Genomic DNA, 72089 nt, shown 5'->3' on the forward strand with positions numbered 1-72089 from the left:
GTCTCATTAATCACATTTAATTTCAGGAAGAAGGGGGTTAAATTACAGAATCAGGGAAACTAAATAAGAAAGCAATAATCCTCATTGTATTAGTGAGTACAATAAGGTGGATCATTGTAAGTTGAATTTCCTTTTCTCATCTCCCCTTCATATAGAGATTTAAATATAGCTTCTCCAACCTTCTAACACACACTTTTGCTGAAAAGATGAACAAAGATATATTTCTCTATAATTTCATGCATCTATTTTCTATTATTTAACAGTGTAGATCAAGGGAAATGGATTGAAAATTTCAAAGCCACTACTGGTTTATTGTTTAGGATTAATCTCTATGTTTGATCTTAGTGTCTAATATACTCCACTGAACATTTCTAAGCAACTGAATTTGTTCTCTTTTAATCTTCTGTTAGTTAAAATTTAGAGTTTTAGTATCCTGAAAAAGGGGATTTTACTTAGATAATAAACTATGTTTGCACTGCACAAGGCAAAAAGATCTCTGGATTTACACATGATGGGAAGGCAGGGCTGGGAATTTGCATCTTTGGCTGCATCCTTGGCTGCTGGAAGCTTTCTTTGAAGCTCTTTGAAAGCAGCTCTGAGCAAGAAGAGTTTACTACCTTAAGGAATATTTTAATGGGTTAAGTATTAGAAAGAAGTACAGCATTAAAACCTAACCTCCCCCTCTTAACTATAAAAAAAATGACAAAGGTCCAAAAAATCATGGCCATACCCACTTTTAAAATGTAATGCTGCCCACACTTCCCTTCAGAATTGAAAGAAATACCAAAGATAGCCACCCTTGCCTAAAAAATCCTGCCCATCCCTGTGAGCTAAGCCATGATTAGTTTTAACTATAATTATGTAAAATAGTAGACTATAGTTAAGCAGAATTATATGGGCTTGTTTGACCAATGACTGTTTGTTACATCTCCTTACTTAGCTGTTATTACTTTGAAACTGGACTAATTAGATTTCTGGAGAGGTATAGTGAACTGAAAATGGCTCTGCAAAAGTAGAGCTGATGATCATGGCAAAGACCAAGGAACCAGTGAGTAGACAATGCCTTGGAACCTCTCTGAATAAGTGGAGGATGGGAGATTGCCCCCATGTGCTCCAGACAGCTGCTCCTAATGAAAAGACAGCAAGACAATGGTTTCCCAATGGCTTGAGCACCAGGAGATGATGGGATTAGCCATCTTGCTCACAATTGTGGTGGAGACATTTAAAGACACTAAGTTCACAAAACTCACTTTCTTATCACTTTTAGAAATTGCTCATTAACTACTTCTAAACTATTAAAGACCTTTGGACCAACAAATCTGAAAACACCGGGTGAATCTGCCTTCAATCCTGAATGAAAGAGGGTGAATCTGCCTTCAATCCTGAATGAAAGAGAATTTTAATCGTAAGCTTAAGAATTTAAAGAATCTGAACTAAACAACAAAAAGCTAAATAAGATTTTAATCTTAGAAAGTTATAAATGCACTAAGGGTTCAGTTAAAATTGGAAGATTTTGGAAGTAATTATAAAGAACAAGCAGTTTCTTGTGGGAAATAGATTGTTTTGGTTTTTATAAGACAAAACAAAGATAAGCAATTTCATGATTTCAGAAACTGGACATTAGAGGGAACCAAAGTTTTTAGGTAAAGATTTACAAACCTGAAAATGTTGCAAAATGTTCTAACAATGAAAATATTGAAATAGACTTTTGAAGAATGGAGTCAGAAAATCGTAGCCATAATATCAACAATGTCAGTAATAATGTCTGCTTCTGTGGATGGATTATGTCCAAAAGATTATATTGAAGAAATGACAGGTGTGGAACAAATTTTAGCTGACAAGACAGATATGGTATTGAAAGTGCAACTACAACTGACAGGCTAAGAGAATGACTTAGAAAATGATGTTTCACTGGATTTGCAAAATAAATTGGCTGAGGCTTTAAAATTTAAAAGGAAAACACTAATGGCAAACCAAGAGAGTGACCTGGAAAATGTTTTCTTATTGGATCTACAAAAGGGGCTTGTAAAAGTCTTGACGAACTCTGTGTGATAGGACAAAGAAGAAATGAAGAGAAATCAAATCCTACGACAATATTTGAATGAAGATTAAGACTGTTAGAAGTAAAAGGAAGGAATATAAAGTTGGTTTATTTGATCAAGGTTAAAACAAGATAGGTTGTTACTTCTGGCAACCCTTTACAGACTTTCTGCTGACCCAGGACTGGAGAGAGATTTGTTTAGAGATGGGATATGGGATGAAGAGATAAATGTTTGTAACCTTAAAGGCGGTGAAGAGTCACTAAATTTGTTCATACTTGTTGTGATGAAGGTTGGAAGTCACTTCTTATTATATTTCTTTTTTCTTTATTCTTTTTTCTTCTTTTTTCTTTTTTCTTGCACTTTTTACTCCTTTCTATTCTCTTTTCTTTCTTTAAATTTAGTTTGTATTAGATTTTACTATTATAATATAGATAGATAGATAGATAGATAGATAGATAGATAGATAGATAGATAGATAGATAGATAGATGCTGGACTAATTAGAGGCACTGGTGAGGCACAAATCCAAGTCAAGAATAAGCTGGGAAACCCAAAACAAAAAACATGAAAAGCCAAAGAGAGCAGTAAGTAATGCGAAATCTTTGTTAATCCTACAATTACATGACAAGGAAGTCAGCAGAAGAAAGTAATTCTAAAGAAAAAACTGAAACCAGCTTTTATTCAAAGGAGACTGCCAGTTACAGAATGGATGTAGGAATACAGCAATAAGCCCAACATCTCATGATGTATTGAAAAGCAGATATCATATTTCCATTCAAAATGGAAATAAGCATGTTTCCAGACAACTGGAAAAGTGCATGGAATGAGTACAAGAAGTTATGCAAGGAGTGTTCTTATTCTGATTATGAAAAATGCAACAATTTTCCCCTTAATTTTTGCCCACACCAGAACTAAACAGTTTTAACATGATTCTAAAAGTAAATTACCAAAAATAAAACTGAGCCGAAATGTTGGCCACTGTAGATAAAAAAAATTGATCTTTGGAATCTGATGACACAAATAGTGTTTTCTTAAGCTTTGTGTTGAGACTCAGCTACAGGTAGTCCTCACTTAATGATGGTAATTGGGATCAGAATTTCCATTGCTAAGTGATGCCATAAAGCATGACGTCACGTGACTGTGCCACTTAGCGACGGAAATTCCGGCACTTCTGGTTAAGTAAGTCACTTCAGGTTAAACAAGGACATCACATGGTTGCTACGTGCAACCTTCTGCCAGCTTCCCCATTGACTTTGTTTATAGAAAGCCAACAAAGGTTGTAAACAGTGATCACACAGCCACGTGGATGCTGCAACCGTCATAAGTATGAGGACTGGTCATAAGTACCACTCATTCAGTGCTATTGTTAGGTTCATACAGTTACTGAATGAGTGGTTGTTAAACGAGGACCACCTGTAACTTGCTTTGAGCAAGACACTACCTTTACCTTTATATCTAAACCAGGGTAGGCTCATTATCTGTGTTGTCATAAACTCCTTGGACCAGAGTCGAGATAATGGTACAATGGACCAGAGGTACAATAATGATATATTTTGCAGTTCTAGAAACAACTTTTTTATCTTCTGCAAACCCTGCCAAGGAACTTCTGAAAAGTTGCTGAGGCTGTTTCTTGTGTATGGATGCTGGAAAAGTGTGGCTCATTCAATTTTATTTAATAATAGTAGCAAAAATATTCTCCAATGAGAGTTCAGCATATATTTTCATACCTGCAGCAGTCCACTCAATTGCTTCCCAACAATATTTTTAAAGACGACTGTCTTTAAAGTTGCAGTATGTGCCAATTCATATGAAAGTGCTAATTAGCTTTTCCAGTGTGCCACCATTTCTCTTTCACTGTACTGATAACATACACTTACGGAATTATTTGTTCCCCTTCCTATTTTTAAAAAATCACATTTTTAAAAAAAGGATTAAATGTGTGCTACAGAAAACTTCCAACTCCAAAGCCAAGACAGATACCAAGAGTACTTGTGGTAAAAATTCAGGGATTGTAATAGTTTTACTTTTGGCAGGAAAGCTGGTCTTGTGATAGCCATGGTGACATAACATCCATGTACACAAATGCATCTGACAAAAAAGTATCTAAGTGAAAAATCAAACAAGCCAGGCATCTTGAGCATGTACTGAGAAATTGAATTTTGGTGTGACAAACATGAAAGAAAAGATTCTTTTCGAGGAAATAGAATGAAAATAGGAAATAAATGAAAACTACAGTATATAAGCAAGATATCAGATTTTTATTTAAACAGACAAGTTCCTTCCTGTGTGAGAAAAAAGTCAACCTATTTATTTGGAAATGAACTATCAAGATATTCTAGTTAAAGTTACTACCCTACCATGTAAAACTTTTGATCGATAAAAGGCACCATATGATGTCACCCAGTTGTTATGGAAGGGCCTATCACCAAATGTGCTTCTTAAAATTGTAGGTTGTATAGTGACAATATCACATAATGGTAACTTTAAGCACAATAGCACCAGAGTGTTCCAGCTGCTTAATTAGGGTCTTAATTTGAAACCACTAATCCAGATACAATTAACTTCATTTATTTTACTTGAACTCAGCTGACACTTCCTATAAGATGACATAGACATCTGACAGAAATTTCAATGAACTGAATATGACAAAACGTGTGTCATGATCCATCCAGGAACTTACCATCTTTGGTTCTGGATGGGGTTGCACTGCCTCAGACAGATCTGGGGCGGAACATGGGGGTTCTGGAGTCATGACTCCTGCTCGTGTTGTGCACCAGTTACGCCCCTTCCTGGATCAGGTGGCCCTCCGGTCAGTCACTCATGCCCTAGTCATCTCCCGTATAGACTATTGCAATGGTCTCTACATGGGGCTACACTTGAAGAGCATCCAGAAGCTACAGCTGGTTTAGTGTGGCTGCACGAGCAGTTTTAGGAGCCCCAAAGATGGTGCATATAACACCTTTGCTGCATGAACTTCCAGGTCCAATTCAAGGTGTTGGTTATCAGCTTTAAAGCCCTACATGGCATGGATCCAGGTTACCTGAGGGACTGCCTCTCCCCCATTGCACTGACCCATTCCACCTGGTCAGGCAGAGAGGGCATGCTATGGACCCTGTCTGTGAGGGATTGCCTTCCGAAAGGGAGTGAAAACCTGGCTTTGCCACCTCACTTGGGGTGAGGTGGAGATAGTCAATCATGGGGGTGGCTGGCGCCACGATGGCCCCAAGAAATTTATATATATATTTTAAATATTTTATATATATTTTTATCTACATTTTAATGATTTTTTTTTGTTATTTTAATTGAATTGTAAACTGCCCAGAGAGGCTTGCAAGATGGGCGGTACAGAAATATGAGAAATAAATAAATAAATGATGTCACAACACAAACCCCAGCTTTTTGTACTTATATCCTGACACTGAACATAATTGCTTAAGTCACAGGGTTGTGTTGTGATGTTAGTTCCTGAACTCCCTCTGTGGATGCCTATGGATCATGACATTTAAGCCTCCTTTCAGCCCATAATATAGCTTGCACATTCTTTAGTACATAGATGATTTAAAATTAGGAATACATAGAGAATTTATTGGTAATCATAAGCTAAAGTCTGTGTATTGCTGAATGAAATCCTAGATGGAATTCAGCTTTGTGCCTGCACTGTTTTCATGGATAGTAAATGTTTATTTTTTATTATTTTTCTTCTCTGTTTTAGGAACTTGGGAGTGCTGGGCTTTAGTTTGAGCAATCGTGGCACACTGTGGTTAGGAAACTGGGAAAGAATCTCAAAGAGTTTGTCAAGAGCTCTCAAGAGATGTGGCCACTCTGATTGTTTGAGCAGTGGGTTCGGAGGGCCTTTTGCTCATTTTATGAAGCATCTAAAGAAGTATTCTCAACCTTGGCAACTTTAAGTTGTGTGGACTTCAACTCCCAGAATTCCCCAGCCAACATGCTGGCTGGGGAATTCTGGGAGTTGAAGTCCACACAACTTAAAGTGGCTGAGGTTGAGAAACACTGATCTAAAGGCTTCACATAGCCGTTCTAAAGTCCCCCCTCAACTTTTTTTCTCTCACAACAGTCTAGTGCGGTTGGTTAAGTTGAAAGATTTTTCCAAGATCAAACGGTAACTTAATAGCCAAACTTAATCTAGTTCTCTTCCATTTTAATCCTGTTCCTGGATTGTTCTTCTAACTATCCAGCTGTTAATAACGAACTGGCTAAATAAACAGAACAGTGACAGACAGAAGGTAAGGCTGCATCTCCTTGTTGATTTCTTGAAATCGTGTTGCAAGCCGTAAGTGAATGGTTATTCTGTATGGGAGATCTCCTGAAGTCGGAGTTTTTGAGGGGGGCAGTTGGGCTGTTCGATTTTTTAAAGAAAAATGCTCTGTGCGCATTGTGGGGATATGTAAATGCTCCGTAAGGGTTTAAGAATATTTATCTGGATTGCTTTTAGGGTTTGGCTGATTTCATTTATCTTTAATTATTTGAATTAAGATTATTAAGGTATAATAAAAATAATAAATGTCTAGTTTTGGGTTTAATATGATTATTAAAATTGTTGTATTATCAACTACAATGGCAGACAATTTATGCTCTTTAGTTTGATCTTTATTGTACTAGACAGGAATGTATAGAATAGTAGTAGGAAGGAAATAATTAAATGTTATTTTTGTGGGGGGAGTTCATTAGGAGGTAGGTGTGTGTGTGTGTGTGTGTTTCTTTTAATATAAGGGGAGGAAGCAACTGTGTTTAGTGATTTTTATAATGTTCCAATGGAATGATTTATAGAAATAATGTGTTTTTGGTATAATATAAAGTAAGAAATTATGGAAAATTGTACATCCTTGCTGTTAAAAGTTGGAAGTTACCTCTTTTTGTAATTTTGAAAAAAATTCTCTTGTGTTTCTACTTTTAGTTTTTTCTTTTTCTCTTTGTAGTTTTTTGTTTTCCTGTAGCTTTTATCTTTGCTTGAAACTTAATAAAATTCTTATAAAAAAACCCCCAAATAGTTATGGCTGCCAGGAATAACCACCATTATTTTAAAAACAAGGAACTTTTTACTTCAGACCACACAGCCCCGAAGTGATATCTTCTGTTAGATTATAAAGATTATTGAGTTTACAGGTTATAACGGCTGAGTTTGTAAAATATGCTAAACCAAAACCCTTTTATACCATGGCTTAGCCCAATGTGTGAACTCAGTGTTGCAGTAAATAAGTGGAAGAGTTACTCTCTTGGCTGGGAATGGTCTCTTCTCATGTGTGTTATCATATACAGAAATGATGAAGGTTAGCTAGTACTTAAAGACTAGAATGGCGCTGGCCATTTGCTGCCCCCTTCTGAAACACGAAAAAAATCAGTGAGGAAAACTGTTAAACCAAAGTTTTGTTTTTCAGATTACAGTATTCTGTGTTTTGTCTTTTGGTGTAATATCAGAAGGCCCTTCAAGACCATAAAAATATAAAAAATAGGTTACTATTATCTAAGTTTTAAGCATAAAACATTTCCTTTGCAGCATCTTAAGGATGTTTCTGAGTTTAGAAGTCACAAAGCAAGTACATTGTCAAGGTTATTTTAATAGCTTTATTATTTATCAATAAGACAAATATTCCATCATTCCAATAAGAACCTTGGAGACACGTGCAGTTCTTCCCATTAGCTAAGGCTGCCATCCCCTACTTGGGGTCTCCAAATGATAACTACAACTCCCATAATCCACCAGTCAAAGGAGAAGAAGCATCTCTGTTACCTTTAACTGAACTACTCATTTGTAACTGTCAGGTGAGCCTCTGGAAATGAGCAGGGACATGACAGCCAAAGATTCCTTAAGCAATTCCATTCCCCACACATGCTCTCTATATATAAAACAGAGAAATCCAACCCAGCCCACCTCTTGGTATTGCCACAGAACCACAAAATTACTCCTAATACTAGTTACATCTTGTCTCTATTGCACAAGGCAATTTATGCCCAACCTGCCATTTCACCCACAGCAACTGTAGAAATGTCTTTCTAAGAGCCACTCACTTTTAAATGAAACATACAGTGAAGATGAAGAGCCTTCAATAGTATATAGAGAAGGAAAGAAGGGAAAGGGCCACCCAGCGCTGTTTCCTGAGAGGTTAAGTGGCAGACTAGCTGATTCCTTTCAGATGCCTTAGACACAAAAACTCTAATGCCCAGCAAGCATGAACCAAGACCAGGATTTATGGGAGCTAGAGCCTCCCCATGTGTCCTTAATATCAACTTTTGAAAGGCAACCCTTATTTTTACCAGTGAAATTGTGGACTCAGCATCCCAATCCTCTTTTTACTGTGATTTTTCTTCTCCCTTACTGTAGAGTTGAAAACATGCTTTAATCTGCCATCAACTAGCAGTTCTAAACATTCAAATTCCCTCCAAACTAGACAAAGGCCTGAGGTAATACATAAACAGGTGGCTTCCAGATGTTTTCAGTCGTATAACCCCTTACATGGCCTATTTGGATGGCACTGGAATGCCAGTCTTGAGTGCAAAATGGGCAAAAATTAGAGCGTACGAATCAGGTGCACAGTTTGTGTAAATCAGGAGTAGGCATGTGGCCCCTTGGGATATTTAAGGCTCCTAGCACCCCACTGACTAAACTTGGTGACAAACTGGCTGAATTCGATATGCAATTTGCTCTCCTCCCTTACCAGGTAACGGGGAGGGTGAGCAAGAGGCCTCTAGAAAGCAACCTGCTCCTGCTCCCAATCCTACCCTTAAACCCCTGAAAACGTAGACTGTAATATTGACACAAACATTCAGCATTTTGCTACACTGCCATTCCAGCTCATTTTTAGGAGTTGGGGGGGGGGGGTTGCGTTTAGGTGGAAATGAAAGAGCTTTGGTTTGCCACACAGCAAAAAATTCAACCCTGTACCTTCTGATGACATTACTAGGTGGCCTCCCATGGCATTCTGGCAAGATGGGAGACCAACTTGCAGCTTTGATCTTTACAAATTTGTTCACTCCTACCCTTAATGAACTGTCTTGGTCACAATCTTCTCATCTGGACATTTTCCCTCCTTCCTACATAGTGTTTCAGGTTGTATCCAGGCCAGATTTGGGCTTCTTGACTATTGTTTTCTACTTAGATCACTTTTCATCTAGTTTCCAAGGCAGTCTGGAATATCAGCCTGCTTGTGTTATTTCTGACAGGCAAGAATGAATGCATTACAGTACTGTTGAGAATCTTGTACATATACAGAAAAAGAGGGAGATAAATGTCATTTGAAAACTTTTTAAAACTGAATGTAATACAAGCAAGCAGAAACCCAGAACTTCATTATTACAAAGAAACTAAACTATAGTAAGATTATTGCCTGTTGTGACATGTAATATGCCCAATTGTCAAGCACAGAGATTGCTATCTACTGCTACCCTATTAAAGAGGGCAAAGTATCAAATTAAAGAAACAGAGGTTTCATTTGCAGCTCATTCTAACTATTGCATCTTCTCAGGTGTAAGTTGAACACAAAGCTGCAATATATAAGGTATTAGAGGCTGGGGAATGGAGAGTGTAAAGCTTATATATTAGTTTCAGAAGTATGGTACAAAATGGAAAAGAACGGAGAAGGAAAAAAACCACCATCAAGAAAAGGATTATCAGAAGCCACAGTGCAATAGGATAATTAAGGGCTGTACTTCTGTGGCTTTCTCCTGAGGTTGATCCTGGGAAACAGTACCTGCCTGGGGGCCCCTGAGTGAGAGGGAGAAGAGATTGCAGAACATGGCCATGAAGGGGCCATGGAGATTAGAATCGATTCAGCAGATTGTATCTGCACCAGCGATTCCAGCAGTTCAGTCTGATGTTGAAAGCAGCTCACAAAACCAGTGAGACAAAATGCAACAGTACAATTATTTGAATCCTTGCCAGCCTGGCTTCATGGGACAGAAACTTCATTGGTCATTCTTGTGGATGATCTATGATGGGACCTGGCTGGATGGAGTGCAGCCCTTCTTGTCCATTTAAATCTCAGCAGCCTTCCATACCGTCAACCATGGTAATCCTTCTGGACGACCTGCAAGGGTTGGGGATAGCATGCACAGTTTTAGAGTGACTCTGCTCCTTCCTATGCAGGCTGTTCCAGTTAGTGGTAGTGCAAAAGAGATTGAAACCATGGCTACCCTGACATGAGGTCTCTCCTCCATTTTAATTAACATCTACAAGAAGTCACTCAGAGAGGTTATCCATCAGTCAAAGGTTAGGAATCATCAGCATACTGATTATAACCATTTATACATCTTAACCCTCACCCAGGAAAGGAGATGCAGAAAACATCTTGACCGGTGTATGGAGGCTGCCAGGGACTAGATGTGTCAAAACGAGTTCAATTGGAATATCAAGTTGAAGAGTGAGTCTCTGTTGAGAAACCATCTGGCTCCTTAGAAGCTCCAACTTTGGCTGTAGAGAGGATTGCACCCGCCCTAAAAGAGGGTCTGTGCTCCGAGGATTCTCTTGGACTTGGGACTCCTGCTGATACAGAATGATATGGCGAGAACTTTTACCTAGCTTCGGCTGATGTGCCAGTTGTGGCTCTTCTTGGAGCTGGATGCTCTGGTTACAGCCAGACAACTGCAGCACTACACTTGGGGCTATCTCTGAAGACTATTTCTAAATCAGCTGCTCATATGCTGAAAGTTGAAAGTCAATTAAGCAGAAGAACAGATCTGCAGTCACTGCATTGATTAACTATAGGTTTGCAGTTAGGATTCCAAGTGCTGGTTATTATCTCTAAAACTTTTCATTGCTTAGGTCCTGTCTACCTTCAGAATTGTCTTCTTGGAATTTGCCTGCCCTACAAATTCAAATCCTACACTTTTGTTCCAACACTGAAAATAAAGTGGTGCCTCACCACTGCTTATTAAAAGAGGACAGTCTTCCCCATCTTGTTGCCCTCAGTGTTGGAATACAACCCTAAGGATAGGAATTATAATCCAAAGTTTTTGGAAAGCACACATTTGGGAAAGGCTGTTACATAAGAGCAGACTTTCACAACCCTGGAGGAACCCATGAAATATTTTCCAGGCCTCAGGGAACCCCTGCACACTCAGGCTCAAATACAGGCCAGAAGTTGCAAAACTATTATATTTGTTTCACGTGTAGGCCTGTATATATGCATTAACAGTGTTCTTAAACTGAAAATAAAGAATAAAAACTTACCTCTTTAATGTGAAGTTGCCCAAATTTGAAATAATTTTTTAAATAAAGCATGATCTCCCAGGGAACCCCTAGTCACCTCTCGCAGAACCCTAGGGAAGCCCTGCATAAGAGAATGAAGAACACATCACATTTTAATTTAAGTATTTCATCTTATCACAAGCATGAATATGTTAACATAACAAAATCAGAATAAAATAAATAAATATTAAGCAAAAATGTTCCTTGTTTTCCACATAACACCACCAAACAATAAACATACTATTGAACGGAATCTCTTTGCTATTTCACAGATTTTTTTAGGCTCTATGATTTATTGCCTTGTTTCAATTCTTAAATACCTAACAATCTTTTATTTCATCTTTCCTTTTTTTCTTTTATAGTATGTTATGCCTCTTAAATTATGAGCCAGAGGGCATCAACTGATTTTTTATTTTTATGGAGCACCTGCAAAATGTTAGTCCTTTATCAATGATAAATGCTGCCACTGCTGCTGCTATACCAATAATAATGTTAATACTGTAGGTGCTACGTCCATTTCCATGATTGGTTAGGTGGTTCTATTTCAAGTACTATTTCTTGTTTTTGTGTTTCGCACATTCTGGCCATGACAATTAAGTAATACATTGATTCTTCATTTTACATTCTTACTGATTTACCCTTTTAATAACCACCACCAATATTATTTGAGCCAATATTATATCTTGTATTCTAAAATTACACATCTCTGAATTTTGAGCTTGCTTATGTGGTGGCAAAGAAGATTGAACTTCGAAAGAAACCAGTGCCTACATTCAGATACAATGATGAACTATGATGTACTATAGAGTAGGTTGCCTACTTCCATTTTCCTCTGAAACTATAGCTGCAAGGACAGCAGAATCTTTTGCTTCCATTTTCAATTAGCACCATTTAATAATACAACCAAATCCAATAATTTTTTTCCTGCAGTTTATTGAAACAAACCCAATTACCAAAACTAAGATCTGAAAAAAGTTCATTTCTGTAAATCATACTTAAAACTAACCACAATTTACCTGCAGATTGTTATAAGAATATAAGATATATAATATTGGCTTATTAAAAATGGAAGTAAAAGCTTCTAGTTTCCCCTTAACCACCACATGGAAGGAATAAATGTAAACATCTACGGTATGCTCAAATTGCTTATGTTTAACCTAGATATATGCCCATCACACTATTCCCCTGTGTATAGTGGAACTAGATCCATATTGTCTCCTTTAGGTAGCTATGGGGGTGTGTAAGTGCTTGAATTTGAGAGGCAACGAATGCTTTTTTTGAAGCACAGCATAGTGCCATTGATCTTGAAAGAAGTACTAGTCCACTTTTACTTGAAGAATTTGTCGCTCCATATGGCCAACTTTCCCTAAGTATACAACCTCTCCTTTTGGGGGAAGATCTTGGGAAGAAAAGCGGGGGAGGGAATCAGCTGGAGCAGCAGTTCCCAACCTTTTTGGCACCAGGGACCGGTTTCATGGAAGACAATTTTTCCAGGGACGGGGAGAGGGATGGTTTCGGGATGATTCAAGCGCTTCCTCTTTTTCCTGACCTTTTATTCTTCTTTCTTTGTGCCGTTTGGAGATAGCAGCCAATGGGCTTGCTTTCTCTGACAGGAGGCAGAGCTCAAGTGGTAATGTGAGCAATGGGGAGTGGCTGTAAATACTCAGGCTGTAAATTCGCTCACTCGCCCACTGCTCACCTCCTGCTGTGCAGCCTGGTTCCTAACACGCCATGGACTGATACCGGTCCGTGGCCCGGGGGGTTGGGAACCCCTGAGCTAGAGGCTCCTAGATGAAGGAAACTATCTGGATCCCATCCAGTCCAAATTCAGGCACAGGACAGAAACAGCCCTGGTCCCCCTGGTGGATGACTTTCCTTGGGACCTCAAAGATGGGAGTACATCCTTTTTCATCCTATTAGACATCTCTGCTTCTTATGATACCACCAAGACCATGGTATTTTACTGGACAACTTGTAATGTTTGGGAGTTTAGATCACCATTTAATGGTGCTTCTGCTCCTTATGGGCATTTTGAATTAGTACTAATAGGAGATGAGTAGTCATGCCTGTGGTTACACCATTGTGATACTTTCCCACTGCTAATTAATATATATATGAAACCATTCAAAGAGGTCATCTGCCAAGTGCAGTTCTGCACTGCCACACCAGGTCAAAGTGAAGATGCTATAGAAATTCTGCCCTGGTACCTGGAGGCTATGACATCCTGGGTAAGCCAAAACAAGTTTAGGCTGCATCCCAGCAAGATGGAGTTACTGCTTGTGCAGAAACATCTTGTATATTGAAGGCCCTGGTGACTGTTCTTGACCAGGTCACCCTCCCTCAGAAGAAGCAGGTTCACAACTTGGGAATCCTCCTCAACGCACAGCTGGTAGAATAGCAAGTAAAAGTTATGACTGGGGAGGGTGACTTTACGCAGCTTAGGTTGGTCCACAAATTGCAGCCCTTCCTGGGTTGTACAGCCCTGGCAACAGTGACTCATGACCTCATTATCATGTGTTGAAGCTGTTTTAACATGCTGTACATGAGACTGTCTTTGAAGATGTCCAGGAAACTGCAGTTGGTAAAAAATGCAGCAGCCTGGATGTCTGCAGGTAAGAGCCCCTCCTGTAATATGACACCAATACACCAGTTGCAGCGTCAGGCACCAATTAATTTCTGAGCCCAATTCAAATGCTGGTTATGACCTATAAATCCATATATGGATTGACTCCTGGTTATCTTACAGAGTGTTAGACCCAGGTGGAATTTGCCCAGCCTGCACATTCAAACAGGGAGGGATTGCTTAGAGTCCTGCCCCCACGAGAGATCAAACAATCATAAACCCAAAAGCAATCCTTCTTCATAGTGCCTCTCTTACTTTTGAACACCTTATCCAGAGATGCACCCAGGTCCCTCACTGGTTTTTTGCAGAGCCACTAAAACAATCTTGTTTCAGTAGGTGCTTCATGAGTGATTAGTAAATTGGACTGCACGTGTGTGTGTATATATCTGCCTAGTGCCTTGCAAGTTGGTCAGTATGTACATGTCTGCGAATAAATGTCTTTGGTACCATCTGACAGATGCAAATGGTATTTTCCCAAAATTTCCTCAATTGCAATGAAAGTGCTAACAGGGAAGAAAGCTGCATTTTTTCTTAGCCACCAAGTACTGTAGCCTATATTATATAATATTGTGTGTGTGCATGTGTGTAAAAGTTATTAATTCTCTATCGTTAAAAACAAAACTTGAAGTGAGGATTTAAAAACTGATTATTTGAAAACAGACCTTTATTCATAATAGAAGTAACTCATCAAACATAAAACAGTAACCATTATGCATTGTTACTGTTAAAAATGAAATGGTTGCGACATAAGTGGAATTTGTGATAAACTGTAATTGATATTTTAGCTCTCACTTCCATTTAATATTTCAGAATAATCTTTATATATGTTAATACAGACTAATAGTTACATATATGGAACTTACATAACAGCTACTGCCCAGATTATAATGGTAAATTTTTTTTAAAAAATGTTTATGACTTACAGTATTCCTCATGATGTAAGGCCATTTCACCTTGATCAGCATTTGTACCTGCACATTTGAAGTAGGAGCATTCCTATCAGGTTGAACAATTTTCAAAACCTCATCCTTGTAAAGACAGACATAAAAAATATTGATTTTTGTCACAGAACTTTAACATTGCAGGTGGAAGCATCTGACATTGAAATTAAATTCATCCTCCCTTAAGAGAGAAAAGTGAACAACCCTATGACAGAGAGAAAAATGATTATTTATTTATTTTATCTATCTAATTTATCCCCGCCCATCTCCTCCTGTTGGGGGACTCTGGGCAGTTTACAACAATCGATTAAAACTAATTAATCTGTCTCATGATTTCTGGTGCTAGTGTCTTAACATATTGGGGCCCTGCTTTTTTCAGTTCATTTACAAATCACAAAACCACCTCTTAATTCAATCTTGTGATCTGGAAACCCAACTGGATATGTATTTTTGAATTAAAGAGCCCAAATGCTAGATTTAATTCATTGCTCATAAATTGAGAATGCCATAATTAAAATTAATTTAGCAGAGAAAATTTCCAAAACAGAGTAATGAATAACACAAAAAGTAATTGTGCAACGACCTCCCTGTACTTTTGTCTTTCAAAAGGCAACTGGCATAAAATAGTGATTTCCTTCTTTTTTTCCTGTTTTTCCCGCTTTGTGTACAGAGACCAAAGAAATACCTTTACTATTCATGATAAAAGTTCTGTGGAGAAGTCAGTGCAGATTCTTCAACCTCTAATCATCCCTTTATATTAGAAAACAGATCAGGATACTGTATCTGCAAATACCACACACACAAGATTAGAAAGGAAGAGACAGACACATATGAGGGGATATTCCACTCCAGTTAACAGGACAGCAATCCAGAATGGCTTCATCTGGTCTCACACTACTTCCACTCCAAAGCTTTCCTGCTTTTTCCTATTCAGAAATCCAGGATTGTCTACATGCACATGGAGAACCTCCTACCAAAGCATTAAGGGAGTACAAATTCCTTCAGAACAGGGTTCCAGATAGTCTTTATATCAATCTATAACAGAGCTGGCAATCTTTAAAATTCAGGTTTTTTTAAAGAACACAGTTTACGGTCCAAATGCTAACTGGAATGAATTTGTTGATGGAGAAATTTGCATCCATGACTTTAATAAATGGGACTTAAAATCCCATTATTTAATTTTTGCTGGATTATAAACATTACTTGTGCCATCTTCACAACATAAATTTATTGTATCCTCAAAGAAAATATATAAGCCAAAAAACCGAAAGTACATCCTAGACCCAGGGTTACTAAAAAAGACTAGGTTATTCTATGCTATGCTAGTCCAAGAACCTTTGCAATTTTACAGTGCTCTAATACTCTACTCATTATTAATCATCATCATTCCTGGAGAAAATCTATCTATGTGGTCGCTGGGAATCGAAAACCACTTGATGGCACATAATCAAAATACTATCACTTCAATCATTCCTGGATTAGGTAAGGACTGATCAGTCCCTTGAGGCGAGGATCAGCACCAGAAACCTTTGTTACTACGGCGTTTTGTTGAAGATTAATTTCATTTTAACTGTACTACTGTTGTACTTTGTTTTGCCCATGACCTCTTACGCCTGTTGCTGGACTGTGTCCTTTACAGACGCTCCCTAAAACAGAATGTCCCATTATTGCCTGAGGAGACCTAAAAAAGACATATTCCCTCGCTTTCTGTTTTCGTTGGATCACTGCCATATCCGTGGCAGGAATACTCGTAATTGTATGAGGAAAAGAGAAATGCCCTTGCTCATTCTTCTCAATGGCGTCCCAGGCTATTTTTTTTGCATCGGACGCTCCGCAGATGGCTCGTCTCAACAAAGACCCAGAACTAAACCCTTAGTCCTTCGACCTCCCAGTCGACGGAAATTATTCCCCTTGCCCAGGCTCGCGATGTTTACCTCATTTCCGGTTTCTGAAACGACCAGCAACTTTTTCGGCCTTCGCCTTCTATTGCCTCATTTTTGTGTTTCTAGTGCGCATGCGCTACACTCCAACCCCCTCACCACCCCTCCGCTGTGGCGGCGAAGAAGGAGTTTGGGAGTTCAAAATGGCTGCGGCGACGGTGGTGGAGTTGGGGATGCGGGGGCGCGGGTAAGGCTACTTTTTTAAGATAAAGACTATCTCTGTCCTTCTTAGTCACGCTTCACTTACGAGGAAATGGGAAGAAGCAGAGGAAAAACCGAGCGGAGGGCCGAGAACGCGCCATTGCCGGACTGTTACAACGGTCGCGAGGCGGCGTTTATTGGGCCTGGCGCTGGAGTTCTCGGAATCTGCTGCTTCTTAAGCATGGAGGCCGGCCTCGCCTTCCCCGATCCGTCACACTTAGTCGTGCAGTCCTGGCCTTACTTTCGCTTCCCCGCTTCACTTCTTAGTTGAGAGGTGAAGGCCTTGCACTACTTCGAGGCGCGTCCGAGTTCCTGCCGTCGCCTGCACGGGCTGCTAACTTCCAAGGCCCTCGGCACGATCCTCTGGTCAGAGTGGCGGAAAAAGGAAAAAAACGTAGCCTTTGAAAAGAAAGCCTTCTTCGTCCGCTTTAAATCTTGTGTAGAAGGATGATGCATGTGTAGGTTCCTGTGTAAATATCACATTCCCAAATGTGTACCTACACATGCACGGAATCTTACTAGTAGATAGGCCTTTTTTTCATAGAGAAAGAATGTAACAAAAATACATTAAAATAGGATTTTTTGAGGTAAATGGGACTTGAGTGCAACTGGGAATGTGAGCCTTCATGCACTTATTTGTGTGTGTGTGTGTATCTTCTATATGGTTGATACATTGTATCTCTGTTCTGTGATTCGTTAATTAATTTTTGTTTTTCACAGTTTAATGTGCTTCAGGTAACAGTCTTTCTTTTTGGTTACTTGTAAAGTGAGAGATAGTACTCTTTATGAAGGCTTGACCCAAATTGTACTCCCCATAAACTATAATGGACTACAGTAGTGTCTGTAGTGTTAGAAGAATTTGATCCTTCTCTGTGACTAATTTCAGATTACACTAAGACATAACTGGGCTGTTAGAGACCAGTCTGCATCATCCCTGACCATTGGATATAGCGTTGAAGGCTAATGGGAGTTGGGCTTCAACAACATAATGGCTAGCATTAGATTCTGAAGTATTCTGTACACATTTTTGTGGAAGAAAATTTGCCAAATTCACTGAAATTGACTGGATGTTAAAACAGCTATCAGTAATAACTTGGATATATAATAATGAAAAAAGGAGATGACATACCAGTCTCAAATAACCTTTCTGACAACCAGACACTAAAGTATGAATCTAAATGTTAAGTTTCAGCTTCTTTAAAGTACTATTCCTTTTGATTAGATAGTTGCTAAATACAGTGAAACTACAACTTCAAATACAATGGACCAAATTTGCATTTAGACTTCATCCCCAAAATAATGGACAAATTAGTTGTTTCTGATCTGTCTGTACAGTTGTTCATTCTGCACATGCCTTGGTGTTTTAGCTTCTCTGCACCTACTGGCATTCTTGCTCACTGTCCCTGAATCACTCCCCATTTTCTGTTTCAACATGGAGGAAGAGGAGGAAGGATTGAAGAGACCCTGAGCTAAGCAGCATCTTCATGACTCTTTAATGCTCATTCTCCACCTCCTCTGTGATACTTTGCAAAGACAGTCTCTTGCTCCTCACCACTTGCCACTTCAAACCTCAGGTGCTGTTTTCCATTCCTTTGTCTTCTGCCCTCCATATCCCCCTCTAACCCATCCTGCAAAACTCCATTTCTCACTCTGTTTCTCACTTAACATGGCACAGATCATTTGGGGAGCCTCTTTGTTCCTTGACCAGTGTGCATGTAGAGACGTATTTTCTCTCCAAACTATTAGCAGCAGAAAGACAAGCATAACTGTATCCTCTCTTCACTTTATTCCATGCACCTTTTTTTCCTACTTTGGATTTAATAGATCTTTGACTTAAAGGCCACCCTTTCCTTCTGAAAGGTGCACTTAATCAAGATTTTACTGTAAATAATACATGCTTGATATTAGTGGAAATTTTAAAAAAATCAAACTAGACTGATTTGTTTATTAGACCCTAAAAGTAATTTATATTTGGATAGTGCAAGCTGAATTGGAGATGTTTTCACTTACTAAATTAACTGCTACTTTCTCATTTAAAGCTGGATTCTCGCTGCTATTGTTTTAATAACTCATGCCCATCATGTGGTGAGACAAAACTTATTTGAGGATAGGTTGGCATAAAGATGATATTTGGGGGTTTTGCCTATTCATTTCCCTTATTTTCTCAAGCAGTAAGGATATTGATATGGTGAGGTTTCTGACTTAAAAGTGCAGTCTACTTGTATAAATAAGCACTATGTAAATAGGTATGATTCATATATTTTTCTTAGTATCCATAATCTTCACTAGTATTTAGGCTATGTTATTTGTGGTAAAACATTAAATCTAGAATATTTTCTGAGGTTTGGACATTATGCTTAAAGAAACTAAAAATGCTGATATGTGGAGAAAAAAATATGCGAATATTGTAAATCATGTTTCAGTGTTGGAAATAACTGATTAATAAGTAGTTAAATAATATGCAGTTGCAATGTATTTTAAGGGGACGCGGTGGCGCTGCGGGTTAAACCGCTGAGCTGTCGATCGGAAGGTCGGCGGTTCGAAACTGCGTGGCGGGGTGAGCTCCCGTTGTTAATCCCAGCTCCTGCACACCAAGCAGTTCGAAAACATGCAAATGTGAGTAGATTAATTGGTACCGCTTCGGCGGGAAGGTAACGGCGTTCCGTGAGTCATGCTGGCCACATGACCCGGAAGTGTCCTATGGACAACGCCGGCTCCAAGGCTTAGAAACGGAGATGAGCACCGCCCCCTAGAGTCGGACTCGACTGGACTTTACGTCAAGAGAAACCTTTACCCTTAATGTATTTTAAATCTGTCACTGTTTTAGAACAATCACCTGTAAAGCAAACATCATACAGCTTAAAAAGTGCCAGACTTTTCTGAAATGGAACATTTCGATCCCAGAAAATTTTCCATTCGTATCTGTTAAAGACAGGTTCAGAGGGAGAATGTTTGTCCATACAAACATACCTGATTCCTGGCATCTAACTCACTCTTTTCTTTGCCATTTCTGCTTCCTGTGTGAAGTTCCAAATATTCCATCTATATAGCTTTCAGCTGGAAACAATTTCCCACCCATTTTTTGCATATTTTGCCATTTGAATTCTGTAATATGACACTTACTTGATCTAAGCAGTAGAAGTAAACATATGCATGCCCAGCAGATGATTTTGCTGTCTCTTTGCCCTAAAAATGTTTCAGATTGTTTAAACTTCTTAAAAATTGTCTGATTGGAAAACATAGCATAAAGAATATTCTGTTGACTTGAAGTTATTTAGATTCTGATTTTTGAAATATATTTACAGAATTGAAGAAGCTGATATTTCTGAGCGAAGTGCAAATGAAGAAAATGGGGATATATCAGAAGGAGACCAACCACAAATTAAACATAGCCGGCATAAAAAAAAGAAACACAAACATCGAGGCAAACATAAGAAACATAAACATTCTTCAGAAGAAGATAAGGACAAAAAGCATAAACATAGGCACAAACATAAGAAACATAAACGAAAGGAGGTTGCTGATATCTCGGATAAGGAAGATGGGCCAGCAAAAAGAACTAAAATTGACTTCTTAGCTCCTCTAGAAGATTTAGAGAAACAAAGAGCATTATTAAAAGCTGAGCTTGAAAATGAGCTAATGGAAGGAAAGGTTCAATCTGGGATGGGATTAATATTGCAAGGATATGAGTCAGGTTCGGAAGAAGAGGGAGAAATCAATGATAAGGTGAGAAATGGAACTAGATCTGCAACTAAATCATCAAATGTTAAGGGAAAGCTTGAGATTGTAGACAATAAAACTAGTTCAAAGAAACGCAGTAAGAGCAGATCAAAAGAACGGACTCGACATAGGTCTGATAAAAAGAAAAGCAAGTCAGGAGTTGATGGAATAAAAGAGAAAGCTACTAGAAGTAAATCAAAAGAAAGAAAAAAATCTAAAAGCCCATCCAAAAGAACAAAGTCTCAAGATCAAATAGGAAAGTCAAAATCTCCAACCCTTAAAAGGCGCTCTCAAGAAAAAAATAGGAAGTCAAGGTCTCCTCCTGAAGATAAGACTAAAGCAGAAGATAAGATCAAATCAAGAGATCGTAAAAAATCTCCAGTAATTAATGAAAATAAAATTAGGGATCGTAGCAAAAAATCCAGATCTCCAATAGAACGAAGAAGCAAATCCAAAGATAGACAATCAAGATCAAAAGATCGAAAATCTAGAAGATCCGAGACTGAAAAAGAAAAGAAGCTTACCAAATCTCCTTCAAAAGATGTGTCATCAGGTAAAGAAAACAGGTCTCCTAGTAAAAGACCTGGTCGTAGCCCTAAAGGACGAAGTTTATCTCCAAAACCACGAGATAAGCTAAGACGCAGCAGATCACCCCTCCTTAATGATCGCAGATCTAAACAGAGTAAATCACCATCTCGAAATCGGTCTCCTGGTAGGAGGGCAAAGAGCAGATCAGCGGAGAGAAAAAGAAGAGAATCGGAAAGGAGACGCTTTTCTTCTCCCAGGTAATGCTAATGGAAAAAAATAATTTGATTTAGGCTTTACTCAGAATTGTGAAAGTGGGAGGGATGGAGGATAACATTTGCCAATATTCCTCCTTGCATGCTCCAAAAATCTACCTTCAAGATAGTGTATCATGGTATTGGGGACATAAGAAATCTGCAAAAATCATGTCACTTCTTGGCTGTTTGTTGTATTTCAAGCTGTCCATTAATAAGGAGTCCTATTTGTAGAAGATGAAATCTGGATGGACCCAAAGAATGTGGAATAAAACATAAAAGTTTACATACATTTGATTCTGGTATATATCAAGATGGAAAATAGTTGTAAGAACACTAATTTATTCTGTGTTTTGTTTAGCAATTACATTTGTTTATAGGATACAATAGAATGGGTCAGTTGGCACAGAAGAAACCTTAGAATGCAGAAGCATATGACTTCCTTCCTTCCTTCCTTCCTTCCTTCCTTCCTTCCTTCCTTCCTTCCTTCCTTCCTTCCTTCCTTCCTTCCTTCCTTCCTTCCGTTGTAGTAGTAGTAGTACCACCACCAGTCTGTGACTTGTATTATTATGAACTGACTCATCTTCATTGGTTTCCACTACAATGCTATTCTGTCATTCTCAGTAGAAACTATCTGCCTAGTGACTACAGTACAGAAAATCCACAGATTAAAGATAGTTCTGCACAAGAATATGTTCTGTTAAACACAAGGAGCTGCATGTCTATGGCAAGAGTCAGTTTATGTTGAAGGGGTTAAGAGCAATGTATGTGTCATGGAACTGTCATCAAGTCTAGTCATGTTTTTGGTGTTTGTTTAAAATGATATCTGTGTCTAAGGTAATGTGTACATGTATTTGGATAGGAAGGAACATTCTTTTAAGGAATCAGGACAGAAAGCCTGATGCCTTCCCATATGCCCCCAGCCAGCAGGGTTATGGCAAGAGATTGTAGAAGTGGTAGGCTGTGATGTCTGGAATGTGCTATGTTTCATTTCTAGGTTCAGTGAATGCAAGTGGATAAATCTAATAAGAGCTGTTCATTTTGATAATAAAAAGGGCAAATTTTGTATGCAGAGGCAGCAAAATCCAGAGAGTAACAAGAGAGGTATCAGGTGGAGGCAGATAGCAGCAGTTTGATGAGCTTCTGAAGTTCTCATCTAAATCTGGTCCTAACTGGCAGATAAATTGCTGGGTTATGTGACAATCTGAGGTGTGATTGTACGGTTGGGAATGGAAAAACACATTAAATATAGTAATAAATATTTGCATTTTGAGAATTCTAATTTGACTCAACATTGTACCATTTTCTTAAGGCAGACATTAGGTTTGTGCTCTTTTTTTTCTCTGCTCTTGTAGTTTATAAGCAAAACTGTAAACCGACTAGATGGCTACAATTTAAATTAAAATATTTTTAGTAAACAATCCTCAGGCTGCTTAGTAGATTGGAATTTAGTGTCTTCGTTGCTAGAATTTTATCTTGGGGATCAGTTTAGTGATATCTTCAATATGCTTACATTAGTGTGCAGTCACTGAATATTAATATGCCTTCTGCATTTTAAAATACAGTGTATTTTAAATGAATTTCAATTTCAGTGGAACTTATTTCTGTGTATTGTATCTTTTGTTGTCATTATGAGATGTAATTCACAAAAGTATATTGTGAAAATCAGTTGAAGCAACAGATTCTTAAGTACATTTTGAACCTCTTGACAGTTAATTATTGGTGGTGTATGTTTTAGTTTTGTGCGACAGGCATAGGCATGAAGTCAAATCTAAAATACTGAGTTGACACAGACCTTTTCACACTTAACATAGAAGCAATGACATCAGTAGTCTTTTAATTATGATTTAATTAAAGATTTTCATGGGTTTGCATGGATTATAAGTAACTATTATAAATACACTTTTTATCAATATACTGTTTGTATACTTTTTCTGATAGTATATAAATGTCAGATTTTATTAATTTCTTATTCTGGGAGTGGGTTCTTCATACCATTCTTTCCTTTGGCTGCTTTCATTTTCAAATTGTTTAACTTGTATGTGTGTGGTGGTCATCTAAAGCTCAAATATTTAAATGGAAATTGGGACATAAAAGTAATTTATTTTCATTGGATACAGTGTTTATCAGTCAGATGAGCCAGTACTTTCATAGTTGTCCTAAGTGAGATAAGGTTGATTTCCTCTGTAAATTCAGAGAAAGAAGAATAATGGTCTAATGATTCTAATATGAGGATATATGATCTAATTTAAAAAAGAGAAGAGAAAGTTATGTCCTCAATAGTTGTATTGTTTTAGCTTGCATTACTTGATTTTGAATAAGACAATTGAAAAGTCTAGAAATAGAGTAGGTTTGAATTGTGTAACCTACACAAAGGTCTTTCAGGGCTTAAGAAAACTATATAATTGAAAGTTAATTACATAGTAATGTCATATCAGTGTTTAGTCTTGACAATTACAGAGTGTTCCTCTCTAGGGATGATTTTAATCAATTTCACCTTCCCTTTGTAACATCACACTCCCCCCCACCATTAGTCCTGAAGACATGAACCCTGCAAAATTCTGAAGCAGTATGGAAAAAAATGCAGTGATAAGGGAATAATTCCAATAGGAGCATCTGTTAGGTTGAGCAAGTGTAAAGTGATGTACGTTGGTGCCAAAAATCCTAACTTCCCATACAAACAGACTTGAGCTTATATTTAGGCATAAAACATTTAAAGACATATTTGAGAGCCAACACAGTTAACGTATTGGGGCAAGACTCAGGATCAAAGCTAGCAGTGACTGATGAGAAAACAAATATTGGAGTAAGTGGTTAACCGTTCAGTGAAGGTGTCAACACAGCATGCATCTTCTGTGAGGAAAAAAAAAGGCCAGCAGCATGTTAGGCATAATAAGAAACAGTATTCAAAGTAGAGATGTCAGTGGTGCAACCGCATTGGGAATGTGTACAGTTTTGAACTCTGCATCTCAAAAAGGATATAGTTGAGCTAGAGAAGGTTCAGAGGAGGGCAACTAAGGTAATCAAGAAGCTAGAGCAGCTTCCCTGTGAGGAGCAGTTGTGACACTTAAGGCTTTTCAGAAAGGAGGTGAACAAGAAGGGATATGATTGAGGTGTACAGAATTATAGATGGTATGGATAAAACAGAAAAGGAGAAGCTATTTTTCTTTTCCCAAAATTCTAGAACCAGGGCTTACCCGATAAAATTGAATACTGGAAGAATCAGGACAGAGAGAAGGAATATTTTTTTTACCGAATGCATAATTAAATTTTGGAATTCACTAACATGAGAGGTAGTACTGGCTATCATCTTGGCTGGCTTCAAAAAAAGGGTTGGACCAATTCATGGAAGTCATAGGGGAAAATGGCTGTTAGCCTTGATGGCTGTGTGACTGCCTCTGAAGGCCATCTGCTGGGAAACTATTGGACTTCCTTGTGCAGTTGTTTGTCTGCTGTGAGAACAGATTGCTGGACTAGATGGGTCAGGGGTCTGATCTAGCAGGGCACTTCTGTTCTTACGTTGAAGTCCATTTTACAAACAGAAGAACTCTTTGGATTCTATCCACCACGTTAAACTTAGATCTAAGATACAAAGTAGCCATAAATAGACATTTAGAAATCAAATGCTTCAGGTAATCTCTTGACCAGGATTGTAAATAATTTCAAGGGTCCCTGTAGAAGTGAAAGCTTTTCAGGGATGACAAGCTTTTGAAACTTGGGGGGGAAAGCAAATTTTTCAGGCTTTCCTTATGCCATATTTTATACAATATAGTTAGTGTTAGGTATACTGAATGTGGGAAAACAAGCTAATGTCTGTTGAATTATTTGCAGTATTGCTATAGGCAATAAAATAGGTTGAGGATTAAGTGTAGGCAGTAGCTAATACTTTGCTAAAACCTAAAGCCTTTGTAATATGGTGTATAATATGAAGGAAGTATTATCTGATTAGAGATTAAATTTGTTCATGATAATATCCTTTTCCTAATTCTTGTGTAAGTAAAATTACACCATTTGTACATTGTCTAGTGTGCTATACTTCAAACATTATATGTGCTATTTTAATCCCATTTATATCCTGAAAGGTAGTGGATAAAGTTCAATTTTTTTTTTTTGCTGGTATAGGTGTGCCTATCACTTTAATTCATATCTTCCTTCCTGTAGTCCATAGTCATGTATATTGCTCATATGCAGGGCAGTATATTGAAAAAAAAAGTTTTTTTGCTGAGGAAGGCAAAAACATGTGATGGTTAAGGAATTTTACTTTCTTGCCCCTCTAGCTGGAGAAAGCATTTCTGTTTTTATCTGCCCCACAGACCAAATTATTGTAGTAATACTGAAGCCATCATAATAGATTCTGACTTTACTTTCATAGCTTTAAAAAACTTACTAACTTTTAAAAATATTTTTCTACAAGAATTGGGAAAACAGTGGAACCAGTTGTGCATTTTCACTTTATTGTTCCCACGTTAGTTTTGCAACCATAATCTACAATGAGGTAAACTAGGCAAGGTGTCTCTCACTTCTGTTGCCCATTTTTACTAATAGCCAGCAGGGTAGGAATGAAACCACAATTTGAGATTTAAAATACACTGTCAGCAGAGAAGGAATAAAGCCATAGCTTGAGATTTAAAATACATGTTAAAAGGAACTCCTTTGTGAATGTTATGCAGTGTAAATGCTGTTTGTTGGCATATGTACGTACTCAGTAATTACATTTTTGCTCAATCTCTGGCTGGTAGAACTTGGTCTTTCTCTTCTGGATTCCTCCCCTGAGCCTTCTGTGCAGGTAGATTCTGGTCCCCAATCTTCAGCTCACTTCTCTGGATTGTACTATGCTTTACTTTAGGAGTCTTTGAGCTCCTCAGAGTAAAACTCCTGGCATAGGTCTATCCTCTCCAGTCCATCTCAGGATCTGCCAGCATTGCCAGTGCTATCTAGATTCCTCTTGGATTGCTAGCCACAACTCTCCTCTATCAGAGTCCCTTCCTTTATCTGGTTAGCAGCCCCCCATTTCTTAATCCTATGGGAAAATCTTTATACTGTATGAGAAACTAAACTCCTATTCTCAGGTTCTGCTGATAAGAACAAAACAGCTCACTAGAACAAAGTGATTGTTTGGGTGTTGGGGCTCTTCATGACAGATTCACCGAGAGGCATGCCTCCTGTAGCCTGTCATGCATATTAGTGGTTTTAGTGTTGTTGGCATCGCTGCAGACTTCAGCGAAAGAATCTGTATAAGTGATATCTCTGCTTTATTATCTGTTTTTAAAATATCTCTGCCTGCCCCCCCCCTTTTTTTAATATATTCTGCAAAGTTTAGGAGTCTGCTGATCTTTCCCTCCCTCCCTCCCCCCCCTTGTGTTTATATGGGGGGAGAGTTATACCTACATAAGCACAAGTGTGGAAGATTCAAATTAATGTATATGAAGATGCAGTTTAAACATTTCATTCAAATTTAGGTGCTGATAAATCATGTTGTTTCATTCTTTAGGAACAACCCCCAAATGCTTCTGCTTTCTAGAGTCTCTATTTTAAAATGTAAAATAGTTAGTAAGTTTGGAGCTATATTCCATTCCTTGTCACATATAAACAAACCCAGTACATACTTCATAACTTGTGAAAAACTTTCCAACCTGATACCCTCTACAGCTTTTGAACTGCGGTTTCTATCAAACCTCAGTTAGGTGAATAATCATCAGAGAAGATGAGATTTGTATTCAGAACATTTGGAGAATATGAGTTGAGTTAAGCTAAGTTAGGAAGCAAAATCTTCCAGTTTTGTAACATTTTTCGTCTGTTTAAACTCATCTGTTATATATTCTTTTATAGTTTAATTTCAAGTTGAACTTTTAAAGTGGCTTTTATATAAGATTATAGTTCTTTTTTTTTTACCTGCTTCAAGAACGCGAACGAGAGATGATATCCTCTCTAGACGGGAGCGATCAAAAGATGCTAGTCCACCTAGATGGTCTCCTTCCAGAAGAAGATCCAGGTCTCCCATTCGACGAAGATCTCGCTCTCCCCTTCGACGTAGCAGGTCTCCAAGAAGGAGAAGTAGATCTCCCCGGAGGAGGTATGTAAGCAGAAATAAACACTGTACAAGTGGTATTTTCCATCAGCATGATGAGGTTGATTCTCTTCACCTGGCCTCCACCTGTCATCAAAATAAGCTCCTATCCTGAAATATGCTCTCCTAGCCCTCTGAAGCAGATTGTGTAATGCACCGCAGTGGGGAGGAGAAAGTCCTAATACATAATGCAGTGTGATACTATCCTGTATGTTAAATAACAATCGTTCTTTTCTAGTTTTTACTTTTTCCAGTTTATAGCTAAGGTATCCCTCATTTCAGATTGTGCTGTATTCCTTTTTGCCAATAAATTTTTGAATAAAAGTACAATGTCATCCTGATATCAGGGTAGACAAAATAGTTAAGGTTGTTCATCTAGGTGTTTTAAACTACAGATTTCTATAATTTCTGATTGTCTGCCATACTAGCTGTTAGTCCAAAACTTCTGGAAAGTATCATGATACCCTGGTGTTACTTCTATATCAGAAAAACTTTATTATGATATCTTATCGATGATATATGTGCCTTCTTTTGAGCAATTTTGCTCTTTGTATAGTAAAATAATAGTGTCAAACAAAACTAAATATGGTAGTTATTTATAAAAGGACATTTTTCATTAAAATCCATTTTCAGAGATAGGGGTAGGCGCAGTAGATCTCGTTTGAGAAGACGATCCAGATCACGAGGTGGCCGTAGACGGCGGAGCAGGAGCAAAATAGAAGATAAATTTAAAGGAAGCCTTTCAGAAGGGATGAAGATTGAGCAAGAATCCTCATCTGATGAAAAGTAAGCATTGCATTTCAGTGTCTCATATAGTATGATGCCCTGGTGTGATAAGAATACTTTAGTTGTGACTTTAAACTCTTAAATAAAGTATCAGGTTCTAATGGGCTTACGTTTGTTGTTGCATTAGTCTTTATGCTCTTTCAGTGCTTTTCTTCATTAAGATGGGGTAGAAACATGGTCAGAGGAAACCTAATTTTTTTCAGTTGTTTTAAATCTCCAGAACTGGATTGGTACTGAAGAGACTTAATAGTGTGACTGAACATTTACATACTAGCTATGAGAAATCCTGGGAACAGGTGAAATACCAGATGATTGGTGGAGGCTAGATATCTGTATTGATACCTTGGGACAATTCTTGAGCAGGTCATAAGAGAGCTGTTTGTAAGCACCTTAAAAACAATGCAGTGGTCAGCATGGATTTGTCAAGAACAAGTCTTGCTAGAATAATCTTATCTCACTTTGAACTTCCTTACTAGATTTTAAAAATGCTGCAAACCGAATATATATTGATTTCAGCAAAGGCTTTATCAAAGAATCCACTGACATTCTGATTAACAGACTAGTTAACTGTTAGCCGATTAAATAAATAGATAGTCTGACTCAGAAGTTATATCAAAGCATCATCAGTTCCTCATCAAACTGGAGGGGGTGTCACAAGATTCAGTTCTGGGCCTTGTACCCTTCATCTTTTTTTTATTAATAGATGAGATATAAAGAAGATTATGGTTATTAGGTTTGCAGATGAGATAGAATTAGATGAATTGATAGAAGGCAGAAATAAAACCTAGTTTGATAATTTAGAAAAATGAATGGCAATGGGAGAATGAAACAGAGTTCTTTTAAGCTTAAGTGAAGAACTCTACAGAAGAAAAAAGCAAATGCAAAAGACTATATCAATAGAAATAAAATGATGGAAAACGACAGATGTGTTTAATCTGTATGGTCACATCATGCCTTGGGTATTTTGCCTAGTTTTACACATTACACTTTGAAAGATTCAGGTAAACTGCACCATATTCAGAGAAAAGCAAAAATGATTTTTAGAGACAAGAAACTAAGTCTGAGGGAATAAGGTTGAAGGAACTAAGAATGTTTAACCTTGAGAAAAAAACACTGAGGGGGAATATGATAGCATTGTCCAAATCTTGCCAGATAATGCTTGAAGTGAGCTATTCTAGGCTCATGAACCTTTGATTTTGCATAATCAGAAAATGAACTGTATTATTTTTTAAAAATGCTTATTAACATCTGAAATACAGGCTTCTAAGGGGGCTTAAATGCCTACAAATATTGCAAATTAGCAGAGTGTAAAAAGAGGGGAGTCAGAAACCCAATTTTTTTTTTAATTTTCCTTTTTCTTTATTTTTTGGTAATTAATTCTTGTTAAATTTGCTGTTTATCTATTTTTTCCTTTTGTTAACATGTATAAATACACACACACATATACTAAGTAACAATACAAGGGAGACTTTAATAGTAAGTAATTAGCTTAAGATCGAAACCTCTAGTATATAACAGATATTTTGATGTGACTTGTAGTGATTCTTTTTCAGTGTTATACTCAACTTTGGACGAAAAAGCCAAATAATGTTATGCCTGTAATATTGACTCCCTAAATTGTAACTAACATTGATAGAATATTGTTTCTTTCTCTTCTCTCTCAATATTCTAAGTTACCTAAATAATAGAATGCTAATAATTTTCAGTCATACAAATGTCAACGTATTGAAACAATACAACATATTAAGATTTATAACAACGGAATCAAAGGGGGGGGGAATCTGAAATATGCACTTCCCTACTTGAGAACTAAAATGTTTTCTTATAAAAGAAGCAGTGTTTTTAATATTGTAAATATTGCAGAAATACAGAATTAGCGTTGCACATTATTGATCTAAACTTTTTGGCAGTTGGGCTGCATTAAAAATTGAGGGAAGTTGTGCAGAGTAATGATGCAGAATAGGTGGATGCCATTCTTTTTAGTTCCTTTTCCCATATCATAGGAGGAGGCTCCAGGACCACTAAAAGGAGATACAGGCCCTTCTTGTGATCTAAACAGACTTGAGCTTATATTTAGGCATAAAACGTTTAAAGACATATTTGAGAGCCAACACAGTTAACGTATTGGGGCAAGACTCAGGTTCACACGTACTCTCAGTCATGGAAACTCACTGGATGACTTTGGGCCAGTCACACACTCTCAGCCCAACCTGCCTCACAGGATTTTGGGGTGGGGGTGGCGGAAACCTGGAGAAGAAAATGCTTTGTGTACTGCTCTAAGCTCCTGGAAGAAAGGCAAGATATAGAACATAAATATTTGGCGGCGGGGGGAGGGGAAATACCACAGTGGAACTAGGACAAAAATTCAGGAAGAATTATTAGTCTTCCTCATAGTTTAACTAACATAATGACTTAATAAAGGGGAAAAGTGTTTCCAATTCCTTGGAGTTCCTTAAAAGGAAACCATTCCTGTCCATAGAAGTGTAGAACCTCCTGATGAGTTGAGAACTGCTGAAGTGGACAGGCATCCCAATATGGAGAAAATCCACTTTTCCCTCTAACCAGCTTTCTTCAGAAAGACTTTCTTATCATCTAATTAAGAAGCTTTTAGGATATGGTACAGCAAAAGTTGCTGCCTGAAGACAGAGATGAAATTTTCTGTGAACTTCAGGCCAAGGATTTTGAGTGTTATTTTGGACATACATGTTCTTGTATCAATACATGCAATACTGAGATGTCAAATTGTTACTTTTTAAAAATAGCCTTGAAGACTTTGATGTTGAAGAAGAAGATGAGGAAGCTCTAATAGAGCAAAGAAGATTACAGAGGCAAGCAATTGTGCAGGTTTGTTATGTTGCTATCCTCCTCATCAGAAGACTAAACTCTTAAATAGATATATTTTTTTGGGTAAGAATCTTATTAGATTTAAAGCAAAGATAAAAACTATAAAAAAGCAAAAAAAAATACAAAAAGAAAAGAGAAAAAAACCTAAAAACTAAGAGAGCCAGTTTGGTCTAGTGGTTAAGGTGCTGGGCTAGAAACCAGGAGGCTGTGAGTTCTAGTTCCGCCTTAGGCATGAAAGCTGGCTGGGTGACCTTGGGCAAATCTCTCTCTCTCTCAGCCTAACCCACCTCACAGGGTTGTGGTGGGGAATATAGGAGGAAGGAGTATTAGGTACGTTCGCCACCTTAGGTTATTTATAAAAATATTAAAGGTGGGATAAAAATAAAAATATAAATAAATAAATAAGTGTGAAAACACAAGGAAAAAAAATTAAAGATTACATAAAGAGGTGACATCCGACTTTTAACAACAAGAATATACAGCAATTTTCATAATCCCTTACTCTATATCCAACCAAAATCACATTATTTCTATAAATCATTCTATTAGCACATTATAAAAGTCACTAAATACAATTGCTCCTTCCCCTTATATTAAAATACACACATATACATACATGCATACAGTAAACCTCTTAATCACCCCCCCAGAAAAACAATTTATTTAATTATTTCCTTCCTACCACTATTTCTATACATTTCTGTCTCCTGTAAGAGAGCCAGTTTGGTCTCGTGGTTAAGGCAACAGGCTAGAAACGAGACAGAGAGTTCTACTCCTGCCTTAGGCATGAAAGCTGGCTGGGTGACCTTGGGCCAGTCACTCTCTCTCAGCCCAACTCACCTCACAGGGTTGCTGTTGTGGGGAAAATAGGAAGAGGAAGGAGTATTAGGAATGTTCGCCTCCTTGAGTTATTTATAGAAATAATAAAGACCAGATAGAAAATAAAAAACATATAAATTGTCTACTCTTAAAATTAATACTGCAATTATTACAATCTTAATTCTGTTAAACCTAAAACCAGCATTTATTGTTTATATCTTATTAATCTTAACAAATTGTTGAAAAAGAGTATGAAGTCAGACAAGCCTTAAAAGCAATCCAGATAAACATTCTCAGATCCTTACCCCACTTTGAAATAGACCAAAATATTCACGTATCTCCACAATAAACACAAGGCATTTTTCACAGAGAGATCAAAAAGTCCAACTGCTCCCCTTAAAAAATCAGATTTCTCAGCAAAAAAAAAAAAAAAACCTCATAGAAAAAAACCTCTTTTTCCCCATAACTTTCCATCAAAAAGACAATTCCATTTATCATTTGCAGTTCGATCTGTCCATTTAATCCCTTCAGTTCCACAATGTGGTTGTCATCAGCAGAAACCTCGATCTCACTATCAGTAAAGACATTTCTATCGTTGTTTTGTTCCTCAACTTCTTCCACAACTTTCCCAGCCAGATGACACATTTTAAAGCTGATATTTTCTAGTGTCCCGAATATCTTGCAAAATAGCTTGACAGGAGTCGGAAAAGATCTGTTTAAAGGACTGTTTAAGCTCACAATGAAACTCTGAGAAAGTCTCCTTGAAATTCTCCATGTTTCAGGCAGTAGATTGTGGTGCCCCCTAGATAATTGACTAGTGAGAATAGGAGTCAATGAGTTAATGGGAAATTTCTGAAAGTTGTTGACACAAGAGAAAGTATCTTGAATCTTCAGCTTTCTCTTGCCACTTTTCCTGGGAGCTGCTAACAAGCAGCTCCCAGGGAAAGTGGCAACAGAAAGCTGAAGATTCAAAACATCATATTCAACGTGTAGAAAAATATTAAATTCTTCAAATTCAATACAGAAATAATAGGGAGGTGCTTATTTATTCTCAATGCTCCTTAGTATTTAAAAGGGAAACAAGCCAAAACTTTAAAAGTTTAAAAATTAATCCCAGAAATAATGATAAGCACCAAGAGAGAATGCTTCTCCTTGCTGTAAAAAGCCTCTCTTAGGATAAGTAACTTAAAAAATACAAATTGGGTGATTTAGAAATGGGGTGTCTCTTTAAGGCTACAGCGTGGCTTGGAAATGGTGATGTCCCCGCCTCCTGGCGGCTCTTACCAGATTGGTGCAGACGCTGTTTGCAATTCTCTGGCTGCAATCTACCATTCTGGAGGGCAGATGGGAAGATTCAAAGTGTTTTCTTTGTCCATGAAAACGCTCTGGGCTTCAGGAAAAAGCCTGCCCGAGCCAAAAAGACTGCCGCATTGTCAGTTCTGTCTGTGGAGCTCGCGGACACAGCTGTTCATTCAGCCATGTCCCCACCGGAAGCCAAAATTTTAAATAGATTTATTGTAGGAAATGTCATCTACTTTGTTTCCTAGATTCCAGCTGTTATTTAAGACAAGGTTGTAATTGTCAGATTTTAAAGTAGTCATATTATTCAAAGTAGTAATGGCTCTGAGTGAAATTTGTTAAAACATTTGTAATGTAGGTCCTTTCTTTAAAAGGTGACTTTTATGGGTTGCAAAAAAGAAATCTTTGTAATAAATGAAAACTAAGAAATTGCTCTTAAACTTATGCAACTACTGTATGTAGAGCCATATGCCTGCCCATTATGGACAGAGAGGAAGCGTATCTCCATGTCTAATCATTGTCCTGTTCATTTTATCGGGGCATTAACTCAACCAGCAGCTGTATGTTATTGCAACCAGAGGAGTGGTATAACGAGCCTCAAAGCTGGCTGTTAACACTCCCTAGAGCAGCGTTTCTCACCCTTGGCAACTTTGAGATGTGTGGACTTCCAACTCCCAGAATTCCCAGCCTGCATGCTGGCTAGGGAATTCGGGGGGCTGAAGTCCAAGGTTGAGAAGCACTGCCCTAGAGTGTGTACAAATATTCAAATAGCCATGCATTCCCAAACATTTTCTGGCATAATTGGTTGCTACTGTGTATCTCCACATACGTAGCAGCTGAAAGAGGAAAGGAGCTAAAAAGAAACACATTGAACAAAGGGCTGACATAGTAAATGACAGGCTATTGAAGTCTGGAATACAGTAGAATCTTGGTTAACCGGCACCCCTGGGGATTAGTAGATGCCAGATATATGTAGTTTCCAGTTGCTTGAGAGTTACTATTAAAAATAGGCATGCCAAGTTTGGACTTACCTTTCTGCTAGAGAGGCAATCCCTTTCTGGCAGAGGGGTGGGTTTGGACTTGGCGTGCCACGCCGATCAGTCCCTTTCTAGTGGAGGGGTGGATTTGGGCTTACCTTTAAAACGGTGGGCTTGAACTTGCCTTTCTGCTGGGGGAGAGTCAGCGCGGCGTGGAATGCCAGGTTTGGGCTTGCCTTTCTGCTGGAGGGGGATCGGATTGGTGCAGTGCGGCACAGAGCACCGGGTTTGGACTTGCCTTTCTGCTGGGGGGGGGTCAGCACGGTGCGGTGGGCCAAGTTTGAACTTATCTTTCCGCTAAAAATTGATTTTATTTAAATTTTTGACATATTATTTCATTTTTTTTGCTGGTTGCTTGAGAGCGCCGGTTGCTTGAGTTCCGGTTAACCAAGATTCTACTGTATATTAAATGGTTTTCTTGCAGAGGTCTAGAATAGATATTCTAGATGGAGGGATATTTGCTTTCATAGCAGAATCTTGATTCTTGGGAGGTTGCTCTTGAGGTTCAGGAACTCAGAAAAAATGTAGGGATATAAAATATGTCTATAATAGAGCAGAAGAAACAGTGAATAGATTCTTTCGTAATGCTGGAGGGAATTTAAATAGCTATTTTGTTTATCTTATTATTAAATGCAGTATAAATTATGGTGTTTTGTTTTCTTTTTAGAAATATAAGTACCTAACCGAGGATAGTAACATGTCTGTGCCATCTGAACCAAGCAGCCCTCAAAGCAGCACTCGCAGTCGTTCAAACTCACCAGATGACATTCTTGAACGGGTAGCAGCTGATGTTAAAGAGTATGAACGAGAAAATGTGGACACTTTTGAAGCCTCAGTGAAGGCAAAGCACAACCTCATGGCAGTTGAACAAAATAATGGTAATAATTAAAAGAGTTTCTAATACGTTCTCAGAGAATAATTATCAAGCAATCAGCAGTACAATATTTACATCAGGACAGCTGAGTAAAGCAATATATGTCCTTCATTTATGACACTGTGAAATAATACTTTCGTCCCTTTAGAAATTAGCTAAATTATGGCTGAAGCCACTGCTGGACTTGAGATGCTGAAGTCAAAATATACTCATCTTGGTAGACTAAGTTCAAAGACTTTAAAGGTTCCTGTTCAATCCTTAGCATAATAGGTAACGTCTACCATAGTACTGAGCAAACTTCTGTTCATGCAGTATGATATTCTCCTTTCGCTCCCTTCCCCTTCCTGCAGCATTCTTTTGTTCTCAAAAATGTTCTGGCTGGGAACCCCTCCACAGCACATTTTCATGGCATATAGGGTTGCAAAAGATAAGGGAAACTACTTCTTGTTTCTTCTAGCAAACATCTTTATATCTGTGGAACTGAAACAATGAATTTTACGCAGTGTAATGTGACTTAATATGATATCCCAGATGGGGACACAGTGTACATATTATTATTTCTAAATAGCACCATGTGTTAGCATTTCAACATTTATCTAATAATTTAATTGTAAATATTATACCATGTGTTTGTATTAGGATTCCTTACAGTTAAAGGAGAAATAGAAAATTGAATTAAATGTCCATCTCTCTTAGCTAGTATTGCAGCTCACTGTTACTCATCGTTATATCCAAACAAAATCATAGAGATTATCCCATATGCAGTGATGGATTGATTTAATGTACAGCCTAGTTTACTGACTGGAGCTGTGTGAAAGAAACATCCTACTATTATTTTAAAAAAAAACAACCAGTGATTGCTGGTTTTAATTTTGGAACCTCTGAAAGATGAAACTGGGGGCACTGTGTAGTTTAAACTCTAATAAAAGCTGTTTTGGAGATTCAACTCTTACTCCTATCAATCCTTGAGTTGAGGCGGCACAGCTTGCTCCATTCAGAATTGTAAAACAGAGTAGCTCATCTTAAGTTTGGTGCTAGATGAAAACATTATTTTTCAGTCATTTCAACCCTGTAGATTTTAATTGAACACCTTGGTTGTGACAAATGTGAGGTTGTGTTTATTTTATTTATGGATTGTAATTGTGTATAGGTCATCCAAGAAGATCCCGGATTAGTTGTACATTTTACAAAATTATATCTAACTTGTTTATCATTTCATTATCTTACATTTTAAGTAATTATGTAAATATTTGTTTAAGGTTCATCTCAGAAGAAAATCACAGCTCCTGATATGTTTACAGAATCAGATGATATGTTTGCTGCATATTTTGACGTAGGTGCAATAATAGATATATTTTATAACAGTTTTTGAAATACAGCACTGTTCTAGTGAAACAAATATATAGAAACCTATTAAAATTCACTGAATTATTTTCTGAAACAGTTTAGATTGTGATTCTTTAACCATTTTTATTATCTCTGAAGGGATTATTATGGTGCTATTTCTCAATGGCATGTAAGTGGGTAAATATTAAAATATTTTTAACTTTAGTGAAGTATGCACTGGTATCTTACTCTTTTAGGTCAGTAAAAGACAATGTGGTAGTGTAGGTTGCTTAATATTATTTATCACTAAGATACAATTTCCATTTATTTTTAAACTATATATTTAGTATTCAGTTATTTAGAATGTGAGGAAGAAGCTTAAACCAGTCTTTATTTCAGAGTGCACGTCTTAGAGCTGCTGGCTTTGGAAAAGACTTCAAAGAAAATCCAAATCTCAGGGACAACTGGACAGATGCTGAAGGATATTATCGTGAGTATTGTTGCTGAATCTCCTTTACATTACCTGCTGAATAAAACTGGTAAATTAATGTGTTGCATTATTTTGTATATGGAGCAGTCCTCCCACCAGATCTTTTGCTTTGTTTTGGATATATGGGACATCTTAAGTGCTCACACTGCAACATAATAACTTTTCTTTTCCATTCCCCTAGGTGTAAACATAGGTGAAGTTCTAGATAAACGTTACAATGTGTATGGTTACACTGGCCAAGGAGTTTTCAGTAATGTGGTTAGAGCCAGAGATATGGCAAGAGCAAACCAAGAAGTGGCTGTGAAGATCATTAGAAACAATGAACTTATGTAAGTGAGAAAGTTAAAATGTTTTAAATTGTATCAAGCCAATTGGGAATAGTAGCAAATGCTGCTGACAAGTACTGTATAACAGAAACCCTGATGAGCAGCTACCACAGACTTGCAGTATCTGTGTACTATATTATATCTTTAAAGTGTCACATTTATCAATCATATGTATAATTAAATAAAATTAATAAACTGCAGCTTCTAGTTTTAGATAATAGACAACAGGGTTTTTTCCCCCAAATGACATATTGCTGCTTTAAGTCAATTGTTTTCCTTAATTTAACAAATATATCTGTGGGAAAATGTGAATTCTTTGGCCTCATCTAAAATCTGTAATATTTCTGACATTTAAATTATTCAGTAAATGGTGACTTAGCCACATTTTACAGGAAAAATTGAAATGCCTATTTTGTTCTTTATATATTTATATGCCATTTGAGGGAATCTTTGGCAGCTCTTTGATCTTGAAAGAGAGGATAATGCTTAAACCAGAAACAAGTGATTTCAAAATGCAACAGAAGTAAGATGTTACTAGTGGTGTGCACAAAATGGAAATTATATTTTGTTCCAAGCTTGGATTAAACCATAACTCCTAGAAGTTTGGCTGAGCTATATTGGGTCATTTGCAGTTTGGTAAATTGAAAACTTATGGACTTTTATGGTTGTTCTGAATTTTTGCCAGAACAAGTTGCAGAGGGATCCTGGCATGATTTTGCAGGGCAAATGGAGCAAGGCTGGTACACATCTCTCCTGCTACCCTCAGCAGCTTCCAGCACATCCTATCTCAGTGACCTGCCTTCCCTTATCTTCCAGTGCCTTCTTTCTCCTGCACCCCCAATACCTACTGCTACCGCCAGTGCTCTCCTCAATAAAGAACAGACTCTCAAGATGGCATATCTCACTAGCTTTCTTGCCTTAATTTTCCCGGTCCTTTCCTCCCTCCCCCATCTCCCCTCAATTGCAGCCAATGCTCTTAGCCTTTTTTCCCCCCTCCTCTTATTCACACTGCCACCTCTACCTGGAACAGCCTGTTCTGATTGATACCCAGAGTAAAGCAGTCCTATTCCATTCCATTGTGTGAACCAAAATAATTTTCATATCAGACATGGATCACCTAAAAACAGCTTCTGAGTATATGCCAGAATATTTTACACATCCCTACACGTTGCTACAAAGGAATATGTAAGAATTAAGATGTTATTTCTCATAGTCTTCACTACCCATGTATCACATTTATGAATTTCAGGGTAAAACAAAAAGAAGCATGCCCAGAATTTGCATTTGTATTAATTTGTCTGGTTTTGAAGGGATACGAACTTTAAATTCTGAAGTCTTTAAAATATTGATGGAAAACTATAACAATGAAAATTACATGATTGAACTGAGATGGGGTTTGGTTTTTCATGTTCTGTTATAAATTATCTTTTTTCAGGCAAAAAACTGGTTTAAAAGAACTGGAATTCTTGAAAAAGCTCAATGATGCAGACCCTGATGACAAATTTCATTGTCTACGTTTGTTCCGACATTTCTATCATAAGCAGCACCTCTGTCTAGTATTTGAACCACTCAGGTATGTGTCAAAAAATAAATTTAAGCCCTTTTAAAAATATGCTTTTTAACGCTAAAACCTCTTTGTTCATAACATACTGACTTATGAAGTTGTACATTGTTGTAATGCTTCAGAAATAGTTGTTCTCCCAATTTAACAATAAATAGTTACTGTATTTGATAAACATATTTGAGGATGAGTACAAATCTATTCATGAATTCAAAGCTTAAAAGTACAGATGCACTGGTCAACTTCCCTGGTTGAATCAGAAAACACAATATCCTCTATATCATAGGCAGTCTTAATCATTAATATTATTAATTATGTAGAAGATAATAACCATAATTAGTTGAATATGGTTATAACTGTTTTCAGTTGTTTGGTACTATTTTGTTGATCTAATGGCTGTAATATATAATCCTTGATTGAATAATAAAATACTGAATTAGTGAATTCTGACAGAGAAGAAACAGCATAAAATCAATAAGTGGAAGAAATAAAATTTCTAATGTACACCTGAAACACTTAACATATAGTCTTTTCATTTCTGTGCCAATACAGAAGCAGGTTCTCAACTTTGAAAGGGCAGTTTGTTTTCTTAGCATCAACTTTCTGTTCAGTTTTATTTGAAGAGCGCATTGGTGAATAACATTCTGGAGTTGCTAAGAAACGTCCATACTGTAATTAATGCAAATAAGTTTTCATAATCACCCATCTGTTGCTCAGCTGCTTGGTTTTCATACAAATCCAGTTAATGAACTTAGCACACCTGCTCTTTTCAATGGTCCTTGGCAAGTAATTTGAGGAATTAAAAAAGCTTTGTAAACATTTTAAAAATATATTTATGCTGAGTCATTTTTTAAAAATATTGTCCTGCAGACTTGCATAAAAATGAATTTTGTGTATTAAGATTTGTATTGGTTTCAAAAAAGATAAAGTATTTCTCTCTCTCTCTCTCTCTCTCTCTCTATCACATTTGTATAGCTGCCCATCTCACATAGTATCCATCCATCCATTTATTACAGTCCACCATGCCTACCAAAAGTTCCTGTTGTGGATTAATGGACCTTGCAGATCAGCGTGAGATGAGTACAGAGTAGGGAAAGACATAGCAGGACTAGAGATGGAAAATTTCCAGAAAGTTTGAAGTAATTGGGAGAAAAAATTTTCTCCTGGGGAAGTAAAAAATCAAAATATGTACAATTCTTTTTTAAAAAATCAAAATACATACAATCTTTTAAAATATTTGTTAGAGATATAAATCAATAAAGAAACACTGTTGCCATTGTCTGTCCCATTCCCAATGTGTTGAAGCTATTTTGAATAGCATTATTTTATGCATTCTGGGCTCTTCTGAGTGCTATGATTTAATTTCTCTGGCTTGTGATTTGTTTAAAAAAATCTACTGTATGTAGCCAGGTGCAGGACTAGTTAATGTTACTAGTATTATGGACTTAGATTGAATGTGGTGATTTGGAGCAGTGGGGGCTACTAGGATAAAGTAGCACAGTTAATTCAGCACAGTGCTGAAGGGTCATGGTGGACCGTGCTTGGCTGGTGGAGAAAGGAGGAGGACTATGGCAATAATCCATCAATAAATTGATAACGCTGCTGAGGTTATAAGCTGTAAATGTAAAGATCACTTTCAGTACAGGTAGTCCTTGTTTAGTGACCACAATTGGGACCTGCAACTCAGTCGTTAAGTGAAGCAGTTGCTAAGTGAAACTGTGGCTGTGCTTACAATCTTCAGCTTTCTTTTGTTTTACAGACCCACAAAAGTAAATGCAGGCATTGGTCACAAAGTTACTTTTTCATCACCTTCATAACTGCTAATGGTCACTAAATGAGGCAGTCGCTAAACACGGACTAGCTGTACTATGAATTGGATTGTTTTGTTTTTGGTGTATATGTAAACTCTGCATATTCTCTTGTGCTCTGTTGATGTTGAGCTTCAGCGTACATCTAAAACTGGAAATTTAATTGTTAGTTTAGTATAGGTTTGTTGAACTTGGCATCTGCAAGTGTATTCTCCTGGGTCCTGTTGTTTTTAACCTTCAGGATGCATTCAGAACTGCAAACCTCTATGGGTTTCTCAATGTTACAATAAAAAAATACTTAAAAATAATCCACTTGGGCAGTTTTTCTGTATGTCAAAAGTAATCAGCAAGAACTCCCACCACTTCTGTGCTTATGGCCCTGGCATGAGAAATAAAGGGGCAAAGAGCTTGTTCTGATTTCCTGTTTCTATGGCTGGAGTTCCCAAAGGACTTTTGTGATGTCTGAATGTAGAACATTTGAACTCTTTTGAATTTTGTTCCATCAAATGATAGCCAATGGAAGATGTTCCGGTAGAAGATTTATGCCTGTTTTGTTGTGAGCTCGAAACAAAACACATTTCCCAGTTCATTCAAATCCCTACTGTATAGTTTGTCCTCTGTTTGCAGGGATTGAAATGATGTAAAACGATGTAGGAGTCTTTCAATTGCATAGTTTTTAAAAAATCATTTTGTGAAGTAAGGTATCAATAGCAATATATTAATGCTTTCCTTAACTATCTTATCTTATTAGCAGATGTTTCATAAATTATTCTTATCTTTTGTTATCATTTTATCAGGAAATAAACAAAAGAAAGGGACCCCCCCCCCCCAAGTGTATTTCCACTGTGGCTTCCTATCCCTTAAGGGAAGAAATTCTGTAGGAACACCTTGAACAATCAGAAATGGTTTTCTTTTCATGCAAAATATTTCTTTATCCAATATATTATAATTTTAACAAGTATTAATTCCCCTTTCTAGCTCTTTTTTAATTTCATTGTATTGGTTCTCAATTTAGTATGAATTTACGAGAGGTACTGAAGAAATATGGAAAAGATGTTGGTCTCCATATAAAGGCTGTGCGATCCTACAGTCAGCAGTTATTCCTGGCATTGAAACTTCTGAAAAGATGCAACATTTTGCATGCTGATATCAAACCAGACAATATTTTGGTAGGTAATACTCAATTACAGTTCTACAGCAGTTTCTTTGAAGGAAATAGACATATTTATGTTAAGTTTCAGTTTCTATGAGAATGGAAAATCTTTTTCCTGCAAAATGTCTAAATGCATAGAATATTTTTTTAATGTAATAACAGATATGTTACAATTGACAGTTGGTCTAAATGTAATGAATATTCTGTAAAAGTTATTTAAAATAACTTGCATGATGGCTCTTCCTCCATCAGCTGTAACATTACAACTGAATTGCCATATCAGTTCTTCTCATTGCCGTACTGTCATTGCCAGTGTCCCTGTTTTGTGGTCCCAAGACAATCTAGAGATTGCCTGTGGGGGGGGAAAACATCAATAATCCTCTGAAAATACTTGAAAGAATCATTTTTTCTACTTGGGTCATTTGATCTGGAATGATTCTCTTACAGATGCAGGTAGGAGTGCATAGACTAGTGTTACACACCAATCATTGTTTTTAACTTATTTTTTATCATATTTGTGTACTTGAAATGTAGTCTACATGAAGAAATTAATATTTCACAGTGAAGAAGGCAGTGACATACATTTCTTCATATTAAAACCTGTACATATCATTTCCACCCACTTTTTGAATAGTTGAGTGCATATGAAACAATTACTGTTCTCTGCAAAATAGGAGCATCTTCATCTTAGTAAGAATTGGACAAAAACATTTTATATATTTAACATAGCTTTTTTTAAAAAAATCTGTGCTAAGTGTCTCTACCATGCATTCATGCATATATGCGCACTTAAGTTCTTAACAGCACACTGATTAATTTATTAAAAACTGGGCCTTCGTGTGTGATACTGGGCCTCCTCTGCGTAGTTAAAACATCTTGTAGACTGAAATTAGGTAGTGGTTATGAGCAAAACGTCCTGCTTCAGGAGTGGAGCATTTCAGGGAACTCCCAACTGTTTCTCCTTCAGACTACGCCATTCTGGGGGCAGTCCAGTGGTTTTCTAGAAAGTAATCCTTCAAACCAGAAGCAGGACATTATGTTACAGAAAAAATAATAACCTTTTCAAATGGGTCCAGAACATTATAAATTGCTTCTTGTTTAGAGAATTATTTTCCAGAAAACTGCTGGACCATTCCTGGAAAAAATGAATTGGTGTGGGCCAAAGGAAGAACAGAATATTTGAGTTTTGTAGAATGTTCCTTTCCAGTAACAGGCTTTGTACATCCCTTTTGCGGAATAAATTCATTACCAAAAAGGAGGGACTTCTATTAAAAGTCCAAAATGCTGTTCAGAAGATAAGTAGAAGAGTATTTTGCCCATTGTATTTTGAAATGAAATGCCTTATGGTTTGGAGTTCAGTTCAGTTCAATTTTATTACGGTCACTGACTAGTACAAGATACAATTCTATAAAGATATACACATTAGCCTTAGCCTTAAAATATGAGCCATCTGATTTAAAATAATTTTAAATTTGAATTTACAAGTTCCAATTAAATGTTAAAATACGTTTAGAACACAATGTAAATGAGCCCCTTAATCAAATTTAAAAACAATCTTATTAATTTGCATTATCACGACTAATATTCTATCAAACATAAGTGTCTATAAAATATATGTAAAATATTAAAAAGAGTAATAAAAAGAGTAAAATATCATATATAAAATGTGATATATAGACCACAAAGTTATTACAAGGGATACATTACTATATATTTCCAATCATAATCTGACGTATCTTCATAGCAGCTGCGCAGAATCTGGCTACTTGTGCCGTGACAGTTGGATGTTCGTCTGTAAGTAACATTTGCACATAATCTATATCTTTCCATCTAGGGTATTTATTAATCAAAGATAACATTAATTTACTCCTGAGCTCTTTATAAAAAGGACAACGGAGAAGCACGCAGTCTGTGGTTTCTATCTCTCCACTGTTACAAGGGCACCACCTTGCAGCTATTGGGATTTCTTTGTACCTGCCTTCCAAGACTGCAGAAGGAAGTCCATGGCTTCAAGCTAGGGAGAAAGCTTTCCGCTGGCTAGGAATTTCGAGTTGAGAAAGGTAATTAGCAGTATTGACAATATATTTATTATGCTCTGAAGATAGGAAATGAGGAGCCTTTTGTAAGTCTGTTTGTCTCTCTGTGTCCTCTATCCTTTGCTTCAGGGTCAATTTTGCCTGTTCATATTGCATCCTAAGAATTAAATCTGTGGAAAATCCTAGCTTTGCAAGACTAAATTCAATATCCTTTAACCAAGAGGATTGGAAGTAATCTTGAAAAATGAGTGGTGCTAAACCTTGGGGATAATGCTTGAGTTTTAGCCAAAGGTTCAGTCAAAATTTATTAGAGCAGTACTTCAAATGCCCAAATGTGTGTCAAACGCTCATCTTCGATTGGAAGTTGGCATGATAAAAGTTGAGGCAAGAGTGCGTCTAGCTTCCCTGGATTTCCTGTCTTCAGAGCATAATAAATATATTGTCAATACTGCTAATTACCTTTCTCAACTCGAAATTCCTAGCCAGTGGAAAGCTTTCCCCCTAGCTCAAAGCCATGTATTCCCCTCTACAGTCTTGGAAGGCAGGTACAAAGAAATCCCAATAGCTGCAAGGCGGTGCCCTTGTAACAATGGAGAGATAGAAACCACAGACCACGTGCTTCTCCGTTGTCCTTTTTATAAAGAGCTCAGGAGTAAATTAATATTATCTTTGATTAATAAATACCCTAGATGGAAAGATATAGATTATGTGCAAATGTTACTTACAGACGAACATCCAACTGTCACGGCACAAGTAGCCAGATTCTGCGCAGCTGCTGTGAAGATACGTCAGATTATGATTGGAAATATATAGTAATGTATCCCTTGTAATAACTTTGTGGTCTATATATCACATTTTATATATGATATTTTACTCTTTTTATTACTCTTTTTAATATTTTACATATATTTTATAGACACTTATATTTGATAGAATATTAGTCATGATAATGCAAATTAATAAGATTGTTTTTAAATTTGATTAAGGGGCTCATTTACATTGTGATCTAAACATATTTTAACATTTAATTGGAACTTGTAAATTCAAATTTAAAATTATTTTAAATCAGATGGCTCATATTTTAAGGCTAAGGCTAATGTGTATATCTTTATAGAATTGTATCTTGTACTAGTCGGTGACCGTAATAAAATTGAATTGAACTGAAAAAAAACGGTTTGGAGTAATGCTGACTTCATTTTTTCATTGAATTATCAAGTGAACAAATTCCAATTGTTTTTGACAGTGTTGCTATAAATTCCTCTAATAGGAGTTGTAGCACTTTCAACAAGTAAGATCAATATGTTGCAACACAGTCAGCTTCTCTGTATTTTGACATTTATGCTTAGAATATAAAAGTAACCAGCTGGATCAAACCAAGAAGGGGTTGTTTTCTCTGGCATTCTGTTTCTTAGTAGCCTACAGCAGGGCATTTAAGCATAATAATTAGTGTTCACATTAGCATATAGTGGTTCCACTTACTATTTTATCCATAATTATTATTTTTGCTTCTTTTAGGTGAATGAATCAAAAACCATTTTAAAACTTTGTGACTTTGGATCAGCTTCACATGTTGCTGACAATGATATCACACCATATCTTGTTAGTCGATTTTACCGTGCTCCTGAGATTAGTAAGTTAATCTACTCTACTCTGATATTTAGGTTCAAATTAGTAATGAAGATTATTCTAACTTTTATTTGAGCTTTGTAACTGATAACATTCTTTGGTGTGAAAGATATGTATAATCCTTAATTAATATGAAAATGCGTATAGAAATTGGAATTTGAAGCTAAGATTACAGCTGAATGGGAAGGTAGGGGCCACCTACAAAATCTCATGGTCTTGGGGTTTAAGCAGCTTAATCTTTTTAAATCCTCAGCTTTCTTCTTTGTTGAGAACTATGCCACTACTCTTGCTTTTTTCTAAGATCCTTAGTTTGTTCTTCCCAATCTTTTTTTCTCTTGGTTGATTCTCTCTTCACAACCTGGTTCATCTATCCTTTTTGGTCCTTGCTTCTGTCCACTGGAGAAGTCCCTGCTTCATCTCTTATATGTTTAACTGCCTGATAAATGAGTTTGATAAGGAATTTTGCATGTGCTCTAACTTAAACTTATGGATCCTGCTTTTTCCTGTCTGAATGAAAGTTAGAGTTGCACATTTGCAACAGTATAAGGTGACTTAGACATTGCTGCCCCATGCAGTACTGTTTTACCCAATCTCTTTCCATCTACCACTTAACACAGTTGATTTGACAAAAGACAGCTAGTATGCCCATCAGTTATTTGTAAATGACAAAATAAGGAGGAAGTATGAGGAAAATTATAGTTAGTGGCAGGAAGACACTTACCTGAGTTGATGGCATGGAGAAATACTCTAGCTATTATAATTCATGTTCTTTTCTGGCAGGCTGAACTTAGAAAAAGTAATGATATTTATTGCAGTCTGTTTAATATGATCAATAGTTTGAACTCTAAAATTGTTCTCCTTCAGTTATAGGCAAAATCTATGACTACGGTATAGATATGTGGTCTGTAGGCTGTACATTGTATGAACTTTACACAGGAAAAATATTATTTCCTGGGAAAACCAATAATCATATGTTGAAACTTGCTATGGACCTCAAAGGAAAGATGCCAAACAAGGTAAAGAAATAAAGTCAACAAAGCTAGGTTTTTTTCCCTTGAAATATCCAATGTTTTCTGGAAGGGTGGGATAGACTTGTTTAAGTTTTCTGGAACTAAATTTGTAGTGTATGAAAGAATGAATGAAACTTTTTCTCATTCAAAGCTAAATAAATGCACTGACTTTCATTTTTCTGTTTATCATCAGTGAAATAACTTTCCTCTTGGGATTACTGTTTTAGGATAAACACTTAAACCTGCACTTTAAAAAAAAATTTAATGCTCTTATTTCCAGATGATCCGAAAAGGTGCGTTCAAAGACCAGCACTTCGATCAAAACCTCAACTTTATGTACATAGAGGTAGATAAAGTAACAGAAAGGGTGAGTAACAGTTTAAACAAGATTACTGTCTTTGGCATCTTTAATTCAAATTTTGCATGAAGGCCTTACAATGGATAAGAAGGTTTCGTAAATATGTGTCTTTGGTTTACAAGAAATTGTGTGATATAGTGAAGAATTCAAAATATCCTAGGGTTTTTTTGGTTTTTCTTTATGAAGAGGGTCAACCTGAGCTGACCAAAAAAAGTTGTTTGGTTTGGTTGCATTTATTCCTTTCAGAAGATCTTCCTGTCCTCTTCACATTGTTAGTCTTAAAGGTCTAGATTTTTAAGTCAGACAATATGGGAGACAGAGGTAGCTGTGAGCCTAGTCTACAGGAAAACATATTTTATGTTAAATCACAGGTTCCAATCCTGAAGCTCCAGAGCTGCACTAGACTCTGTGAAAGCATTAACATCCAAGAAAGAAAATGTGTTAAAGTCTGGTCTGCAGCGTTGGTTCTCTATGAGCCATAGCTCTGTAGAATGGATTTGGAGAGAGTGGAATTAAGGCATTGGTCATGTAAGGTTTAAGCAAGTAGTTACAATACTGTGAAGGTTTTGTGTTCCCCTTCCTGTTCCGCCATTTGACAACATTAGGATAGGACCATGTTACAGCTATTATTTAGGGGAATGGTTTTACTTTCAAAAGCCAAATTGCAGTTCCATAGTGTGTAGTCTAGTTTCTAACTGTACCGTCCATTTCATATTCTTGATAGTTTTATTACTGTCTTGAAAATAAGTGCTGGATGCCCTTGTCTTTGTAGGAAAAGGTGACTGTGATGAGCACCATTAATCCAACAAAGGACCTGCTTGCAGATTTAATTGGGTGCCAGCGTCTCCCTGAAGATCAGCGCAAAAAGGTTCACCAATTGAAGGACTTGTTGGACCAGATCCTCATGTTAGACCCAGCTAAACGGATTAGTATCAACCAGGCGCTGCAGCATGCCTTCATCCAGGAGAAAATTTAAATCCAGCGAAGATGTTCAAAGGGTTTGAATAGTTAATATACAAAGACTGATGAAGTTTCACTGCAATTTATAAATGTACATATAACATATAAATAATTCCCCTGCAAAATTGAGGAAGAATGATATATTTCAATTAACCCGAAGGTGGATTATTTCTTTTAGAAATGTTAGAGTAAATCTGTTTGTCTCTTATGTGAAGATTTTTTCACTGTAGAATTGTTTTAATTGCCAAGACTGCACAGGAGTACAGTGCTAAAATATATGGTTGCAGTTCCTCTATATGATACATACACACATATGCACACACGGACTGTATATAAAAAAAAAATGTTAGGAAATTTCAGTAAGACTGGGTGGTTAATTTTGGTTTTTAGCAAATTTGGCTTCATTTTTGTCTCTGAAAAATGGCCAGCATAAATGCTGTTTATATTACATTTTCCTAGGTGTGTGCGTGCAGGCCACAGCAGCATGCCCTTGGTGTAGTCAGTGCCGAAGGGGGTCTGTTCCTACTTGAGCCTGCCCACAGGGATGGTCTCCTCTTTTAAAGCAGGTTGCGTACAACTTTCAGTACACTGAAGGTAAGCTAAACCATCAACATCACTGGTGTTTAAGATGTTAATTGTACTGGATCAACTGACCAATGAGAGTCAGTCGCTTTGTAGCAGAATTCCCTGCATGTTTTATAAAGGATATTTTTTTTGTTTTGTTTTCTGGCATTACAACTGTGGCATAATTCCAGCTTCTGTTTGATCATCACATTCAAAGAAAAAAAAATGGAGGAGTGTGCACTTGATGGAGAGAGCGCCTTCAGTGTACTGTTTATATTACTTTTTAAAAAAATATCAACTTGCTACATAGACTTTATACCTTTTGTTAAATACAGTTCACGATGGCATAAAACCAGTACTTAAGTCATTTTCATTTACTAACAACAAATGCTGAGCTCTGATTCCAAAAGTCCTTATCTCCTCTTGGCCAGATAGAAAGCACCGTAATTAAATTTTTAGCTATTTGTATGTCATTTGAAAATGTACTGCTTTATGCTAAAGGTGTTTTCATTTGTTCATTGTTTTCATTATTTGTGATCATGTTGTCTTTCAATACAGGCATAAACCTTCCACTCTTGAACAAAGCAGCTGCTTTTTAAAAGCGGTAATTGCTTCTTTACCTTTTATTTCTTTTGTAAATGAAACTTTCTTTAAGAAATGTGACTTTAAAGTGTTGTCTCTTGCATAAAATAGTTGACATTCACTTATTGTAAAGTGAAGATTGTTCTGCTGCATGTAAAGTGGACCATGCAGATTTCTGTATGTTTTCGGTATGCATCATTAGATAATAAAGTCTTTTGTGAACAAGGCATTGGTAGCCCTTTTTAAAAGATTTTTGTCTCCATTGTTGCCGACTCAGGTAAACCATAAGAAGAAATCTTTCATTTTTGATAAGTCCTTTGATTAAAACAATTACTAAAAGATGTGATCCCTTGAAAGAACTTTTAGATTAGTATTTATTGGCAATTCAGTGTAAATACTGTCCCCAGCCCCTTGCAGATACTATCTGCTTTCATTGTTAGGAAATTTATTCCTGTAGGTTATTGAATTAGATGCAGGTTTTAACTAATGCTTGTGCTGTTTTTCTTACTTTTCCTTTTTGATGGTGCTGAGAGAGACAAAGGAAGGCAAGTCACAGGCCATTCAACGCCTACTCCAGGGGGTCTGGTTTGCTGAGACACCATCTTCACCTTCCTAACAAGGTTATTTCTGACAGCATGTGTAGATAAACATTTAGCAACAACTTAAAAATAGTTTGTTCATCATGAAGATACCCAACTAAATCAATTAATGTTTGCCAATCCAATTCTTTTATTAAAAGCAGTTCATATAACATGTTTCATATATATTGCACGAGTGTATGAAACCACCTAAAACTTAGATGCTTTATAATAATTTTGAAGTTTGTAAATAGGATTTTTAAAATCCATAAAGGCATGTACTTAAAATGAATCCATATTTAGTGCAGCCAAACATATTGTTTGCTAATGGGATACTTCTTATGAGCTGTGCCCCACTATGATAAAATAACAAGCTACAAAGGTAGTTGATAATATTACTTGCCTATTTTGAACCTCTACGCTGTCTCTCTAGTTTAATGTTACTTTAAAAATAGTAAATGTGATTGTCAACTTATTTAAAATGTTTCTTATTTGTGGAGGAAACAGAAAGCAACTTCACTGAGATGAAGACATATATTACTTGATAGTCTTTTGCACACACAGTAAAGGGGCACACTGCTTTGACAATACTATCAGCCTGCCTTGTACATCTGGTGGCTATATGACACAGATGTCATAAAGTTTGATGGTCTTCACCATTTGTTCATGTCTCTGCTTCCAAATAATAAAAACAGTTATGGCAATTCCAGTAGCAGCTACACCCCCCCACTTATGGCTACAGAAATTTAAAACTTTCCTAAGGAAAAACAAAGTTGCTTGTTTACTTATTCTTTGTGTTATAGGTGCCGTTCAGATGAAGATGATGGCAACCAGAAGACATGAACAAAGGTTTCTGTTCTCTAAAAGATATGCAAAACATTCTTACGTCTTTTTTTTTAAATTTCTTTTGTTCACAGCTCACAGATATAGACTTCATTTACACTTTCTCATGCCGGCAGTTCTTAGCATAGTACTATTGTGGTAGTGGGTTTTTTTGTCTGTCAGTTTTTTTGTAAAAATGTGTTTCATTTCTGGGTGATAAGATTTTTGTTATGGTAAAACTGATTGTATTTTAAATACCTTATTATAGAGTTTTCTCCCCCTTTTCAAGCTATAATCAAATGCTGTAATAGGATTGCTAACGTACTGTTAAGACCTTATAAGCATGTAGTCATAGAGGACAATATTTTCCTGGAGCATTCATTGTTTTGGCTGCCAACTATTAATACTCTGTGTTTCAGATGTTAAAATGGACATAAATTATTCAGTCCTTTTGCATTGTTTTGAGCATTACAGTATGTGAATTTGGATGTCTGTGTAAAGAACCAGCTATTTTAGTTAATTCTGCGCAATCCAGTCCAAATCCATACTGTACTGGTGGATTAGATTTTGTTCTGCCTTATCCAGCAGTCCTATTTAGATTTTCTGAACAAGGTGGTTTCACATGGAAGCCAAATTAAGCTTACCAAAAGGCCCCAAAAGTGAGGTTGTGATGAAGCATAAGTGATTTTTTAAAATCCTAACTTCTGTAATAGTTTGTCAGACTTTGAAATACACTTTAAGTACTGTATGCTTTATTCTGTTCATTGGTATTTTGTGCTACTGCATAGATTGTTATGATACAAAAAGATGTGTAAGAACAATTTTGGTAGGTGATATTGAATACTCTGCTAATAATATCTTTCCCTTCCTATATAGGGTAAGTGGAAAATCTCTGACAGAAATTTACATGACTTGATGTGAGCTCAAGAAGCTGAACCAGTCTGTGAAAATTCAAAATGATAAATGTCTTTGCCACTGAAATTGACAAGCTGTAATACAGAGCTGTGAATCAGTGTGAAACAGAAATGTCCTTTAATAAAGTTTCATTTTTTATTTTTAACATTGTCTCTGATAAAGCTTATTTTTCAGTTTCTTTGTTCTGAATCCTAATAGATAATAGTTAGCTATATATGTGCCAGCAGCTTAGTTGTAATAGGCCACTAATTCATTTAACAGGATGGTAAACAGAGAGAGGTCACATTATTAATTTACATTTCTCTGGACATTGCTCCTCCACTCCTCAGTGAGAGAATTGGAAATACTTTTTATAAACTAATTGTTCTGTCCAGCTCAGTCTTCTCTAATCTGTGCCTCTTCCGTATTTATTTGTTAGGTTTGTATCGCACCTCTCAGGAGTTCAAGGCGGAGCGTATAGTGTTTCTTCCTTCCATTTTGCTCCACAACAACCCTGTGAAATAGGTTGGACTAACAGAATTATTGTCCCAAAGTTGGCCATTGAACTTCTGTGGATGAAGATGGCCTAGAATCTGAGTCTCCTTGGAGCAAGTCTGATACTTTTACTATACCACATAGGCCTTTTGTGGTTTTCAATTCCCAGAATCAGCATTGCACATATTGGTTGGAAAATTCTGGGAGCTGAAGTCCAAAGACTGGGAAGGCTCAAGGCTGTTAACTGGCATTTATTTATTTAAGTTCTAATAAAATGAAAGAAATTTTAAAAATACATGGTTTTTCAAAAAGTATCACGTAGCAACTATCTAAGTACTTGAAGAAAAATCTGCCTGGAGGTCAATCTTACCTTATAAAATTACACACACGCATACACACACAAATATAAAAAACAAGTCTCAGAAACAGCAGGAAAACAGTTCAAAGACTATTTTCCATATATCGTACATGGCTTTCAGATAAATAATATGTAGTACCTGATATTAGGGTTGAGCATGCTAAAAATATTTTTTAAAAGGTGTTTCAGAACATGGCGGAAGTGGTAACTCTTCAGATCTGCTGCATCATTTTTCAAGCTTTCAAGAGAGCCTGAAAAATGTGACTGCTGTAGTAAGTCAACTCAAAATTTCAAGGAAGTTTGAAAAAGGTTGGAGGCATAAAGAAATGAACTTGTTCCCCCAAAGCACCCCTTCTGCATAATTTTTAAAGCATGGACAGCATCTGATACTGGGTTCTACTTCATGAAACATGAACATCACCACAATGTATTAAATGTTAATGTGCCACAGGCCTTCGTATTTTAACATTTATTTTTCTGATACTCAACTTGAATATAAAATGTAGATAAAGTTTGAACCTTTGACTGTTTATAAATATTTGGAAAGAGTTTGGGGTAGAAATTTGATGAGATGGCTCTCTGGAAATAACTGAACAATTCCCAACAGACCCTACCAACATGGCCAGTGGTTCACAATGCTGATAGTTGCATCTCAGCAACATCAGGAGCACCAGAAATTTTGTAACCCAGGTATAAAAGTTTGTGAGGAATGGGATAATCCAATTTCTATTTAATTGAAGGTTTAAAGCCACAACACCTATGATCACTTCCTGTTTTTCAGTCTACTTAAAATTAATTAAGAGTATTCTGCTCAATCATTTTCTCCTGGTGAAAAATGTATTTATATGTTAATTTTCTATCCTGTCTTTATTATTTTTATAACTCAAGGCGGCAAACATACCTAATACTCTTTCCTCCTCCTATTTTCCCCACAACTGCCTTCCTGTGAAAATAACTTAGAAGTACTGTAGTATTCATGCAAGAGTACAGGTAGTCCTCGGGTTACGACCACTCGTTCAGCAACCGTTCAAAGTTATGACAGCACTGAATGGGTGGTACTTACGACTGGTCCTCAAAGTTCCAGCTGTCACAGCACCCCCACAGTCACGTGATCGCAATTTGGACAATCTGCTCGGCAACTGGCTTGCATTTGCGATGGGCTGCAGCATTCCAGTCACCTGCTGGCTTCCCACAAGCAAAGTCAATGGGGAAGCTGGCAGGGAAGGTTGCAAGTCTCTCCTGCCACCTTTTCTCCCAAGGGGACCCGCTATGGGGTACAAGATTCCAGGGAGCACCCTGCCGCATGCCCACACACTATAGCGCCTGCCTGTCTGCAGCACTGACCCACATGCTTGCCATAGTGCCTGGCCATGGGCCCCTTCGACCCAGCTGCATGCCATAGTGCTTGCCCGCAGCAGCAGCCCCGTACCACCCATGTAACCCCTGCACTCTGTAGCACCTGCCCACGGAACCCCGCCCCCATGGCACCTGAAACACCCCGCCCCCGCACCCCTTGCCTGGGACTCCCACCTCTTCCTGTTTAAGGGCCCATGCGGTCCTGGGTTACGATGGCAACTGGGACTGCTGGGGTTGCCATCGCTAAGCGGTGTGGCCATGTGATACCGCACTTTACAACTGCATTGCTTAGCGATGGCAATGCCGGTCGCAACTGAAGCAGCCACCTTCTATGGCTTCTACAAAAGTCTGAACAACAGTGTTACTCTAATGAGGAGCAGAAAGGCACAACACTTACTTTCTCTAATCATTTTTTTAAATGGGTGCAGCCTTAGAAATAAACACGTAAGTTTCCAAATGGAGAATAGCTGTAAATGTTTCATTGGAAGTACAGTTATATAGACTTAATGATTACTGTTTTTCATACATATTTAGTATTAATTTCTCTGAATGCAGAGTTGTATATTCATCGTTATTTCAAGCCTGTGTGTGTTCTGGGCCTATGTTAAGCATGCTTTTTATCAAAGACATTCTGAAACAATGCAGTTATAAGATTTGATGTATTCTGAATTCGTTATTTAAAACCAGGAATTTGCATGTGCTTTTTAAGTATTCCTGGGTTCCCTGGCTCCCTTTTAAAACTCATGTGCTGAAAGGCAGATGCATGGTCACATAAGGGTCATATAGAAGTAAGTGCTACTGAGACTCAACAATTTTACTAAGAGTTAATACATTGGTTGTAAAATGAATCTTAAAAAAGGAGTAACAGTATTTTTAGTCAGTAAAAACAAATGGTAGCACTTTTCCTGAAGTGCAGCAAGTTTTGCTCTTGAAATTAATGTTTAATTGTCTTGCCATAAAAATTTATTCCCTGGTTAAAATAGAATGAGGCGATCACTAAGCTGCAATATACATTTTTCAGATGTGCTGTAATTCTAGATTCATAGAGTAGTTAAGCACAGTGTTGTCCGTGAAAGCTTTGCCACTTCTTTTTGCTACTTGTTTGAAATGATAGTCTGTCACTTCATCAGTGCAAACGGTGTAATGCCTACGCAGCTTATCACAGAACAGAATGCTAAAGATTAATCTTACGGAAAAAACAAGTGACTAAATGTGTTGCTATAAAAATGCTTCTATTGAATATTCTAGACACCCCATTCTTACTCATCCCCCAACATTCTGTGTTTGCTGCACATTCTCTTAATACAGAGGTTTTTATCTCAGAATTCCAGTTTGCGGGGGGGGGGGGTGCATGGTTGTCATGCGATCATACCTAATACTCCTTCCTCCTCCTATTTTTCCCACAACAACAACCCTGTGAGGAGAGCTGGGCTGAGAGAGAGTCACCCAGCCGGCTTTCGTGCCTAAGACAGGACTAGAACTCTCAGTCTCCTGGTTTCTAGCCCGTTGCCTTAAACCACCAGACCAAACTGGCCTAGTGAAAAATTATTTCAAATTTGGGCAACTTCGCATTAAAGAGGTAAGTTTCATTCTTTATTTTTAGCTTGAGAACGCTATTAATGCATATATACAGGCCTACACATGAAACAAATATAATCATTTTGTAACTTCTGGCCTATATTTGAGCCTGAATGTGCAGGGGCTCCCTGAGGCCTGAAAAATATTTCAGAGGTTCTTCCACGGTCAAAAGGTTGAGAAAGGCTGGGATAGAGGGACCATTTTTGCAAAACCATCTTCTGCCTGTGCTCTGGGAAAGCTGTGTAAAAAGTCATACGTGAAGAAACAGTGAATGTCACTGCCTACTATTACTGGCAATGGAAACTGACTTATCCCCGGGCACCAGCCCATCAATTGGCCGGTAGAAAAAATGGGTGGGACTCAACGGTTTAGGGCCATTTGTACCCCACGGCCACATGCTGCTGTAGCTTGCCTCTCTGTTTAAAATTGAAAACCTTTCAGTTTGCACAAAATTTCCACACGTGCAAGGCAAACAGGCACATTAGGATTTCCCAGCCAGACAGTACTCTTAACACCAACACTGAATGATGGCTTCCTTTCATTGATTGTATTTCACCCATTCATTTAATCCCCAATAGCTTTATACAATTGTTCTTGCCATTCAGCATCTAAGTGCTTGCTACTCATCTAAGTAGAAGATTTAAAATCCTTCTGTTTGCTCACTGTCTGTAAAGACCCAATCGATCCTACACTTTTGGTATGACTTCCGCTAATATTTCTGCACTGTGCTAAAACTTGTTTTCAAAAATAAGATTTCAAAAACAATCTTATTATACAATTTTTTTTGCAATACTGGACCACCTAGAATAAAGTATTGAAAGTAGTAAAAGTCATTTTCAAGGAGGTCAATATATTTTAATATATTTTGAACATACTTAAAACTGGAAAGGGATTATAAGAACCTTATACTAATTAGATGACACTAAGATCATTCCAAGTCGGCTATGATTGATAATATCTATCATACTGTTTAATACTATATATAGGATTTCTAACTTTTATTCCATTCATCAAATAAGTCCCCAAAATCAAGTGTTTCATTTGCTTATTACCATTTTTCAATTTAAATAATGTAATTACAATATTTAAAACAAATTACTATAACCCAAATTATTTACTACAACATTTTAAAAAAATATACAAATGAACATTACTTAAAAAATAGTTCTCTATTTACAACTGTAATTATATTACACTTCTCAATTGAGGAAGAGTGAACTCACCACCCGAGTGAGCAGGCATTTTTTTCTTCCTAGGATCCAGAGTTTTGGCACCACCCTGGGAAGAAGGGTTAAAACAGCCCCACCCTCTCCTCAATTGGAGAGTTTGTTTTATAAAAAGTGAACTGAAAACAAGCATGTGGGTGGGTGTGTTGAGGCAAAGAGTTAAGCCAGAGCACCTGGAGTGCGGAGGCATTGTTTCTTCCTGGGATCCAGAGTTTTGGCGCCACCCTGGAAAGAAGGGTTAAAATAGCCCACCCCCTCCTTACCTGGAGAGTTTGTTTTATAAAAGGAACTGAAAATAAGCATGTGGATGAGCGCACTGAGGAAAAGAGTTATGCCAGAGCACAGTAGAGAAATTGGACAACTGAATAATGTAAATGGATACTCTCTGCTCTTACTATGGCCAAAAGACTGATACTGCAGAATTGGAAAATTAAATCTATGGCCCCATTTACTCAATGGATTGAAGACCTGACTGCACTTGCCACCTATGAACGGATTCCCTATAGATGTAGACTTTGTACGGACAATAAAATATGGGACTCATTTATACAATGTTTTTTATCCGTTCAATTGTGTCTGATTCTCAGAGACTGCCTGGAGAAGTCCCTGAGTTTTCTTGGCAAGGTTTTTCAGAAGTGGTTTGCCATTGCCTCCTTCCTAGGGCTGAGAGAAAGTGACTGGCCCACAGTCACCCAGCTGGCTTTGTGCCCAAGGTGGGACTGGAACTCATGGTCCCCTGGTTTCTAGCCTGATGCCAAATTACTACACCAAACTGGCTGTTTATACAAAATACTGTAGGTTAAAAAAACCCATAATAGTTATATATTAGAAATAAATGCGTACTTGTATTTATTTCACTTTTTCGTTAAAGCACTTTTATGTTTTTTTCTTCCTTTGACAATGCATATATTTCTATCATATTTATCTTTGTGTTTTGTTTCTTTTCTTTTTCTGTTATTATTTTAGAAGGGATAAAAAATAATAAAAACGAAGCCCAGAGGACAGCAGAGATGCAGGAAAGAGAAACCCCAACTCAAAGGGAAGCACCTCAGCAGTAGTCTTCAGACAGCAAGAGTAAAATGTCAGTTCTTGGAGCTGAAAGACCGCTGAGAGATGGGGGAGGAAAAGAGCCCGACCAGAGCCTGCAAAGCAAACCGAGCCCACCGCACGTGCCGCGGTCCAGGGGCAGAGCCCAGCGAAGCAGCTCAGAAACAGAGGCCTGTGTGTGCTGGGGGGGAGGGGGAGGGAAAAGCCCATTCACAAGTCTATACAGGAGTGAAAAGGGTTTTCACCTGCAAATGGACTGAGATTGGCTACAAGAGGTGAAGACCTGGGGGAAAGGAGGAGGTTAAAGAAGAAATAGTTACGATAAGAAAACATAGTGCTGGCTTCCAGGTGACGACCTATGGTGGTTAGATGTCCCTGCAAGCAGGGACAGCACCGCAATGAAATTGGTGGCCAAGAGACAGGTTCTGCCTGACAAAAATCTCTCCAGAGGAAGGGTGGATCGGGGGATTTTACAACCTAAGAGAGATATTCCGAATGGCAGGAATGAACAAAGATACTCGGTGAGTTGCCTTCTTTTTGGAATTAAGAAGAGGAAAAAAATCCTATCTTAAAGGATTTTAAGTTAAAAGCAAATAGCTTAACAAGATTGTGATTGAAGAAAGTTTTTAACATATAAAGGGGAGAGTAAGTTTAGAAACTTCAGCAAAGGATTGTTACCTTGTCGTGGTGCTGGAGCTTGAGCACCTCAATGATGCCATGAGCTAAACCGTGAAGGGCCACCCAAGACGGGAAGGTCATGACAGAGAGGTCAGACTAAATGCGATCCCTGGGGAAGGTAATGGCAACCCACCCCAGTATTCTTGCCGTGTGTCCTGATTACCAGGAAACACACTGAGACAAAGACTTGGTCTCTAATATTTATTAGTAGTACTTAACAAGAATCCTAACAAACTGAGGAAGCGTGGGAAAAACCCAGCCATATAAACTCCAAAGGTTAAGGCGGTCCCGATCTGTGTCTCTTTGAATGGCTGAACAGTTCCTCAGTGCTACGCATGCGCTTGACAGTCTGGGTGGGAGCCCCCTGCTCGCCATCCTTACTCATGACACCGTGAAAACTAAATGGATCAATACAACCAGAGATATGTCAGTATACCATCGGAAGAGGAGACCCCCAGGTTGGAAGATGGTCAAAATGCTACTGGGGAGGAACAGAGGATGAGCTCAACTAGCCCCAGACGTGATGACGCAGCTAGCTCAAAGCTGAAAGGACGGCTAGCGGCCGACGGTGCTGGTGGTGAACGGCGAATCCGATGTTCTAAGGATCAACACACCATTGGAACCTGGAACGTAAGATCTATGAGCCAGGGCAAATTGGATGTGGTTATTGGTGAGATGTCAAGATTAAAGATAGAGATTTTGGGTGTCAGTCAACTGAAATGGACTGGAATGAGCCACTTCACATCAAATGACCACCAAATCTACTACTGTGGACAAGAGGACCACAGAAGAAATGGAGTAGCCTTCATAATTAACAGTAAAGTGGCTAAAGCAGTGCTCGGATACAATCCAAAAAACGATAGAATGAACTCAATTCGAATTCAGGGCAAGCCATCTAACATCACAGTGATCCAAATATACGCCCCAACCACAGATGCTGAAGAAGCTGAGGTAGAGCAGTTCTATGAGGATCTGCAGCACCTACTGGACAACACGCCTAAAAGAGATGTTATTTTCATCACAGGAGACTGGAATGCTAAGGTGGGCAGTCAAATGACACCTGGAATTACAGGTAAGCAAGGCCTGGGAGAACGAAACGAAGCAGGACATAGGCTGATAGAATTTTGCCAAGACAACTCACTCTGCATAACAAACACTCTCTTCCAACAACCGAAGAGACAGCTTTATACATGGACTTCACCAGATGGGACAACACTGAAAACAGATTGGCTACATCCTTTGCAGCCAAAGGTGGCAGACATCTATACAGTCGGTAAAAACAAGACCTGGAGCTGACTGTCGTTCCGATCACGAACTTCTTATTGCACAATTTAGGATCAGACTAAAGAGATTAGGGAAGACCCACGGATCAGCGAGATATGAGCTCACTAATATTCCTAAGGAATATGCAGTGGAGGTGAAGAATAGATTTAAGGGACTGGACTTAGTAGATAGGGTCCCGGAAGAACTATGGACAGAAGTTCACAACATTGTTCAGGAGGCGGCAACAAAATACATCCCAAAGAAAGAGAAAACCAAGAAGGCAAAATGGCTGTCTGCTGAGACACTAGAAGTAGCCCAAGAAAGAAGGAAAGCAAAAGGCAACAGTGATAGGGGGAGATATGCCCAATTAAATGCAAAATTCCAGAGGTTAGTCAGAAGAGATAAGGAATTATTTTTAAACAAGCAATGCGTGGAAGTAGAAGCAGACAATAGAATAGGAAGGACAAGAGACCTCTTCCAGAAAATTAGAAACATTGGAGGTAAATTCCAGGCAAAAATGGGTATGATCAAAAACAAAGATGGCAAGGACCTAACAGAAGAAGAAGAGATCAAGAAAAGGTGGCAAGAATATACAGAAGACCTGTATAGGAAGGATAATATCGGGGATAGCTTTGACGGTGTGGTCAGTGAGCTAGAGCCAGACATCCTGGAGAGTGAGGTTGAGTGGGCCTTAAGAAGCATTGCTAATAACAAGGCAGCAGGAGACGACGGCATCCCAGCTGAACTGTTCAAAATCTTGCAAGATGATGCTGTCAAGGTAGTGCATGCTATATGCCAGAAAATTTGGAAAACACAAGAATGGCTATCAGACTGGAAAAAATCAATTTATATCCCCATACCAAAAAAGGGAAACACTAAAGAATGTTCAAACTATCGAACAGTGGCACTCATTTCACATGCCAGTAAGGTAATGCTCAAGATCCTGCAAGGTAGACTTCAGCAATTCATGGAGTGAGAATTGCCAGATGTACAAGCTGGGTTTATTAAAGGCAGAGGAACTAGGGACCAAATTGCCAATATCCGCTGGATAATGGAAAAAGCCAGGGAGTTTCAGAAAAACATCTATTTCTGTTTTATTGACTATTCTAAAGCCTTTGACTGTGTGGACCATAACAAATTGTGGCAAGTTCTTAGTGGTATGGGGATACCAAGTCATCTTGTCTGCCTCCTGAAGAATCTGTATAACGACCAAGTAGCAACAGGAAGAACAGACCACGGAACAACAGACTGGTTTAAGATTGGGAAAGGAGTACGGCAGGGCTGTATCCTCTCACCCTACCTACTCAACTTGTATGCAGAACACATCATGCGACATGCTGGGCTTGAGGAATCCAAGGCTGGAGTTAAAATCGCTGGAAGAAACATTAACCATCTCAGATATGCAGATGATACCACTTTGATGGCTGAAAGTGAAGCGGAACTGAGGAGCCTTATGATGAAGGTGAAAGAAGAAAGTGCAAAAGCTGGCTTGCAGCTAAACCTCAAAAAAACCAAGATTATGGCAACCAGCTTGATTGATAACTGACGAATAGAGGGAGAAAATGTAGAAGCAGTGAAAGACTTTGTATTTCTAGGTGCGAAGAGTACTGCAGATGCTGACTGCAGTCAGGAAATCAGAAGACGCTTAATCCTTGGGAGAAGAGCAATGACAAATCTCGATAAAATAGTTAAGAGCAGAGACATCCCACTGACAACAAAGGTCCGCATAGTTAAAGCAATGGTGTTCCCCGTAGTAACATATGGCTGCGAGAGCTGGACCATAAGGAAGGCTGAGAGAAGGAAGATCAACACTGGAGGACTTCTTGTGATGGTTGCCTTATCCCCAAAGAGACACGGACTCACTTAGGTCTAAGGATTTCCGGTTTATTGGAGACAGAATGCATACACTGAAAAAGACAGGAATGGGTACGTGGCGTGCGAGGTAGCCGGTAAATACCCGCGGTGCGGACCTGGCCCTTCTCCACCCCCCATTGTCTCAAAGTCCTGATCCGGAGTCTTGATGGGCGATCAGGGTGCGATTCTGGAATCTTGATGGGTGATCAGGACGATTATCACTGGTCGCCTCTGTCCTCTTCCTGTGTCCGGCGCAGGTGTGTCCCCCGGGGTAATGCAGAGGTGTCAGGGAGATAGGGTGATGGCTTCTTGGGTCAGGGCAAAGGTATAGCTCCTTTGTCTTTTATTGGTGTCGGGTTTTTAGTGCTTAAAGGATTATCACTAATTCCTTTCTCTTTCCTTCCCTTCTCCGGAAAGGCATGTTCCCCGTTGTGATGCATGTATGCATTGCAACGGGGGACATGACGTACTGCCTCCCCTCAAAAAAACTTCAAGGCGCCGGTTTGGCAGGATACACTTCATGGAAGCATTTGACAAGCCACTGCGCTGAGACATCCCGAGCCTGCACCCACTCAGGGTGGGGGAAATGTTTCCAGTGGACCAGGTACTGGAAGGTGCCCCGTAGCCTTCGGGAATCTAGAACCTCCTTGATTTCAAAATGCTGTTGTCATCTCTCATGATGGGAGGAGGCGGGGGGGGGGTTTCGTTGTGCCACTTTGAGGTGACCAGTTTTAGTAAGGCACAATGGAACACCGGGTGTATGCGTTTCAAGTTGTGTGGCAATTGTAACTTGAAAGTTACCGGGTTGATTATTTCCACTATTGGAAACGGGCCAATAAACTTTGGGGCTAGCTTCTTCGAGGGCTGCGGAGACTTAATGAACTTAGTGGAGAGGTAGACCTTATCTCCCACTTTGAAGTCTGGCTGCGCAGCCCTGTGGTTGTCCGCATATGACTTGTAGGTTGCTTGGGCTTCGGAGAGAGCCAGCTGAATGATTGGCCAGACGTTGGCTAGCTGTGCCGCCCAGTCATCTGGGGAACAAGGTGGGGTCGCTGGCTGTGGCAACTCCGGGATCGGAACGAAGTCTCGGCCATAGACTACCCAGAAGGGGGTGTGACCCATGCTCTGGTGCACTGCATTGTTATATGCCACCTCAGCAAAGGGGAGTAAGTCTACCCAGTCATCTTGCTGGTAGCTTATGTTGGAGCGCAAAAATTGCTCCAGGGTGGGGTTAAGGATCTCCGTAGATCCATTCGTGTGGGGGTGCCAAGCAGTGGACAATGCCTGCTTGGTGCCAATTAACTTCAAAAATGCCTTCCAGAATTGAGAAGTAAACTGTGTACCCCTATCTGTGACCAAGCGGGAGGGGGTACCGTGTAATTTGTAAATGTGATTTAAAAAGAGGCATGTTGAGTGGAGGGAATGGAGGCGCATGGGATAAAATGTGCCTGTTTAGAGAAGTAGTCTTTGACCACCCAGATGACCGTTTTTCTCTGGCTGGGTGGCAAGTCTATGATAAAGTCCATTGAGATTTCCTCCCAAGGGTGGGAGGGGCTTGCCACCGGCTGCAATAGTCCCTGGGGCTTCCCTACTTTTCTCTTGGCCATAGCACATGTAGGGCAAGCAGCAACATATTCTTTTACATCCCTCCTAAGTGTAGGCCACCAGAATTGTCGCCTTACCAGGTGCAGCATTTTTACAAAACCAAAGTGCCCTGCCGTTTTGTCATCATGAGAACGGCTCAGAACCTCTGCTCGCAATTGCTCCAGCACGTACAAGCTATTTTGTTTCCAAGCCAAATCATTTGCAAACGAAACATTGTGTTTATTTGCTTGCAACCATGTATCCATTTTTAGGGCTTGTACGAACTGCTGTTGCAATTGCGATGACATTGACATGCGTCTCCCTCCCCTTGCGGGCGTTTGTGCCGGGGTGCGCTTTGTTCCCGTTTGGCTGCGTGTGACAGCTTGGCAACCCAGCTGTGTGTCGGTCCACACAGTACCTCCAATGTCGGATGCCTGACTGGCATCCTCGGGCCGCCTAGAGAGAGCGTCAGCTAAGAAGTTCTTTCGTCCTGGTATGAACTTCAGCTTAAAATCAAAGCGGCTGAAAAACTGTGCCCAGCGAACCTGCTTGGGGCTGAGGCGTTTTGGGGTACTGAGCGCTTCTAGGTTTTTGTGGTCTGTCCAGACCTCAAAGGGGCAAGTGGCCCCTTCCAGGAGGTGTCGCCATGCCTCTAAGGCAGCTTTGATGGCAAAAGCCTCTTTCTCCCATACGTGCCATCTCCGTTCTGTATTGGAGAACTTGTGGGAGAGGTATGCGCAAGGCTTCAGCTGGTCGTTTAAATCTCTCTGAAGCAAGAGTGCCCCAATTGAGAAATCGGAGGCATCTACTTGGACTACAAAGGGTTTGGTGGGGTCAGGGTGTTGGAGGACCGGTTCGGCTGTGAACAGGCTTTTGAGGTGGTCGAAAGCCCTTTGGCATTCGGGTGTCCAGTTAAGTAGCGCTCCTGGGTTTTGCGCTTTGCGCGTGTCCCCCAAACCCTTGGTGCGGAGCAAATTATTTAGGGGCAAAACGATTTCTGCTAGACCCTTGATGAACCCCCTGTAAAAATTTGTAAATCCGAGAAAACTCTGTAGTCGTCTCCTAGTGCGCGGGCGCTCCCATGCCAGGATGGCCTGGACTTTCCCCGGGTCCATTTCGATGCCCCTCTCAGAGATTCTATAGCCTAGATAGTCTATCTGAGATTTATGAAACTCGCACTTGGAGAGCTTGGCACATAGCTCTGCTTTGCGGAGTTTCCTGAGCACCTGCTTAACCAAGAGTTCGTGCTCCTCTTCAGTTTCAGAATAAATCAATACATCGTCCAAATACATGAGTACCCCCTTGAACAAGTGGTCGTGCAAGACCTCGTTAATCAATTGCATAAATACCCCTGGTGCCCCTGCCAAACCAAACGGTAACACTTTGTATTGGAATGATCCCAGTGGACAATTGAAAGCCATCTTCCACTCATCCCCCTCCCGTATGCGTATGCGGAAGTAGGCTTCTCGCAAGTCCAGTTTGGAGAATATTTTCCCCTTTGCCAGATGTGCTAATATGTCTTTGATTAGGGGCAAAGGATATTTATTGGATATGGAAGCCGCGTTCAATCCACGGTAGTCTGTGCAGAGTCTTAATGTGCCGTCCTTTTTTTCCCTGAACAACACCGGGGCTCCCACTGGCGAGTTTGCGGGCTCGATGAAGCCTCGTGCTAAGTTCTTGTCCACAAACTCCCACAATGCTGCCAGTTCTTTCTGTGTCATTGCGTAAATTTTGGGCTTTGGCAAAGGTGTGTTGGTGTAATGATTGCCTATTCCAATAAAAGGAGTCTCATCAGTAATTACTAGAGAAAACTAATTTATTGAATGAATAGTATGCAAAGTACGAAGAAAGCTGAGAATGAGCAAAAGCACGCCAAATACAAACTTAAAAAGCCTTGCTCCCGTTGCGAACCCTCCCCTCAGGCTAGCATAGCAACCACCCACCCCAGATGCTAGCAACCGTTAGAATCGGCCTGAGAAAGTAACCTTGAACAGCAGAGATAACCCAAACATACATTCCAGAAGATCACAAGTCAGCACAAAGGAAATTTACCAGCGTGGCCAGGCAGGCACGCAACTGCAGATATGACATGTGAAACATTACGAGGAACCATAAACATCGGAACGGGAACATGACAGTTGGGGACCAGTTCTATGGCACAGTCTGTCTTTCTGTGGGGTGGGAGTTTGTCTGCTTCTTTTTCCCCGAACTCAGCGTACCTGTCTGGCAAGCCTTCCAGGGCCACTGCAGCCACATGTGAGGTTGTAGCCACTGCCCTCCCCACTGCAGCACGGGGAATTTGTTCCCCTGTAGGTGCTTGGTAGAAGCCGTCTGTGAACGTGATCGTCCTGGCTTCCCAATTTATGTAGGGGTTCCTTCGTACCAGCCACAGAATGCCCAAGATGACTAACGGGTGGCCCACCGGTGCCACGACAAATTGCAGTCTCTCCCGGTGGCTGCCTAATTGCAGCACCACTTCTCCGGTGAATTGGGTGACCGGGCCCCCTCTCACTGCCGAACCGTCCAATTGCATAAAGACTATGTGGTGCTGAAGTGGACAGCACGGGAGATTTAAAGCGGCAACCACGTCCGGGTGCATTAGGCACCTGGAACAGCCCGAGTCTATTAGGGCCCAAACTTCAATTGACTTCTCCTTGGACTTTAGTTTAGCCTTTACGTACAGGGTGGGACAGTTGGCACTCACCCAGGTGTCGCTGCGCCCATTCTCCTCCTCCACCTGCCCTCTGGCGCTTCTCAGGGCAGGTGGTTGGCGTTTCCCGCCGGTTCTTCCTCGTCACTCTCCTCCTCTTCAATGGAGTAGGGTAGATCTTTAGCTCCAATCTCTCCACTGGCTGCTGGCATCTTTTTGGGTGCTGCGGGTGGTTTGCCCACCGTTTTTCCAGGCCTGTCAACTGCCCTCGTTTTCGGGCATGCAGCCGCTTTGTGGTCCTCTTTCCCGCATTGAAGGCACTGCCCCTTTGCGAACCATCGCTCCCTCTCCTCTCCCCAGGGTTGGGGTGCTGTTCTCACCGGTCCTGCAGTGGTTCGGGGTCCCTTTGCCGTCGCTGCTTGTTGCGCTGTCCTCTTGGCTTGTAGGAAGGTTTCCTGGGCACTTTCAGCCGTATCCACTCAATTAGAGTGTTTGGGTCGTCTCTACATAGTGACCACCTCAGAACGTTCATGTTCAGGCCCCCTTTGAAGCGTTCAATTAGGGTAGACTGCGACCAGTCCTCCACCTTTCCAGCCAGTGCTTGTTGCTCATGAAAGCTTATGCCTCAAAATAAAAATCAGTCTTAAAAGGTGCTATTTCTGATTTTTAACTGTTCTGGGCAAACTGATTCATTGTTTAGCAACTCTTATCATCAGGACATTCCTAATATTCAGTCTTATTTTTCATTTCCTGTAATTTCAAGAGTTCCTGAAAGCAAAAAAAATTTTTCAGATGAAAAGCTGTTGAAGCTTAAAAGCTTATAGTAATCTTCCACACCTTGTCAACCTAATACAGATGCTGTATCTATTGATTGCTTTTTCATGATAAATATGGCTATTATTGTTTTGTGTAAAATTGGGTACAACAGAATACAAGAAAGAAAGAAAATGGCTACACACATTCAAAAAGAAAGTAGAACACACCAGCTGCATTGCTTCTGCGTTTTTTCCAGCCCTAGAACTGAATGACAGATATACAGTGAAGTAGCCTAAATACTGAAATTATGAGGACTGGGGACTCTGCACTTAAATTCCCACATATTTGATTGATTGATTAATTATGTGCCACCAAGTTGTTTTGAAACACTAGTGATGAGATAGCGTCAGAGATATAAATTCCCAGGTACAGAATCTCCTAAAAAATCAACTCAAAACAGGGCCACCTGCAATGGACAGTGCTAAGGGAGCCAAAATGGCAGGCATGAACTGTGGACTGAAGCCTTGCCCCATTCTACATGTGTTGATGTATGCATGTACAAAAAGAGGCATAACTCTGAATTGCAGTTGAGCCCACCATTTGGCTTTCTTAGTCCTCCATGGGGAGGATACCTCTGTCTCAAAACACACAAAAATCCCTAAACTTAACCATATATAAAATATATTAAAGACAATGTTATGATATTGCTTTCCCTCTACATTTTATCACAGGCAGTCATATGGCATCAAAGCCACGATATATTCCATCCAGGAGAGGGTGGATTTCAGTGATTGTGTATCGAACTGGGAGAGTTCAGTTATGTGATAATATAGGTGCAGGTAAGTAAAAGTCACATACAATATGAAATACAGTTCATAAGTACATTTGATTTATTCCTATAAATGTGAAAACCATCCAATTTTATTCAATTTTCATTTTAGACCTTAATTATTTCTCTTTATTTCTCTTTCTTATTTATAACTTCCTTAGCTATAGAATTTTCAACCTATCTCTGTATCTCTGAAAGCAAGTTTTCTTTAAAAATAATGCCCCAAACTTCAAAATTTAACCAATATGCACAATACTTCAACTGTGAATAATTTTATTCAGTTGATATTGGTACCTATCAAAATGGAACCAAGTCTGAAGCATGGTAGCGCTAATTAATATGACGAACTATCCAGCTTATCATTAAACAGCAGATATACAGTAGCACAGAATGAGTGGATACTGTATATCAGGCTGCATTCATTTGATAAAAGATTCAGGTATCTGGTGAGAGAAGGTGCTTACTGGCAGTCTAGTCCCATAAATTCCAGGGATAGCTCCTTTTTTTCCCTTTAAATTGGCAGGCTTGTTTGTCTTGCTTTCATCACCAAGCCTGTATGCGGATGAGAATTAGGAAAGACACAAAAAGGACATATATCAGATTGAGCAAGAAATGACAATATATGTGATAATGATAGTTAATATAGGAACAAAGGCCAGAGCTCTGCCAAATCATATTCTACTAGGCTGAATTTAAGATGAATTTAAAAATCTATAGAGATGGAATGAGATGTAAAAAAAACGTATCTAATGATCCATGCTTGAAGTATTTTTTATCAGCTACTGTCTCTCTCAAGAAGACATTGCAATATTCATCTACAGTGGCTTCTGTTTTCAAAATAAAGTAGGGACAGGATGACAGGCTACAAAGAAGCAGTAAGAGCAGATGATAAAGTAAGACCATAGGGAAAAAAGACAAAATGGAAGGATTCGTTTTTTCTAAAAGCAAGGTATGCCTTACTTTAGCCCTCTGAAAGGGACATAATCTCCAGAGGCATAGGTCATCTTTCTTCAAAATGCACACTAAACTCAGCAGGTTCTGTGCTTCAGCACAGCAAAGGAGAAACTCATCTTTCAAGAGGTAAGAGGACATTTTTATAGGGTTTTCAAATAGTTGAAGTTATTTTGGGGAGAGAAAGAAGCCTAACCCTTAAGGGTTTGGCAAGAGAAATGGCAGAGGGAGCAACAGAGCTGCTCCATGCACCAGTGCAGAACACTAAAAGCAGGGCAGTGTATGCTGGAATACTTTTCTACCCAATTTGATGACATTAGCCATAGGGAAGAGCCCTAAAAAAGTTATATCTAATCATATGCGCAATTTATTTATTTTATTTAATTACTATCCCACCTTTATTATTTCTGTAAATAACTCAAGGTGGCAAACATACCTGGTACTCAAATATCTTTTGCTATTTTCCCCACAACAACAACCCTGTGAGGTGCGTTGGGCTTAGAGAGAGTGACTGGCCCAAGGTCACCCAGCTGGCTTTCATGCCTGAGGCGGGACTAGAACTCACAGACTCCTAGTTTCTAGCCTGGTGCCTTAACCACTAGAGACAAACTTTAAATATTGCCTAAATTAACTGCCTGTTCAATGCCTGGTCAATGAAATATTGCCACAGAACTCCTATTACAGTTAGTTTTAGTACATTGCTCTTAAAAGTATTTTTTCAGGATATTTAAAACTTACATAAGTTACCGGAAGATGGCTGACCTTCTTCAGCACGAAATTTACTCATAGGTTTTCTGCGAGAATAATAGGCTGGACAGAAAGTAGGTGCCATGGGTAGTCCACATTCTATGCTCTTCTGCTGACCATACGTGAGCATTTTTTCATCTGTGCTCTGGTTTACCACTTATCTTTGCCATGTTTACCACTTTTGTGGATCATAGACAAGAGTTGCTTTTGCTAGACAAAGTGGGTTCTGCCTTTTTGGCAAGATTACAACAGAGCTCTAAGAAACTAGCTGAATAACTAACTAAGTAACTGACTAACTGACTAAAAACTTATTAACTATATGGAATACTATAATAAAAAACAAAATGTTAACAAACTTTAAAACTATTTTTTATAGCATACAATCTGGAAAAAAGCAGCAAAAACCAAAAAAGAGAGAGAGAGAGAGAACAGGGAAATAAACCGGTATTTCCTCAATCTAGCTCAAAGAACTGAGTGTGATGATATAAGCCCAGGCACTCTTCAAGAGCTTTGCAGTTTTTCATCTCTGCTCTGGTTGATATCTTTGCCATCAGGTTTACCGCTTTGTGGACCATATACAACAGTTGCTTTTGCTAGACAAAGTGGTTTCTGCCTTTTTGGCATGATTACAACAGAACTCTAAGAAACTAGCTGACTGACTGACTAACTGACTAATTGACTAACTGACTGACTGACTAACTGACTAACTGACTAAAAACTATATAAACTATACGGAATACTATAATAAAAAACAAAATGTTAACAAACTTTAAAACTAATTTTTATAGCCTACAATCTGGAAAAAAGAATAAACCCGAGAAAAGAGAACAGGGAAATCGACCAGTACTTCCTCACTCTAGCTCAAAGAACTGAGTGTGATGATACAAGCCCAGGCACTCTTCAAGAGCTTTGCAGTTTAGAATGTTAATATGTCATAAATTATGACTCAAACTACAACATGTGAACTTCCATATTCTTTACTCCACATGTTTTCCCAACCCAAAGCAAGTTGGACTAGAGAAAGAGAACAAAATAACTTCCTTCTATAGTCCTTTTCCAGATCAGTATAATTTCCCCATATGTTAAAAAAAAGTTTCAAGGAAAGAAGGTCGATTCCACAGATTAAATTCAGATTATTAAGCTAATTCAGGGTGCTGTCTGCTCTTTTTCTAATAGGTGAACACTTTTTTAGCCTATCACCACCTACCCCAAAGCTTATATGAGTCAGCTTGATTTGGTGGCATACAAATCCAATTAATCAATCAGTGAAAGCTTTTCCATCACTTCCAAAATGTGTCTGAAAAAGTATTGCCTATTGAACTTCTGTATATAAGACTGGTTCCATATTATATGATCTGATTAAAGGGTTAGGGGCTGAGCTGCGCGAGCTGCATTGGGTGCCGGTCTGCTTCCAGGTCCAGTTCAAGGTGTTGGTTACCACCTTTAAAGCCCTACGTGGCATGGGTCCAGGTTACCTGAGGGACCACCTCACCCCCATTACAACAACAACAGGTTTGGGCTTCCAATTGTTTTAAAGCAGTAATGGTGAAAAGGCTGTGCCCTCCTTCTAAAATAAACCCTTGAGATAAAGATAAATGAAAGACTTGGGGGAGGGCAGGATTTTTTGTACCTGACTATTATTGGAAACAAATTCCTAAACTTAGCACTTTTAAAGTATTTATTTATTGCTGTATTTATCCCACTTTTCCCCTGGACTTCATGGTGTTGTGAATGGAGGCCTCAGACTTTCCTAATTAAACATTCACAACATTTAATAATTTATTAAACGCATTGATATGGCCGCCCAACTCACCTACAGTGACTCCAGGGGACTTATAAAATTAAAATCCACAATATAAAGACCCGTCAACCCCCCATCCAGCTTGCGATGGGTTAAAAGAGAATTGCTGGTCTAAAGTCACCCAGCAAGCTCCGTGGCTGAGTCGACTTGAGCCCAGGCCTCCCCAGTCTGAGTCCCATCCCTTAACCACTACATTGCACTGACCCTCAGTGCGTCTTCCCTGGTCTTCATATGAGCCATATTTCAATCTGTCTCCAGTTGATAGACTTCTGAATTATACAGTTATCAAGAGTACCTATTCCTGTCATTAGTATAAACTAGCATTTCCATTTCAAGAGCCCATATGATAATGCAAAAGCATGTCCAACAAACCTGAATCTAACAAATAGAATGGAGGGTAGATTTGTCTATTGTTTCCAAACATCCATTCCATAGAAAGAAGAAAGTTTGTCATTTGTACTGATATCATTACGCAAATGACATGAATTTCATAATTTGTAGCAGTTTACACCACTGGAGTCATGATGTTGTTGTAAATTACATAAATTGGCACAAATGACATAAATATACCAGAATTTAATGTAAATTTAATATAAATTTAGATGTCTTATCTGGACTACTATGGATGCAATAAACTTGCTTACTCTGGGAGGGATGTCTGGATAAAAATTTTGTCTCTGGCACCCAAAATACATTAAATGGGGGCCCACTGTATTAAGGTTTTACCGTATGTACAATGTAATATTGATTTCAGCATATCCTTTTATCCATATGAACTATTTTATTACAAATTTTGGGCCTTTTTATCAATGGATTGTATAATTAGGCTTAAAAATAATTTGCTTTATGTGAATATTCACATAACAATGAAAGGTCAGCTGTCGGAGGTGGCCACACTTGTATTCCCTTATTTAGAGATGCGGGTCTTTTGTTAGAAAAAAGAGCATGAAAGACTATGTTTGTCTTAGCTGGATCGCGCTTAATGGTTCCTGGAAGGGGTTTTCTAAGAATTCTGAGAGAGCGTAATTGATTAAAGAACGGAGGCATTCCTGTGGCCGCACCCCTTATTGTTTTGCAGTTTTCTTGCTCTTTGGTCAATTAAGCTCTCTGCCAGTCTGTGGCTTTTGCCCGTTGGGTTTGGATTATTGTTATTCTGAGGGGAAGCCCTTTTTCCCTTTATCTATGCTAAGGTGTTGCCGCTTCACCTTTTGCCTTTCAGTTTCCTGACCTGCTTGGCTTGCCTGGAATTTGATTAGGTTGTTGGGAGGTTCTTTATCGCTCATCCGATTATTCTATTGTGATCTTTTATGCTTAAGTCGTTTCCCTTCTATTTTAATTTCTATTCTTATGTTCTGGAATTTCCACCTTCCTACCCAATTTGGAGAAGTGTTTTGGCGGGAAGCGTCTATCGGGCGGGGGGGAGAAGTGGTTCAAAAAGGAAAAATGGCGGTCTGCTAAGGAGAGGGAGAGAAGGGAGGGGAGGTTGCTTGAATACTTCCAACACTAGGATCCAGAGTTTAGGTGCTACCTGGGAAGGAAGGTTAAAACAGACCACCCCTTCCTCAACTGGAGAGTTCGTTTTATAAAACGGGAACTGAAAACAGGCATGTGGGTGAGTGCACTGAGGCAAAGAGTTAAGCCAGAGCACC

At 38.6% G+C, this 72089-nt stretch overlaps 1 protein-coding gene and 1 long non-coding RNA gene across 9 annotated transcripts; one reads left to right on the forward strand and one right to left on the reverse strand.

The window, feature by feature from the left end:
* Positions 1-7616: 7616 nt before the first annotated feature.
* LOC134493981 (uncharacterized) lies at positions 7617-16683 on the reverse strand. 2 transcript variants are annotated; one of them, XR_010067627.1, is made up of 4 exons: positions 15493-16683; positions 14790-14894; positions 11226-11325; positions 7617-10083 (listed from the first exon to the last, which is right to left on the reverse strand). It is a non-coding gene; the product is annotated as an uncharacterized LOC134493981 (long non-coding RNA). The 2 variants fall into 2 exon arrangements; XR_010067626.1 differs by having other exon boundaries at positions 14790-16683.
* Positions 16684-16796: 113 nt separating this feature from the next.
* On the forward strand, positions 16797-51433 carry PRP4K (pre-mRNA processing factor kinase PRP4K). 7 transcript variants are annotated; one of them, XM_063298841.1, is made up of 20 exons: positions 16797-16934; positions 20254-21453; positions 27350-27520; positions 28148-28300; positions 31063-31144; positions 34967-35177; positions 36433-36506; positions 36899-36989; positions 37171-37318; positions 38751-38888; positions 41700-41853; positions 45389-45503; positions 46364-46515; positions 46790-46876; positions 47640-47735; positions 48287-48421; positions 48950-48995; positions 49509-49593; positions 50355-50400; positions 51250-51433. In XM_063298841.1, exons 1-16 carry the CDS (start codon positions 16822-16824, stop codon positions 48386-48388), a joined length of 3087 nt encoding a protein of 1028 aa, XP_063154911.1. In that variant the 5' UTR covers positions 16797-16821; the 3' UTR covers positions 48389-48421; positions 48950-48995; positions 49509-49593; positions 50355-50400; positions 51250-51433. The 7 variants fall into 7 exon arrangements, with proteins under 7 accessions (XP_063154911.1, XP_063154910.1, XP_063154905.1 ...); XM_063298840.1 differs by having other exon boundaries at positions 48950-49593; XM_063298835.1 differs by having other exon boundaries at positions 47640-48995.
* The last annotated feature ends 20656 nt before the right edge of the window (positions 51434-72089 follow it).

The sequence above is a fragment of the Candoia aspera genome, chromosome 3 (assembly GCF_035149785.1).
Source record: "Candoia aspera isolate rCanAsp1 chromosome 3, rCanAsp1.hap2, whole genome shotgun sequence".
Taxonomy (NCBI): Eukaryota; Metazoa; Chordata; class Lepidosauria; order Squamata; family Boidae; genus Candoia; species Candoia aspera.

Excerpts from the sequence above, each read along its gene's own strand:
- PRP4K (XM_063298834.1), top strand. The coding sequence starts at position 16,822 with ATGCGCTACACTCCAACCCCCTCACCACCCCTCCGCTGTGGCGGCGAA. Across the intron at positions 38,889-41,699 it reads CTAGTATTTGAACCACTCAG|TATGAATTTACGAGAGGTAC; the intron begins GTATGTGTCAAA and ends TTCTCAATTTAG. Across the intron at positions 45,504-46,363 it reads TTACCGTGCTCCTGAGATTA|TTATAGGCAAAATCTATGAC; the intron begins GTAAGTTAATCT and ends GTTCTCCTTCAG.